Genomic DNA, 72,089 nt, shown 5'->3' on the forward strand with positions numbered 1-72,089 from the left:
GTCTCCATATCGGAGCCACCACTAAACAATTACATGATAATATAACTGAAAGCAAATAGTGCACATAAATACACCTATATATCATTAGACATAATTTATTTTTCAATAAAATATAAATGACTATCATTCTATATATATATGGTTTAGTTTGTCACTTGAATGATTACTAACATATACATCATCAGTACAAACCAACTGAATGAGCTATCAATATACTACATGATTAACCCTCAAATGTGTCCATAAAAAGTGGCTACAAATAAACAATGAATAAACCACTCATAGGCCTACATGTACTGTGTATTGGTTTTCATTTTCAAAATGTGTGAAGGCAAGTAAATAATTATTAATAATTAATAATAAATAATGTAAATAAATGCACGATAATGAAATCAAATTTCCATAATTATATTTGCGTATAATATGCAACATCTTTATAGCGCTAACTACAATTTTTCTATCAAAGCGCTGCAAACTATTACCCAAGAGCTACACAAGTTTTACTAATAGCTCTATGGTATTACCCCAGCTATATGGCTACCTTGATCAGGTGCTCAAGCGTTCAAGGAATTCCTTCCTACCAGGTAACCATGTACTACACCTGGGTTGAGAGTGACAAATGCAATTAATACCCCATGATCACTTGCCAAATATCTCTTGCACCATTCGAAATAGCCATATTCTCCAAGTACAGATTGAGATTAAGTCAAACATCAGCCTTTTGATAAGGCCTCAAGACATAAAGCTTGGAAAATAATTATTAGACCAAATATGGGAGTGTAGTCAGGGTTCCCATAGAAATTTGAAAACAGAATTCCATGACTTTTCCATGACTACTAAATTGCTGCTTTTCATGACTTCCTGTGACGTCCCAGGAGTTATGTAGAATTTGGGATGTCACAAAACTGGGAAAAATGGAAATTATGAACACCAATTACTTAGTACAATAGCAGAGTATGATCACAGAGTAAGAAATTTACGAGATACGACAAACTGGAAAGCTGCCATAGCCAAGAGGTGAATGCAATTCCACAACTTTTCACAAATTTTTCCAGGATTTTCCACGACTGAGGGAACCCTGGTAGTAGAAAAATGGTCTAATAATTATTTCCCAAATTGAAGGTTATTCTTATTTTCCATTCCATGGAGCTATGGACTGAGATGAGCCAACCAGCAATGTTATTTGATCCAGTGAATGCACGCACTCTCCTTTTACTATTCGCTAAAATCACAGTTTTAGTATGATGTAGATGAATATACATTGCACTGAACAATGCTTTACAAGATAACAACAGAATCTGTCGACTTATGGTAAAACATGATTATGCACAAGGAATACAACTAAAACAATAATGAAATTTCATACACATTTACATGTACAAAGTACAGCATGGTAATTCACCATGAGGAAAAAGAGAAAAAATTTCAAACAATGATAATAACAATAAATAATAAATGCAATTTATTAGGCGCCATATCCATCTCGTAAGAAATTCTCAAGGCGCACAAGTGAATGAGGGGGGGGGGGGACAAAATAAGAAAAAAAAAAAAAAAAATCATCATCGATAAAATGAGTTATAGAGGTAAGTTTTTAGCTATCCCGTATCTCTTGTGGGAGGGAATACCATAGCGAGGGACCTGCATTGATGAATGCCCTTTCCCCCCACTTGATAATGAAGCAGTCATTTTTTTTTTCAAATGTAAACTGAAGCAAGAAACAAATTTCTACACTCAATATCTATTCAAAACTCGTAAAATCATAGGTGATTATTGGAAGACATATGCTTCAATTTCATATACGAGTACATGTACTTCTGCATGCAAGGCTGATCAATGGCCATCTATTATCAATCTGGGGAGCCTTTCATGAAGAGTTTTGTAAATGATTTTTACAGACAGATGTTATAAGCTGCTGCAAATCCTGGCATCTGATTGGTCAAGAGAAAATCAGGTCAATGGAAATCACAATCAGACTCTTCATGAAATGCTCCCCGAATTAGAAATCAAACTGCCAAAAAAAAAAAAAAAATGGCAAGGGCTTTCAAATACACCTATTTTCTCTCTTGTTTGTAAGTATCTAAGAAGTCAAATAATATCCGCTTTATGTCAATTACAAATTTAAGGATAAACATATATGCAACTTATGATGGCAAAAGTAAATGGCTATATTAAGTATAAGGCAGCCAATAAAAGAAAATACATGTACATCATATGATATGTACTCATTAAACATATACGACAGAGAAGTCCTTCACAAAGTTAAACTTAAAGAATTGAAAATTAAATAATCATACATGTTTAAGAAAACGCATGAAAATGAGTTGTATGTTACAAGGATAACTTTATAACCTAAATAACAGATTTCAAGTGTGGTGTTGAAAGCAGTTGATGAAGGGTGTTGGGGGAAAGCTAGCACCAGCTACAACACTGCACCCGAAGGTGTAGAACAATCAATCATGAGACTGACTGATAATAATTATTATACAAATTACTTTTATAGTGCTTGACACTTGCATGCATCAGAATTGTGCTCTACACTAAATGCAGCATAATTACCCTCGGTCTAGCAGAGCAGGGGAGGGGTGTTTCACAAAGATTTAAGTATGACTTAGAGTCGCACTTAAATGCCTAGTTGCATGTGGTATAAAAGGCATGACCTCATTGGTCAGATCATGTCAAGAGGACGCGCACTACTGCGTACTAATCAATACGATCACGCGTTGCAAATCATGTACGCGTCGGCATTAAAGTACGACTCTAATTCATACTTAAATCTATGTGAAACACCCCCCAGCTGTTATTTCTATTGTGTCCAAAATTCAGTGTTGGAGCTAGTTTTAATAACACATTTACATTTTAAACACCAACACCTACACCATTAGTTATGTCAACACAAGTCAAACACCAACACCAAACTTGAAATCAACACAATGAATGAGGGAACCTTCTGGCCTCAATCTTACAAAGAGTTACGATTGGTCTGATCAACTTGAAGTATATGGAAGTCCATCAACGTCAACAATTTTTCTTCAGATAGTTTGCACAATGTCCTTTGTACACAAGGAGAAGCACAGTGAATTTTCAAGAAAATTATGAATGTATGAATATACAGCTTACCCAGAAAATATTTTGAACAAACATGTATTACAGATGTATTTGATTACATATATCTGTATTTGTACTTTATTATTTGTTGTGTTATCTATTTTTTGAGGGGCCCACATTGTACAAGCATTGCTTTTTAGTGGGTCCCTCCATTTCCATCTTAATTTGATTTCTATTGAAAAATAGTATACATATTTAAAACCTACAATGTGTTGCCCAAATTGTCTAAGTGTTTTTTTCACAACATATGTATTATTAATTTTTTTTTGCAACGGATACAAATATTTATGTTTATATATGGTATACAATTTTTTTTGTTTGATGGAAGTGAAATAAATAAATTTGAATTTGATGTTGGCATTGCTGGCTTTCCATAGCTGTGGTTGTTCGGATCAATCGCAACTCTTTGTAAGACAGGGCCCTGGTTCCTACATTTAGCATATAAGCTTAGTAATGAATGGAGTAATGGCAATAAAAAGAAATAGAAAACCATTCCTAAAGGAAAATTTAGGGAATGTAGTTGAAGGTAGCAATATGCTGAGGAAAAAGAATCAAAATTTGTCTGAAATAAGTATGATACATCATTACTGAAACCCCATGGGCCAAATATGAAAGATACATTGTCAATTCTAGTTATGAATTCCAATTGACAGCTCAGTTGGAGAAGCGGTGGTCTCCTAATCCACCCGACCTATGTTTGAAACCCATGTCAGGTGTCTTGTACTTTTGGTCCCTCAGAGAGTTAAGCCATCAGCCGGTTGATCACTATAAGCATTCAAGCTTACTTTAATAGGTGAAACGATCACCGCTAATTAACCACAGAGGAAAATTTATCAATGTGACTGTGACTAGGCTGTTTATAATGCACCTAAGAACTGGCATTTGCTCTCAAGCATAGGAATCATCAAGATGATATAACACAAATTGTCTGAATTCTTCCAAGTCACATAAACTTCACACAAATATGAATATATGGGACTCAGTCCAACCTGCCAGTCCAAGAGTTTCAGCTTTCACTTGCTATATTTTCAATGTGATGCAGTTTACCATATTTTCATTACATATCAATAAAGGAATTTGACAGCTCAAAGTAATCATTTCCATGTTTACCAAAACTTCCATTTACTGGCTGTCCACCAAGATTTGAGAATTCACGAATCAACAAGATACATTTAAGTACAAAAAAGATAGGCAATGAGCAGAGTATTTCAGATAGTGATAATGCTCACAATATGGTGCGCCATCTATCGGTTGCAGCGAACAGGCCAAATTTCTAACTTTGGGGTGGACATCTCACGCAGGCACAGGCAGCGCAAAGTGCTTCAAAAATGAAAACCACATGGCACGATTTCACGAAAAATTGTCTAAATTTGGCAAAGAAATATGCGGCAAATTTCTCTCCTACCTCCTGGGCCCTAGTAAACAGCGTATCCAGTCGAGACGCATCGGCCAGCGCTGAACAATCGCATGCAGGCGTTCACTACAGTACTAGCATGCGCAACAGATGTCGACTTTTTCCCATGATGCATTGCTAATTTCGGCCCGTCCGCTGCAACCGATGGATGGCGCACCGTATTGCGAATCCACCGAATTAGTAGAAAGGAAACAACAAATCATCGCCCCACATGTGAAATCCTATGGGGCAGTGGTCCCTTTACATTCCTGTATGCATGAGGTTGTTTTACACCATTCTATATACATATAATTCAATATTACTGAAATAAGTAGCTTAGAGGAAAATAAGAAAATCATTAAGAGCATGTTGCCTTCTGAAACGATGTTCTTTGTACAAAGAATGTGGAAAGTTCAGAATTCAGTCATAGAAAAAAAGAGTCAGTTCTGAAACACATGTCGAGTTTCTTCCACATATGCTATAAAATCACCTAATTTTTTTTTAAATAAAGTATTTTTTTTTTGAATTTCTAATGATGTGAAAATAGTTGTGTTGAGTTTTTCTTTTTAAACAAGTATAGTCTCAACACCAAACCTTTATCACAATTGGATGAAAAAATGTGTAGAAAGATATATCCCTGGATAATTTTTCTTTATATTACATTCCCATCAAATATTAAAAGCTCTTGATTTTTGTTTTGGGGGGGGTTCAGATTTTTGTATTATTGAAATCAAATGTGTAATCTGATGTTTTACAGTGCTTGCAAGCTTTATTCAACATAATGCTGGATTTACCTACATTCAAAAAGTGATATCTTACATTATGTGCATTTTTTCAGTATTTTGGAAATAAATCAAATCAAATAAGCGAGCAATCCTTGGTTGCATTTGCTACAAATTTCATGTGTACTTGAGACTCATTTCTAAGACAAACATCATCAAAGGTGATTTATCTTGGCATGGGTGAACATGCTTATCAGTGGGTAAGGCCAGGACTAGAGTCACAGTCATACCAATGAAATTGACTCCAGACCAATCGATGGTATGCTATTTAAAACACGCTAACTTAAGGCCACCGCACACCTTACGACTGTTCGCGATCCGATTTTGGAACAAATCGCACTTTGCTCATTTTCTGAAAATGTGAATGGAACATATCATATTATTCAAGGTTAAAATTAATTGAAAGAATACTAATATAATCACTTTGAAAGATTGCAAACCTTTATTTTGGAGTAAAGGCCAAATTAGTTTCAAATCGTAGCCAGTCGTACGACTGTTATGACATCATTACGACTAGATATTAAGTTAGTTTTTATTCTAAGAAGGATGATAGCATAGTCACAGAGGTATTCGTACGATGATTTTTAACATTACACAGTAAAATATTCCAAGTCTCAATATTGGCATCAAATTCTACAACATTTCATTCTGAAATCGATCGCAGACCAATCGTAAGGTGTGTGGTCGCCTTTAGATCGCACTGGCATCACTTTCGTTGGTGTGACCTGCCCCATAAGATATACTCAAGTGATGAGCTGATCTTGGTCAGTGTTCTGTGCCATCACGTAGTCGTACGATGGTAGCTCTGGCTGGGTGGGGGCGGGGGCTCCCAATGGCTGGCTGTAGCTGGGTGGGGCTTGGGGGTGGGCCATGGTAGGGGGTGCGATTGACACGCCTGCTGGTCCTGGTGGTAGTGGGGTCGGTCCCATGGGGTTGACAGGCATACATGTAGGTCCACCGGGAGGGGGCATGGTTTGCCCGTATCCATAAGGAGCTACTGGCCGCTCCACGTGGCCGCTTTCATGCATTTGAGGTGGTACGTCTGGGGAGAATGAAAATATGTTGTCACAGGGTTACGATACAATCAGTATGATATAGAGATAACATTGAAGCGATTCAAAATACCTGTCTTTGATCAGTAGACAGGACAGATGTAATATAACATCAGAGATAGCGACTGTCAAGGGTCAAAGATGTTGTGAGAAAGTGGTGCAAGAGTCTAGTAGCTCAAAGTTGGTAAACCAGTGGTCTAGCGACATTCTGAAACACATTTATCATTATTAGATCATCCTTTCAAGAGGAGCTAAAGAGATTAATCACTTTGTGGATTCCTCAAAAGAGCAATTCCAAATAAAATATATATGACAAACAATGTATATGTGGGACCAACCTGAAAATAATCTGTCTCCGATTTCTTGTTCTCAAGAAAAAAATCTAATGCTCTCAAATGATCATAACTTGAGCGGTTCATGAATTGAAGTATGGATGGAGAAAAATGGGGTCGAATGTACAAAAAATATTTTATTTCCTGATAATTTTGCCCACAGGCTTTGATATTTTTGGGCACAGCTATCACCTCAAACCAAAGAAATCTTTCGCTATCATACACATATGTATTTCAAATTAGGTAGCAATAATAAAAATATGGACATTTGTATAAATGCGCCGGTATCCCACATAAAAAGATGCTCATGGCGCAGTAAAGAAAAGAAGAAAAATAAAATAAAATGGAAACCTAATTAAAAAGGGGGAAGAATTATAATTACTCAAAAGCTTCTGTGAATAACCAGGTTTTCTGTGAATTTTTTAAAGTGGTGAGACAAGAAATATTGCAGATGTCTTTTGGAAGTTTATTCCATAGAAATGGCCCAACACATTGCAATGACTGTAATTGTTTTTCATCCTAGTTATGGTCAAATATTCAAGGAGTCAGGGAGACATGGCAGCTGTGTCTTTAACAGTCAAGTTAGGTTTACTCTCACTTAACAACAAAACTAAAGACATTACCCCAAACATTATTCTGACCACAAATTCCTTACATAATTCAGCCTTCACAGACACGCTATACTCACATGGATGAAACATCTCTGCAGGATGCTGTTGGAACCCGCTCCCAGGAGGAGGTGGCGGCCCCGGCCTTTGGACCACCGCCCCTCCCCTCCCGCCGGGTTGCCTGGTGACATCTGCCACACCCAGATACGGTTGTTCCCTATTCTGCCTGCTACCTTGCTCCATCATCTGCTGCACCAGGTATTGACGGAACATGTCCAGGAGTTCGTCCTGCGCGGAACGCTGCTCCCGTTTGAAGGTCAGGTAGGAGACCTCGCCACGGACGTCGGTGTCGCGGTCAACGGTGGTAAGGCAACGGGCAATCTGATCATGAAACAGGAAAAGCAGTTTATTACTCAAATATTTATGAAGCAGGCAACTGAAAAAAAATTATAAGCCATCTATAGTGTGCCAGACCTAGTCCAGTGTGCAGAAATCTGCACAAAATCAGACTTTGTAAGGGCATTTCTTCAATAACGGGTTTGTCATGTAGGCCGACCGTTGATTTTGGGGCGGCCATTCTTTTTGGCTGCTTAGTGCTACTCCCTCAGTTGTATACTTTATTCACTGTTTATATTGTGTTGCTTGTTTTTATGCTGAGAAAAATAAATTGAATATTGAAAATGAAATTTGCCCAAACAAGCCAATTAAATGTCAAGTCCACCCCAGAAAAATGTTGAGAAATATCAAACAAGCATAACACTGAAAATTTCATCCAAAAATCGGATATAAAATAAGAAAGTTATTACATTTTCAAGTTTCACTTATTATTAACAAAACAGTTTTATACGTACAACTCAGTGATATGCAAATGAGAGAGTCAATGATGTCCCTCACTCACTATTTCTTGGTTTTTTATTGTTAAATTATACAATATTTCAATTTGTACAGATTTGACAATAAGGACCCTCTTCTTTGAACCCCAAAATGTTAAAACAATGATAACTACACATGTTCAGGGAGGAATGACAATGAGAAGAAAATTAGAATATTTCATATTCCATGTAATAAAATACAAAAGAAATAATGAGTTGATGATGTCATCAGTCTCCTCATTTCCATACCAACCAGGATGTGAATGTAACTATTTTGTGAACTTGAGCTAAACTTTAAAATGTCATAACTCTCTTATTTTACATCCGATTTTGATGAAATTTTTGGTGTTACGCTTGTTTGATTTTCTCTTTTCATTCAAACCAACTTTTTGTTGGGGTGGACTTGTCCTTTAATGATTGGTGAAATGCCGTAACAGTGAGTATTTCTTTCCAGTTTTTTATCAGAAGATTTCATTACTCACCCTATATGCTGGGCACATGAAGATACAACAGGGCAGGCACATGAGGAACAAACAGACACCCTCGGGCGAACAAGAATACATGCTGTTGAATTCGGTCGAGTTGGTCACGACGAAGTCAGCGTAGGTACAGTCGTACGTCGTGTCAAAGATTCCGTCTTGCCCCTGGTGCACAGTACTGAACCAGGATTTGAGAATGCTGTTGAAGTTGAACTGTATTACGGAGAGGACCATGAAAGGGCAAAATATGTGCTTTTAATAATAATATACAGTTTAGAAAACAATTCATAGTAAAAATAATAATGATAATAGTAATATCAATAATAAGACTTACATTGCACCAAATCACCAGGATTTGAGAATGCTGTTGAAGTTGAACTGTATATTGAGAGGACCATGAAAGGGTAAAATATGCACTTTTAATCTCAACATACCTTTAAAGAACAATTAAAAAAATTATAATAATAATACCAATAATCAGAACAACCATAATAATTATAATCATGAAAATAATCATTATAATATTATTATTAATGAATAGACTTATATCGTACCAAATCCACTCTGTAGAGAGCTAAAAGTGCTTTTTAAGAAATTTAAAAGGAAATTATTAACAGAAAAGATTTTGATTACCAAACTAAACATGGAATAAAAGAAGTATGATTGTACTTTTGGGGGTACTCCAGGCTGATATGATAATTATAATATATTAGTAATAATATGTAAAGTTAAATTCAACAAGCAACACGATGAAAATGTCATCAAAGGTTAATGAAGATACTGAATTTTAACCCTCAATCTCCCGGGGTATTTTTATTCTTGTCATTCCCGGGGGGGGGGGGGGGCCATTATGGCCCCCCCTTAAAGGTAAATGCTAGTTTTGGTAACGATATCAAAATGAGTTCGTACAGAATCCAATGAAATGACCACCAAAGTGTCTGTTTGTATAAATAAAACGCATGTGCCAAAGGATTCTGGAAGAAATTGTGTAATTGCTGAGAAATCAGCAAATAAGCACAGGATTCGGGTAGAGCGTCGGGCCCGACGCTCAAAGCAATAATTATACACAGTCCCACGTGCGCTTATCTGTGTTGGGGAAGTTCAGTCTGAACAATTTTCAGCGTAGATTTCAAGATTTCACAAAGTTCAGTTTATGTAACTGTACCAGATCTAGATCCTCGATGATATACTGACTGGTTTTACAGACTTTCTCATGAAATCAGTGTTTACTGCAACTACTGGAATTTCTCTTTAAGATCTCAGCCGTGGATTGCGCGATCACAACGAAAATTTGCATGATAGTAGAGAATGACGTAATCTACGCAGTTGCATTGGTAAATTTCACTGAATTCATATATTTTTATTTTATATGAATTAATTATGCTAATTTATTCATGATATCATACTTTTTGCTCTGATTCACTAAATAAAGCTCCTAGAATGCTATTTTTTGGTGAAAATATTCTTTATAGCATTCCTAACAATCGTGAATGAAAAAAATTATGGTACCAAGACCAATTTCTTATGTATTTTATTGTTTTTTTTTATTTCTTATGTATTTCTTTGTTTTTTTACTTTTTTTTTTTTTTTTTTTTTCGATGGAAATCGTTCCAGACTTAATTCTTATCATAAACAAGACAAAATTAATTAAGTTTAATCATTAAAAGTAGAAATAATGAATTTTGGCCAAGTACACAATTTGCATTGGATTTGTACATGAAATCACGTTTATGAGCAATTTTGGGTCTGACATGCACTTACATAATGTTGCATAATGCGTAACCGCGTACCCGGGCGTCACAAATTTGGTCTCAAAATTTGCGCTAGACTTGAAAGTAAAAAGTCAGTGAGCGGCGAGGTCAAAAAATTTTGCTCAGCAGATATATCGCGAAAATTGTCGAGGGGGGGGCCATAATGGCCCCCCCCCCCCCCCCCCCGGGAGAATTAGGGTTAAATTCAAACTATGGTAATATGTTGTGAAAAGAAAACAGTCCATATGGATACCTTCATTAACAATAACAGGAAATGGATGGACTGATAGTGTTATGACCCAGAATTCCCTTTTCTCATTTTATGACATACTATAAAATAACATCTAATAAATATTCTCATACAAGAGTGTAAAAACATGCCATGATGCCTGCAACATGAAAGAGTGTCATTTATACCTCAAGAGCAAAGTTCCGTTCACTGACGATATCCTCCCTTCCTCCGTTGAAGATCTGTTGCATCTGATTCTTAATGACAGGATGGGATGTGTTGACTGTCACGATAATATCACCTATCAAACAAAGAGATACATTGTCATGATTATGTATGGTTTATCATAGCCTTAAAGTTAATTTGGCTTAATATTTACAATAACTATATAGCATAAATGAGGCTCCAATTATCTAGTTTTCTATTCAATGACAAACTGTATATTACCCCAACTTAAAGGAGAATGAAACTCTTGGAGCAAGTTAGCTTTTGTGAAAGCAGAAAAATCAAAGAATAAGATCAACAAAAGTTTGAGTAAAACAGGACTAGCAATAGAAGAGTTATGAGCATTTGGATGTCGAGATCACTAATGCTATGGAGATCCTCCCATTGGCAATGCGACCAAGATCTATTATGTCACAGATGAACAACTCTCCCCTTTTGGACACTGAAAATATACCCCAAAACATCTCTTTTTGCTCATTCTAATCATATGACAAACGATTCATCAATGATATAATGTTGTGAAACCTCTGTACTTGTCCTCTCATAAAGAGAACACCTCACCTTGGGATAGACTCTATAAAAGTGAGAATATAAGTGAAATAAGTACTAAAGTAATGAGTGAGTTGTACGTGTGTGACATCACAGATCTTGGTCGCATTGCCAATAGGAGGATCTACAAGGCATTAGTGATCTCAATATTCAAATGCTCATAACTTTCTTATTATTCATTCAATCTTCCTCAAACTTTCAACAATATGTTTCTTTGATTTTTCTCTTTGATATGGATTCAGCTGGTTTCAAGGGTTTCATTCTCCTTTAAGCTCCAGCTGCTTGGTGCATTAAAGGAATTAATCCGCCTTATTTACTGTACCTCACCTGGGTTGAGTGCAGCACAATGTGGATTGTTGGTGTAATCACGTCTATAATAAATTCAACGTAAATATCATGTTGACATATATACCAGGTCCATGGATTTATTCTGAACGCATGTCAGGTCAATCACAAACAAAAAATACTTTAACATTATCATAATCATATTACACAGATACTGTATAACATTACACATTCAAATACAGTCAAAATGGCAATTTTGGAATAAAGTCAATTAGTCAAGTACAGTTATGCGCATTGCTAACAGAAGGAAATTACGCCATGGCTGGGGTTCGAACCCACACAATCTGTTTCATAGTCTGGACCAGGACTAATCCACTCAATTTAAAGGGCAACAGTTTCATTATTTCACCAGTTCTTGCCATGTGAACATATGAATCATATGCATCATTTAATTTATTTTAAACCATCTAAACCAACTATGCTAGGCCTAAATTCTAAAAAAAAAGGAGAAAGTGTCGACCATCTACAGAGTGTAATCTCAGTGAAACTTCCAAGCAGTCTGAAAAAATAGTGTCCAAAAAACTCTTGTATCTTTTCTTTTATTCAGCTTCACGACTTCAAATTTTCACAGTATGAAGAAGAAGAATTGCTCTTTCAGATATGCTATTTTTTCATTTTTGGTTTTCGGAGACTGAATTACATGTACTATTTTGGATATTTACTGAGAAACTTACCTGGCCACTTATTGGTGGTTTTGGAGTGGTAGGTCACATATCATAATATCAGAAGCAAAGAAAATGAATGTGGATTTCCATCTCAATCAAATAGATAGATCTCATCACATATTTTTACACAATGTGTTTACATGTAATGCCATTCTTCTCATTCTTCCTCTCTCCATTCTCGAACTTCTTTCCTCTTTATTTCCCTTTCCTTCCTCACTTTCTTTATGTTTTCTTTATCTTTTCTTGGACATCAGTCTTTATATTATCATTGTCAAAATATCTATCTGAATGATTCCTATGTTTATTGTGTATATTTGTATATTTATATATATATATATATGTATATTGTGTATATACATGTATATGTGTGTATGTATGCATATATGGGTGTATGTATATGTGTATATATGTCACCTGCATGCTTATCACTCCCTTCTATTATTTACTATTTATAAGTAGACATAAGTTGTTTCTCTTTTTACGAAATACTAAATTGTTTTTGTTTATCTGCTTATATTCCTTGAATTGTATATTTGTTTTGAATTATTTTGTACCTCTTGTTTTGAACAAAATATTGGCGACTGCCAGTGACGTTCTAATAAATTCAATTCAATTCAATTCAAATTGGACTCACAATTCAATTCAATTCATATGTAGGATTCCTCAAGATAAAATCTAAAGTCGTGGTATCATTGTTAAACTGTCATCCTATCGCACAAGACAGGCTCTCCTCAAACATCGTAGCTCCTTGAAAGGATCAAAGATTGCAATCTACGAGGATCTCACTTCCAAGAACTTCGACTTACTTCACAAAGCGAAATCCAGTGACAAGGTTCAAACTGCGTGGACATTGGATGGTAGGGTGTATGTAATGATATCCAAACCAAATGGACGTACAGTGAAGCAGATGATTCGAACAAGGCTGAGTTATTAAAACTGTAAACTATTGTCAATAGCCTTGATCTTACTGTAAAAGAAACAAGGACTTTTGTGTGTTTCATGAGAACGCTCTCTAAACATATTCCCCAAGCATACATGTAGCCTTTTTTTTTATCACAGACACAGGGTTGTAGAATGTTTTCTTCCTTTTATTATAGATAAAGACCTTTATGTGAGCATGCATATGTAATAATCTGTATAAAGGACTTAATATACATGTATTCATGGCCTTCCACATGTGTGCATTTCAAAGGACTTTCTACAAATTTTGGTGATGGCCTTCCTTGCGATTTTAAGCTCAATTCGTTTATTTCGATACTTTTGCTGGAGCTTCTTGAGATATATTGCATACATGTGTAAAATTCATACTCTTCTAAATGTGCTTCATATAAATATATAGTTTGGGAGAATTGGACGGCTTTAATTCAGATCTAAATGCAGTGTGGTCTAGTGATTATTTTCCCAAGCTGTATTACGCAGAACATTGTAATGTTGGAATTAACTGCATCAGGGCCGATGTCAAAATCGTAAAATCCTCAAGCATAAACAAAGATGTACAGTTAGGCCCGTATTCTGAAGTCAGGTTTAACTTATTAGACCATGGTCTGCCATTATGGGGAGCCAAAAATACAAAAATTATTTTCATATTGTATATCTCTTATGTTTACTATTTTGTTTCCATTTGCTTTCATAATGAAGAAATATATTTCAAAATACTTCAGTTCTCATTCCCAGACAGTCTGTGTGTCATATGAGTTAATAAATCAGATGTGTATTATTATGGATTTGTGCCCCATTGGCTATCCATATTTCAACCACAACTTTCAACCAGGGTTTGATTTAAACCCGAGTTCAGAATACGGGCCGTAATGTCAAGAATGTGATCATGAATCCCAGACCATCACACTAGACAGAAAGCTCTTTACATTTCAAGATGTAGCGGATCCTTCCCGACTTGTGCCTTCTCTCCAACTTGACGTCAAACACCAGAGGGCGGCTCAACAATCTCTCCACAAGCTGATCATACTGGGCAACTGTTGAAACTTTCAAAACTCTGTATTAAGAGGAATATAAACATGAAGAGCAACATTTAATGTTGTTTCTTGAAAGGACTGGCAAAATATCGTGGACCTAGCAAATTTAGAATTTTGCCAAAATTCATAGAAGGTTGCAAGAAAGTTATTCAAAAGATTTTAAAGTCAAAAGATTTTTGAGTCCATTTATTTTTTTAACATATCCATTTGTTTTTGGGGCACAAAAATGTCACCGTCAATTGGACTTGCGCATAAACCATTTTTTCTTCCGTTGCAAGGTTCATGTACATGCAGCCTAGGATAATCCTACGGAACAGTAAATAAGGCTTTTAACATCACACATATCTTTCTGCACATACGACTGTCAAGGCACTCCCTCGTAACAAGGGTACCTTATACCACTATGAGTGGACCTGTTCACATCAGAAACTTACCTTCCCATGGAATCTGGAAACCAGGCTTCGTGTGATTTGTCATGGGCACAGAGATTGACCTGTTCACGTATGGGCCTTATCACGGGATGCCGAACACAATGCTGAACCTACATGTAAATTTTGAAATGCGAGAGGAGACAATTTAGAAAATATTCGGTCAGGGAACGATTCTGGACCCCACCTTACAAAGAGTTACGAGTGATCCAATCAATCTCAATTATATGGAAATCCATCCATACCATAATTTTTCTATTGCAAATTTGCACAATCTCCTTAGTAGACAGAGAGAATCACACTCAATTCTCCAAGAGAATGATGAATGTAAGAATATACATCATATCTAGTAAATACTTTAAACAAATATGCTTTTTAGATGTTGATGTTGCTGGCTATTCATACTTGTGGTTGATCGGATCAATCGCAACTCTCTGTAAGACAGGGTCCTGAGTTGTATGTACAGATAATTCCACACTTTTTTAAAGGGTAATTTTGAAGAGATGTTGCTATAAAAGAGAATGTAACTTTAAAATATTCAGAAGTAGAAAAGATGATGTTTGGCTATTTAACCCATCGAACACGATTTGGGTTCCAAACAATTTACATTTTCCATAGATCCCAGCCCGAGTTATCAAGGGGATTTTTGTTTTGACTGCAGGGTACACTTTGTACTATCACAAATACTGATATACATGTAGTTCTGTATGTAATGCTGACAATATAATATGATAATGTCATGTTACACTCATATTTTCTGTAATGTTTTGTAAATATATGGAAATAAAGATTCATCCATTCAAACAAACAAAATATTAAAGAGATATTCACCTACAAGGATTTATGCATACCTGGAAATACGGTGGAGGATTCTTGACGAAGTCTTCCACCAGGGTCACCCCTATCATGGGGAGGACTTGTTGGGTGTTGATCATGACCAAAAACTTTCTAAATGCAACAAAAAGGGAAAAGACAAAAGGAGAAATTGGGTAAGACTTTAATAGAGGATGATCTTTCTTTAAATTTGCTTGTTAATGCTATCCAGATTGACTCCCTATTTGACCAAAAAAGCAATTTTTTTTAATTTGCTCTATCCACTTATCACAGACTTAAATTGCTTTAGTGTTTTGGTGATATCTGATTTTTAGTTTAACGCTCATGCACTGGATGAAATCTCTAACATGCGGCATCCACAACATTGGGTCAGATGCATAACAAGTAGCAAATTTCTTTTAAGAGGCTTTTGCTTGGCATTTGCTCAATACTGTATGCATAAAAATGAGCAATTGCATGAGTTTAATGCTTTGCTAGTAAGCTCAAGCGATTGCCAAATGCTTGCAAGCATTTGCTTGACAATTAAGCAATTGCGAAAAGGAGTATGCAAAAAGTGAAATTTCTGCTTGTGCATTTAAGCATTTGCTTGGCCTTGGGTTTTTGATTTATCAAGATGTTTGTTTTTATAATCATATGCACATGAGAGAGAAACTCAAGGTGTATGCTTACACTAGACTACACGTTTATTATACTTATATGAATTTATTCATTAAAGGTAAATTCCAGTTCTGGTAACGATCTCAAAATGACTTTTTACAGAATCTAATATAATGACCACCCAAGTGTCTGTTTGTATGAAAAAAAAATATGTGCCAAAGGATTCTGGAAGAAATTGAGTAATTGCTGAGAAATAAGCAAAATAAGCGCGGATTCGGTCACTTCCGTCGGGTCTTTATTCCAGCAATAATAATACACTGTCCCACGTGTGCCTATCTGTATTGGCGATCTTCAGTGTGATCGTATTTCAGCTTAGATTTTATGATTTCACAAAGTTCAGTTTATGTAACTGTACCAGATCTACATGTAGATCCACGATGATACAGTCATACTTAACCTTGGTTTTACAGACTTTCTCACAAAATTAGTGTTTTACTGCAACTACTTTCATTTAGCTTTAAGGTGCAAAAGATCAACAAAAAGTTGTTTTTCATCAATGACCTGATGAAAACAGAATCAAGATTACAAATAACATTGACATTGTACATGTACATGCATGCTTTCATCCTAGTAAAGTGCAAACAAATGCCCACTATAAAATATAACTTAGAGGAATAGTTGACACCAGGCCTTAAGAAAAAATGTTGCATGGTACATGTATATTTTCCACTGCTATGTCAGGAAATATGTTTGCATACAAGTCCCGCCTTTTTTTCTGCAAGTTGTGTTCGCACCAGCGTGACATCGCTATTGTTCAAACTGCTACTAACTGCTTTCTGAAGGCAAGAAAAGGGGTTAAGCACAAGTGAAGGGTTATTATGCAAATTGAAATAAAGCAATTGCTAAGGTTTGATATTTTGCTTAATTGGCTAGCAATTGCTCAACTCAAAAGTGTTTTATTCTCCTTTTCATGATTCTTTCAGAGCGTAATGTTCTTTTGGTTAATTCAGATAAATAAATCATTCAACATAAATGAGTAATAGATATGCAAATATTTACATTAGACGGGAAAAGGAATGAAATTATCTGAAAGCACAATTGAGGCAAATAAAATGATTATCAAAGTTTCAGTTTGATTTTGAGAAAGTCTTTCTGTCCAAACTCAAGTCCCTCCTTTATCCAGATGTCCCCTGCGTCTTTCAATGCACAATGTCGCTCTCCTCATCATGCCGTCGACCACACGCCGAATGAGGGCCCTGTCCTGCCTGAGGGTGTATACCTCTGTCATAATTCTCTGCTGAAGCTCGTGCAGATTCACTGGTGGAGTGGCGAAGACCTTCGACTTGAGATATCCCCAGAAGAAAAAGTTGAGTGGGGTCAGGTCGGGTGATCTCGGTGGCCATTCTGCTGGGCGGTTCAGGGAGATTACACGGTCCCCAAACAGTTCAGTCAAGCACTCTGTGACGACTCTCCTTCTGTGTGCTGGGGCACCATCCTGTGTCTGGTGGGCACAGGATGGTACCCCAGCACACAGAAAAAGAGTCATCACAGAACGTCGACGGCATGATGAGGAGAGCGACGTTGTGTATTGAAAGATTGAGTTTTGACAGAAAGACTTTCTCAAAATTGAACTGAAACTTTGATAACCATTTTATTTGCCTCAAATGCACTTTCAGATAATTTCATTCCTTTTACCATTTAATGCAGATATTTGCGTATCATTTATTTATGTAAGGTAGGACCATAAAATTTAGAAAGCTCCTAATTTGTCATGGCAAGTACATAAAAATAATCCTACAGTCCTAAAACATATCAAAAATTACTTTAAGGTTACAGAGACTCCATATAACTTCTGAAAAAGTAGCAAAATAGATCATTTTTAACTGTACGTTGCACGGATGCGTGCACGCACCTAAAGTGCCATTATACCATTATACATATTTTGTGTGTAAACATCACGCCGCGCATCAGCGAAAATCCATGGACTTCATCATGCAAGCCTATGTCTATGACTTCAGTATGCATAGGGCAATTCCCTGCGCATAGTTTCGAAAATGATCCATATTTTTAGACCCATTCGAACCTAAAATTCATAAAACGCAAGAAAAATGTGGTGAAACTTAAAATGAGCTATCGAATTCTCCAAATCATTGATAGATTTGAGCTTATTTTGAGCAGAATTACATTGGATTTCGAAGCTAAATTTGGTAATCAAGCCGGTTACAATGCTGCCATATGGGTACAATCACAGAGGGGGGAATCGAGTATTCTTCAGCCCTATCATAAACTTTAACCTTAGCGATTCACTGCGATATTGGCATCAATGCATTGACAAGTGACCCGATGCGCCTATATGAACTTTCTGCACGTCCGCTAGAGCACCCTAGCTAGTATCACTCACACAACATGCGAGGTTAGTATACTAACCTCGCACAACACATGTGATTTCATAGTGCATTTTGACGTTTTCATTCATCACACGAATGTGAGGGACTAAACTACGCCAAACCTTTCAATATTTGTCCACTATGTTAATCTTGATCGTATGGTTTTAGTTTTTTTGAAAAAGAAATTATAAATTATTTATTAAAGTGTTTTTATCGCTTACCTCCAAATCTCAACCAGGATACTTCGCTCGGTCCGTCCTTAGTCATCCTTCGTACTGCGGTGGAAATTACGCAAACAACAATCGAAATGCGAAATTTTCCTATCGAATATTCTCGATTCAAGTCGTCGGCGCATAATAGGAAATTGTACCAAAAATCAACATAGTTCTCTATTTATTCAAACAATTTTTTCTGGGGTGCACTTGACCTTTAAGAGATTTTCCAATGAAAATATTACATGGAACTTGGAAATACAAATCATAATTTGGTTGAACAAAATGTTTTCTGTTAAAGTATAAAACAGAAGAGGAACATATCCTTCACGTATTTTTATATCCAAAATATGTTGCCTTAGTATGGAATAATCACAATGACATAAAATGAAAATGGGTAAAGTACCTTCCTAATGATCATTGAGATTTCGCCTATGGAATCATTGTTTAATAATTTTCAAAGCTTTAAATAGATGAAAATGTTCATTGAGAAAATATACATATATATATATGAACAAAATGATAATGTCCCGATTGTTTCGCATTACGTGTGTTAGATTGCGGGCGTTTGTGTGTGTGTGTAGGAAGCAAGATATTCGTGTTAATGTTTGCACAAAAAAGGAGAGGGAAAGGGAAAGGAAAAGGGGAGGGGGAAAGGTAGAGGAGAGAGAGGGAAAAGGAGACCATAAAATAGAAAGAAAACAAAGGAAAGGAAGAGGGGAAGGGAGAGAGAAAGAAAAATGGAAAGAGCGAGAAAAGAGTAGGGGAGGGAGAAAGGAAAGAAAAGAAGGGAAAGGAAAAAGGGAGAAAGGGAATAGAGGGGGCGGGAAAGGAAAGGAGAGACAATAAAAGACAGATCAGGGGAGGGGGAAAAGTAGAGGAGAGAGAGGGAAAAGGAGACCATAAAATAGAAAGAAAACAAAAGAAAGGAAGAGGGGAAGGGAGAGGGAAAGAAAAATGGAAAGAGCGAGAAAAGAGTAGGGGAGGGAGAAAGGAAAGAAAAGAAAGGAAAGGAAAAGCGAAAAAGGGAAGGGAAAGGGAGAGAAGAAAAGAAGGGAGAACGAAAATGGGGAAAGGGAGAAGGAGAGGGGATGATGAAGGGGATAGGAAAATGTCAAGTTTGAAGATCTGAATATTAACACTAAAACAAAATTAGACTCCCATGTTTTATTTATAAAAATACCATCTTTTTCATGATTATAAACTGGTTCAAATGCCCTCGCATTATTTTTCATTTAGATACAGTCCTGTCATCAATATCAAAAACTCTAAGCGCGAGCTCGGCGCGCTGGCATCATTTTTGTAAGTGACATTTATGATGTTGTTCATATTTTAAAAATGTCCATTTGTTGAGGTTTAAATGTCCAAAAGTTCAGCGCTCGCATAATTTGTAAGGTAAATAGGCCTACCCTTTTAATTGTTATACAAAGGCGCTTATACAACGTCCAGAATGCAGTTCGGAATATTGAAAATAACTATTGGTCCCCCTATTTCTGCCCGTGCGACAAGCATTTATCTTTTTGAATCATGAGATTCACCTTTAAAATATGATGAAAAAGTATCGTTAAGACTGAATTAAGAAAAAAAGAAGCTCACGTTTCACGCTCGCATTTTGATCCGTTAGCTTGTGATAATAATGGTGACTTCGTTAATATATCTTAGCGGACATGTCCACCTTTTGGTGCTTCAAGAAAAATAAACACAACACACAAATAATAATAGAAAACGAACAAGAATAGAATAGATAGTTACCTATCCCCCCTATCCCACTCATGAATTCTTATTTAACAGTCCCCAAAACGTCTTTTTTTCGTGTTAGCTTATTTCATATACATATATATATATATATATATATAGGTCTCCTCATCATGGTTATAAAAAGTGCTCAGAATGTTTTATTTTCAAGTCCTTGTATCAGAATTTTCAGCTCGGGCAGCTCTATCGCAATTTGATTACTATCCTGTTGATTTATTTACTTGAACAAAATATTTAAAATGTCCAGCTTTTAGAACAGATATCAAAAAAAGGTATTCACCTTTGATCATAGATGAGGAAGAAGAAAAAAGTGCAAAAAAATAGGAAACAAACTAACGAATTAATGTGACATAATTTTTCTTCATTTCAAGGCGACTCTTTACATTTCATCATCGCTGATGGCGCTACAATAGAAAATACCGCTTGACAGCAAAAAAAAAAACAGAAAGAGGAAAATAATGCTGAGCGTCTAAAATGCAGCTAGCAGTATAAGCTGCAGAACCGTAAACAAACATCTTGTGAATAATATCGCGCGCCCTCTTTAAGCAAAAGTTTACAACCACGATTACCCTGCGGTATCTACGTGAAGATCACGAGAAAATGCTTTTTTTTTCTTAAAAACACACCAAAGAGAAGACAAGAAACGATCCATACGGTTCGGTAAGTGTCATAGCTCAATTAGAAACATTATTTTAAAAGGAATGGCATAGTTATTTTAGTAAAAAGGGTGTGAAAAATTCGCGTGCACCATGTGCATATGAATCCTTTGCACGCGAGATGCATTGATGCCATGAGTGCCTAGCTATCAATGGCTATGGCTGTGCCTAAAATATTTATGTTGAATAATTCATTCATCTGAAGTTTGGACCAAAGGAAATATTACGCTACATGAAAGAATTATGAAAAGGAGAATAAAACACTTCATGCGATAGCATAATAAAAGTGTCTTTTCGGTTTTTTTTTAACCTCCAGTAGTCCAGTGTCAGAGTGCCACTAGTCAATTTTTAGAAATTTTAATTTTTACACATTCCACAAAAAAGTTGCTAATCCTGACTGAGTCAGTGCTCAGTCATGCTTAAATACTCATAGTTCATACCACTGCACTGGTCATCAAATAGACCCTAAACATTAAGAAAACGTGAAACAATCACTTTCATAATACTACATATAAATTCAGGGGAATTTTTTTGTGCCTGCTTTTTTTAATACAAACACACGGACACGGTATAGCATTCATCTACACCACACAAAAGTGAATATGTGGGACAAATTGTTTAGCACTAGCAATCACCTCAAAGTTAAAACTGATATATATCATGCTCATTTATTTGATTTAAAACACATTGGATATCATATGCCAAAACGATCCTTACAAAGGGCGAATGGATCTTACCTAATGCAACTTGATGAAATCTTTTATCACTAATTTATCTTGGTACCGGTAGGTGCGTTCACTCAAGTTCAGACTCGCTGCGCTGGCCTGCCGTGCAAATTATGATGCGATGATCCGTATTTTGATATGACGTCATAAATCAAGGTTAGATGAAAAAGAAGGGGACCGGGGAAGGAAATTCAACAAGACATAACAAACGTGCTAGATGAGACTGAAGAATCTCTGTTTCATTCAGTGGCGTACCTAGGATTTGCCAGGATTTTCGTCAGGGGGGGGGGGGGGGGCAAAAAGGTCTTTCAGGCTCGTCAGGGGGGCAGGGATACGTGCATGGGTGGTGGCTCGTCAGGGGGGGGGGGGCAGACTGCCCCTCTGCCCCCCCCCCCCCGTAGGTACGCTAGTGGTTTCATTTCTAGTGGCTCAAACAAAAATGTTTAATTTGCCTCAAAACTATATGGTCCCATCGGGTGAAGGGTTGAGGAAATTCCATAAAGATTGAGAAAGTTATTAGAATTTATTTTTTGGGATTTGTGACGTCGTAAACGAGCAGATTTTGCATAAATTTCCATTTTTATAATGGTTCGCGATGACTTATTTTTGTTTTCTTCTTAGAAACGGGTGTAACATGATTTACCTATTGATATACTGAAGCCTGAAGGTACGTACAGTTATAACCATTTTCAACTGTCTGAGAAAATTTCGTTGATTTTTACCATACGATGTGTCGGAAAGCTACTCGCATTTGACGTCACAAATCAATTAATTAAAATTCGAATAACTTTTTTTTTATTATTTATTGGATTTTTTCTCCAACCTTCGGCAATATTTTTTATTATTTTTCTCTGCTCGAACAACCCAAAACATTCCATTTATTTATAGTCAGCATATATAGCAACGTTCATGCCACAGGGGGGGGGGGGGATTTGTCATGCAGGCATAAGTTTTTTGTTGCAGATAGGCGACAAAAGATTCCTACTTAAATACAGAACTTACAGGCCAGATATATGGCCTAATAGGAAATGTGCTATTTTGTCATGATAATTACTTTTCGCTGCCTTTGTTTGGACATTATGAGCAGACACGTTGCTAACAATACGGGGGAAAGAAATAAAAGTGCAATATTTATTGAAATATGATTTGAAATTATACTTGATTGGCCGCAATTAATTAACTGTCACACTTAACCAGGGCCCTGGGAACAATTTAATTTTGATAAGCATATAAAGGGGTTTCACTACATAAATGAGGTCATTTTTAGTCCTAATTTGACAAGCAAAAAACTTGAAAATTAAGGTTTTACGACAAAATAATGAAGGTCATTTGGGGGAAATTTCTCTATTTTGCCACACCTACCATAATTCCAGGGGGTGCGGCTGCCTATGGTTCCGGAGATCTAACGCATGCGCAGCACTCCCCAGGAAAACCGCCCTCAGCACCCCCGCTTCCCAGGTTCATGCACATAACATCACAGATAATTATATTCCATCAAAATCATTAAATTTATTGTAATGTTAAGGTGTGTGAAAATTAGTGAAATGTGTAAAAAAAATTGTAAAAACTTTTCAAATTCTGAGGGGTTTTCACATACAATAGGGGGGGGGGGTTCATATTTTTATTTGGCAACCAGTCAATTTGACTATTTTCGCCATCATAAATATTATATTATTATTGTTTTTTTTTTTTGAAAAAAAAATAATGGAATAAAGTAAAATTCAAATATTTATTTCTTTGTACTTTCTTTTTTCTTTTTCTTTTCTGTCTTTTTTTTCTTCATCTTTCTCTCTTTTTTTTTATTTGTTTCATTATTATGATATCTACTAGGATTTAAAGTCGAGTAGGTGTGACTCACAATTTAAACCAGGGCTTTTACTGAAAATATGTTATATAGGCCTACTAGTATGCAAGTAGGATGGAGATGACAGAGAAAGAAATGAGAAATTTCGCCCAATAATTAGTCTTAGTGAGGACATTATATAATAAGGCTTTGAGTGATGTTTAATATCTACATTTTTTTTATGAAACAAAATCAGAGATATTCACAATTATCTATTTTCAACCACAATCACTTTTCAATTTTCCCATGAATTCAAACTGGCGACATCACAGTTCGCCACCGAAGTGAATCTGTTTATTCTTTTGTACTTAGAAATTGGAATTAAGCCTTTACACAAATTAATTTGTATTTCGTTGTCACTCCTTGCTCTGCACGTTGACCACCAATACACTTCCTATATGTTTCCCTATATACGAGGGCTGTGGAACAAGGGGGGGGGGGTGGGCTTTTCAGTCCCCATGCATATTACTTAAAAAGTAGGGGGTCCCCTACTTTTTGAATAAACATGCACAAAACATTGAAAAAATACCAGCTGATTTAATGATCAACCTGCAGTCCCCTCTCTCTCCTTATCTCTTCCTCCATCTCTCTCTCTCGCTCTTCCTCTCATTTCCCTTCTCTCTGTCCATTCATGCCCTTCCATTCCCCTGGAAAAATTCTCACTCACCATTATAGTAATACTCATTGTTACCTAAATTACAGAACCAAGTCTACTTTTGGCCGCGGAGGGGGAGGGGGGGGGGTGGCAAGTCATACAAGGTTTTGTTTTGTTTTGTTTTATTAATCATATATTTTTTCTTCTCCATTTTGGATGGCCCTCAACCACATGCTATTCTTCTGAGGGGTCATACATTTTTACAAACATAGTGTACAACAGTAAATACTAATACATATAAAAGGAAAAAACAATCAAGAAAAAAGTATTGATGGACACCATGCTCGTCCATTTGGACTTCCAAAATGTCCCTAAACATTAAATAATCATCATTTGAAATCAGAATACCCTAAAGTATCTTGTCACGTTTCCCTTCCTTAAATAATGTCTCAAATATTACATTTTTCAGGATAGGGTGAAACAGTTAAACCTTCCACCTTTCCATGCACCATATTATTCGCACTAGGCTCTTGAAAAGCATGCACCACCGACCCCCTGATTTTGACGTTTCATTCCATTTTCCTATATCAAGCGCGTACATCACCCGATCTTTTTTTTTCACCCGATTTTTACAGGCAATTTAATTCGTTCATCTATATTTCTACTTTATTTTTTTATATTCACAATATTATCACATTTTTTCTTTTACATACATTCACATTAGCTGCCAACATATCATATTTAACCATCACATGGTCTGTCAAAAATATGACACAGTTTGGGTTACACGATATGACATAAAAAAACATTTTCGAACAAACTAAACAAGGGCGGAATCCGAATATTTTGATGGGGGCAAATAAATGTGACGTCATATTCTAAAGGTGATTTCATGTTTATTTTCTCGATTTATTGAAATATAGGGTATTATCAATTATACAAGGCACATACTCCCAAATTTTATATAAAATCTGCCTTTTCTCCTATGTTTTTCTTATACTTGAAAATCAAAGTCACTACAAAACTAAGTGGAAAGCCTCTGGCCATCTCGCATGCATTATGCGATACAATACAGCTGCAGTGCTGACTTTGAAAACGACTATTGAACAGACCTTGAATGACCGTTGACCTTGGTCATGTTACCTAAAACTCAGGCAGGATATTCAATGATACTTTATTTACTCTTATGTCTCAGTTTCATGAACTACAGTAGATCCATAAACTTTCAAGGTGATAGCAATGCAACAAATACTCGATCCCAACATGACCAAAGTTCAATAACCCTATATTACATTTAACCTTTGTCATGTGACCTGAAACTCGCATATGACATTCTGTAATACTTGATTGCTCTTATTTCCAAGTTCCATGAACTAGATCCAATGAAACGTTATGAAGACAATTCAACAAATACCAATAACTCGACCGATGACCTTTGAGCTTGGTCGAGTGACTTGCTCAGGCAGGATGTTCAGTAATACTTGATTACCCTTATGTACAAGTTTCATGAACTATATAGGTTCATATACAAAGTCTTGGAAATTTACGACATACGATTCGATGTCCTTCAAACAATTCTTTGGGCTTTTGCGACATTCGGATTCTTCACTTGGTTATTTGGTGCAACTCTCTTCCCTTTCTTGAATCAGAGGTTTCTATGCAATCAGTTGCCGCTCAAGTTTTAGACCTTATATCACACCGAGATGTCTTTTTCAATACTGCCATTCTCGATTTAACCCATAGAATACCGGATCCTGTCATTCACACAAGGATTTTGTATAGAGATCATCCAGTTTCAGTATATAGGCGATGGGTTAACAGAAAAAATAATGTTCAGTATAACGATGGGATGAAGGGGGCTTTGGCTTCGAATTGCATCACCAGTCCAGTACTAGACAGTTTCTTCTGGTACAGCTCATCGAACCTCCTGTTCTGATCGGCAGTGAAGTAATTCTTCCAGTCTCCGATTATCCCTTGAAAACAAAAGAATTATAAATTGATATTTGATGGAAATATGCCGAAATGTGTATGCTACCATTATCACCGGCATTAACACAACATTCCTTACCACTATCATTATCAGCGTCACCACCACCACCACGTACCACCACCTGCACCACCATCACCCTCACCAGGCCACCACCTCCATATAATCATAAGCATCACCACCACCATATTCGTCACCACCATTACTACCATAATCATCATCATCGTAATCATCATCGTCATCATTATCATCATCTCACCCTTACCACCACCACCACCACCATCATCATCATCACCACCACCACCACCACCATCACCACAACCACCACCATCATCATTATCATCATCATCATCACAATCATCATCATATCATCATCGTCATCATCATCATCATCACCGGGCATCATCATCATCAGCAGCACCATCATTACCATTATCACCATCATCAGCATTATCGTCGTCATCATCATTACCTTTCCTCATAAATGATTGGTTATTTTCCCTATGAATAGTTGGTGATATAATACTGTCGGGGTTTGCGGATGGGTTGCTCTTCATGGCCTCGAACGTCGATGCTCTCGAGATTTGTTTGATGACGTCATCCGAAAGTGACTTCCCCATAAAATGGGCTATCTGCCTCACTGCAGTTGGCAAATCCTGAAAAAATAGTGGTATTACAATCATTTACCTACTATTTATACGGCTTATAGGATTTTCCATATATCTTTACAATTTACGGGGCGTCGTAGTCTAGTTGTTCGGACTATTCCCTCGTTTTCCTTCATAGGGTTGTGGGATCGAAACCAAGCCATGGCGTTATTTACTTCAACAATGAATTTGCCCGTAATATTGTCACGGTGCTTCACGCTGCCCAGGTGTAGAAAATAGCTAATACGGGACAAAAACATTCATTCCTTAAACATGTTAAAATGCTTGTGAACAAGCCGGTGTAGCGGCAGATCTGGTTCTCCCGGCGGATACGGTATCCGCCGGCAGGTATCGTTCTTAACGGCACATAATGGTTAGTCGCGTGCATTTGAGTGTCTGAAAGTCCCCACACACAGCTTCAACACAGGGAACAGTGGTTTTCATGAACGTAATATTGCAGATATCCGGGTATATCTTTATAACTATTAATAATCTCACACTAGATTGATAATAGTGTGAACATTTTGTCCAATTCCATTAATTTGATGTAAATATTATGACAATTAATTCACTCTTTACGTCTCGCTGTTCATTTGAAAGTGCCCATGTTCACAACTCTTGCTATGGCAAACGGTCTAAAACCACCCATATTTTTGAGACGCTGGCACCTTTGTTTTCCCATTGGAATATCCCTAAGGGTCAAAAAGGTCGAGATTGATTGTCATCTCAATGCTAAATAGATTACCTACAGTTTGATGTATAGTACTTTATGACTGGTATAATGGTTACATCTCATTTTCTCCCAAACTTTGAGATCGAGCAGGCAGAACATGGCATATTTCTGTGTAAAACGTCACGTGACTAACGTATGACAGTTTCCGTTCCTAGACCCTTTTCATTTGAAACAATTAATACAGTCCAAACAAACTTAATTAACGGATTTAATTTTGAAAGTAACAATGTTCTTGTACTATAAAACTTTGCCTACTGATATTTATATTATAGCTACAGTTTTAGGAAGCAAATATCGAGTCCGGAATTGATTTTGATTTGCAATAGGGTCTGCGTAAGTATACTACATACTAGCAGGCTAGCATCGTCTGCTACGTAAACCAAATGAGCAAATATGACCGAAACTAACCATTATGACATCGTTCTTTACTCGGAACCATATCTGCCGGATTGACGCGGTTTTACTTTCTTATCATTCATTTTCCCATTAAATAGATAAATAAAAATGGTAGGTCCTGTATAATTTTGAAGGAAATGTGTACCATGTGCGTGCAGATCGAGAAACGATAGCAAGCACGATATCTGCCGAAGAGAAATTGGTTTTGAATCCGCCGAAGTTGGAACACGGTCTGCCGGCAGATAGTATTCCTAAAACCGTCTCTGCCTAGTACCGGATCCGCCGCTACACCCGCTACAGCCTCTCGGTACGTGACAATTATCGCATTGAATCCATCGGGCACTGTGCGGCGCTTTGTATTGTTGTATTGTCATCATCATAGTCCAATCATAATTATAAACAATAAACAAGCAAATACGTGTATGTTTATATACTAACCTTGATCATATCTTCGTACTTTAGAAACAAAACATTAGGATGATTTCTTCTCCTCCACCATGGTAACACGTTTTCAAACCAAGATCCTTGGGGAGCTGAAATAAAGTTTTAAAAATGTATATTGTAGTTAATCCATACTACATTTCGAACTTGAAGATAATGGATAATAACTATTATATGAACGACTAATTTTACAGGGTCAGCTAGCCGATGTTCTTATATTGAGTAGAAAGAAGTCACGGCGATACAATTGCTCAGGGGCAATGGTTATTATTTTCATCTTCAGGCAAGAAAAAGGATGTTAAAATGTTTTGATATGGAATTTGACGGCATGGAGATGATAAAGTTCGGAGAACTATTTGGTAGAAAATGAAACAAAACTTGACGACTCATCCATCATGGTCAGGCGTGCGTCTACGGGAGTCCATGCACAGGCATAAAATATGCGTCCTCTTTTCTGCTTATCCGATTAAGGGAAGGGGGTGTCAATCAATTAGTCCATTAAGAGAGACAGAGAGAAGTGTTAATTTTATTATTGTTTTTCATTTTGCCCATTTTCGGAGGCAATTGCGTTTTGACAGCGAGAATCCATTTTACAAAAAAATAAAAAATAAAAATCTAAAGGACTTGTCTCACCCCCCCTCTCTCCATCTCTCTGTCAACGCCCCTCATTTAAAAAACCTAAATCTGCCCCGATAATAACTTACTTCTGCCTGTGATAAATTCTTCAAAGAAAACATCCCAGGATTCGTAGGAGGGCATCGGACCAACATAGTGACAGAAATGGTAAAATGAAACAGCCGTATCCTTGGGGTTCCGAGCTACGTAGAGCACCTATAATCAAATCCGTAAAAAAGAAATAAATCCCCAAGGTAATTATCAATCTATGATTTATATTATATCACAAAATTTACAACAAGATACATTTTTTTTATATGTCATGAATTTTATTTTGATTCCAGTCTCAATTTCATCTGTAAGCCAGTAATTATTCTAATCAATGGGCAATATGTTTCTGAATTTGAATAGCAACTAGACAAATCAATTGTTTAAAAAGTTCATTAAAACGCTCATAGTGTTTCATTCCACATTTATGTATAAACACAATACCACTGCCATTTAAGAATTTGTGAGATTTTTTTTTTGATCGATTTGCTCAGATATCTATTTCATATGAGAGAAAAATAATGAAAATAAATTACCCCTTTCATGGTAGTTGTATCTTTTCCAACCAATACGGGAGCATTCCTGTATTGCAGCTCCGAAGACAATGAAACAAAGTCAAACCAAGCCAATAAAAAAAAAAACACTTCTGTGAGGGCGAGAACACTACCATATTCCGGCTTATTTCTTTTTATGACATTATCCAGAATTAATAGCGAAGGTTCTGTTTAACATCCTGTGTCGATGCAACGAAATTGTTTCTAGCATGCGCGTATAGGATATTTGTATAATATTATCGAGCATTAATCCGGCGTTATACATGGCCGTACGTAACGGAGGAAGGGAGCAGTTGCCGCCTCCCCCCCTCCCCCAAAGAAAAGGGGGAGAAATACATTTACTTGAAAATAAAAAAAAATCACCAAAGGAGTGCATAAAATCCTTCATTTCATTTTACAAAATTGCAAAAAATATCGGTCGCTTCGCTCCATCACCTTCGATTTTTTCGCATCCTACCCCCCCCCCCCGAAATAAACCTACATACGGCCATGCCGGCACATGCTCAATTGGTTAATTTAGTTAATTTCTGCCGTTGTCTGATCCGTTGACGTGAGGGGATGTTCAAGTCCCGTTTCGTAAAGCACCTTGTAAAATGGGGTACCTACCTTGGCTTTGGGGTCATCGGTGCTTATATCGAGTGGCAAGAAGGGCGGATGGCAATGAGACTTGAGTATCCTAGGTGATTTTAATCGTTCAGCACGGTCGATCTGTAAGGCCGATGTCTGTAGAGGATGATGGCATCAGTATGATTACAAGGTGGTTTTGAGATTGAGATTTGAGATTCATTAATAATTTTTCTGTGCACCAAAAACAAAGTGTCATAGTCAAAATATTACACAGGTTTCAACAATAATGCATACAACAGATTAAAGGATAGATGGGGACTGAGGTGAACAAAAGTGACTTAGGAGAAGTTTTGAATGAAGAGTTTCTTTGGAATAAAATAAATTTCTAAAAGGAAGCTAAAGTATAAGTTTTCTTTCGGCAAGAAGTAAAGATATCAACATAACTTCTTGAGAAAGGGAAGGATACTTCCCCCAAGTGTGCCCCGTCCTAAAATATACAAACACGCCAGTGTACTTACGGATGGGTTTGCGATGTCTTTTACGTGTTCAAGAAAGGGGATCAATTTCATGATATGTTTTCCTTCTAGTTTGTTCAAATTTCCATTATATCTTATCAGCATCATCACCTGCTCGGCCCAGGTTGTTCCTATCAATAAATGAAATAAATAAACATTTTTGCAAGTCCCAAATGCGCGCTGTTGATTGGTTGAAAAACAAGTTGCGCATGACTTTTAGAGTTGCGATTGATTGCAACTCTTTCTGCAACGGATGATGGTCTTGGGGGGCATGGGCCCTCAGAAATTACACGACAAAGAAAAAAAATGAAAGAAAAAGGGTGTAATATCTAGATAATATACCATTTTCTGAATGTGATGATGATGATGCACAGCATTTGTATAGCGCCATAATCTGTCAAAGACATTCAAAGGCGCTTTTTTTTGGAGGAGCCAGCCTATCTGGATCGCCAAGAAGGGCGCGCACACAGAACTGTGACCCGCAGGTCTCTCCTCCCGATATAACTGATATTATGTAAAAGTTTATCACGAGATTTTGTATTAAGCGATCATTTTGTTAACAAGCTTGCTCTGCTCGTTCGCAGATTTTTAGAGATCCCCCATAGGCCATGTCTGGTCCCCTTAAAAATTGACGCTTCATTTTATACGCCTCAAGAGAAATCAAAAGCTGTTTCACAGCGTTTGCCAGAAATAGATTAACAGCAGAGTAAAGAATGGAAGTTGCTTTCGAGTTGATAGTGAAATTAAATATTGTTCAAACAGAAGAGTTGTGAAATAATATTTCTTGAACACTTACAAAAAACAGAGTGAAATCTAGTAAGATGTGAAAAACGAATATTTTAGAAGTGAAGGAATTTGTTGTGTGCTGTTTAAATCACGCATTTTTGCATAACACCTTTTGAGATATGGCATGGTAATGTAGATCTCACTTAACGCTAAACATATTAAACGATCAAGTGGGCAGTTTCGTAAGATAAACCATGGGCTGCGCGACATGAGAGCAGGGGGTACCCCCCCCCCTCCCATCATCAATTGGTAGGGGGAAGGGAAGAAAAAAGAGGACGAAGACATTAAAGGGAAAAGAGAGAGAGAAAAAAAGAAAAGACAATTTTTTAAAGGGTGGTCTGTGTCTGGTATAACTTTATAATCACTGTAAATTAAATTAGAAAGAGATGACGTCATACTGTATGAAGGTCGTCTCGCCCCCCCCCCCCGCCAATCAAAAGTGTCCTTCTCCTATCATAGAGAATGCATTGATTTGCCCCAACCAGATGACAAAATAAATTGCTCGGTGAAATGTTTTATGACTCCATAATCGACAGGGTAACCTACGTGTATCGGGATAGTCAGTTATTGAAAAAAAAAATTGAAAGATGAATTTGAAAGTACCTGATTTAGGATACGTCACGATAAACAGGTCATCGGGTCGTACGGCGAAGTTCCTCAGTCGTTTGAGGGCCTTCAGAGGCATAATGTTAGGTACGATGACGCCTTCATGCTCGTAACATGTCTCTACAACGCAGGCAGGAACCTTGACAGAAAATCCAGCACTCATTGCCCCTATCTTCTCACTAATCTACAAAATAAATAAAATAAAAATGCAACAGTGAAACTTTCTTATCGTTTAAGAACCTTTTAGTAGAGGCACGACGTTTTGTACGATGACTCCCCATGCTCGTGACATCTCTTCACGACGAAAAACGGGACTTTTGACAGGAAATTAATCACTCATTGCTCTTCTTATTATTATGCATTAAAGTAGAATAAAGTGCAAAGACGTCAAACAAAATAAAGATTATTATCAATCCTTATAAACGCAAAAAAATGCTACAAATGCTACCAAAAAATCCCATAAACAGATCGCAATTGGTGACAGCAGATGCATTTGAAAAAAATAATTTCATCATACAACACATCTACCCTTTCGTCATTTTATCTTTAACAGGCTCGGTTATAGTTCAAGAAGTATAGGCCAACGAAAGATCAAAGTCAGTGTAAGCTCAAAGGGCATAAGACCGATTTACACGAACATTATCTCGCGGTTTTTAATAATAATAATAATAATAATAATCATAATAATCATAACTTAGTGTTATATAGCGCTTTTCATGATATCCATATCAAAGCGCTTTACAATGTATAAAAAAAAAATATATACAAACAAAATTTATAAATTATATCACAAAATTTTGAAAATATCAAGGTCACTGTAAATGGAACTGTTGGATATGCTTTTTTTCATGAGGTTAATCATTGCTTGATGTTTTATAATGTACCATTTGCACTACCCCCCTCCACACACGCACACACCCTCACACATCCCCACACACACACCTTTACACCATTCCCCAAAACACCGGATTAGTCAAATTCTTTAGATAACATGAGCGATTTTTTTTTTTGGGGGGGGGTTGGTTTAACCATTTTTCGATAGGGTAATATTTTACAAAAGAAGTAATTCCTGTGGCTGAAGAGGGCAATGCAGCCCACTAGAGGAGAATGAATAAATAAATAAATAAATCAATCAATCAATAAATAAAAATAGATAAATTGAAAAAAACAAATAAATGAATGAATATATAAATAGATAATTTGCTGACATACGTGGAAGTTACAGGCCGGGGGGGGGGGGGGTTCTCAAACAATAATATTGTAAATGTGCCTCACAGGATAGACCTATTAATGATTAATCATCAAAGTACTCTGAACCCGTGAAGCAGTTTGTAAAGTGGACAAATCTATCTATAAACAAACAGTATTAGGACCTACATGTATGATTAGGACTAAAACTCTAAAATATGTGCACTCTAAATTCCAAGGATTAAAAATAACCCAGATCGACTGTGAATAGTGACCAGCCAAATATTATATTTATATTTGAACCTCTATAGGCGGTGCTGCACCATCCCGAGTTTGCTCAATCTCGAGATTTTAGCCCGATCAGCCCTCTTCGCGATTAATCTCGAGATTCAAGAAACCCCGTCTGCACCATCCCACGAGGAGCTATATCTGCTCGAGCGAGGCAACAAGCCCGATATTCCGGGCATGCGCACTTTCGGATCTTGGAGTTTCAACGGCCCGCGCTTTTGAATAACTTCCCGCGATATGCAAGCAATGAACTCCTTTCACTAGTACTTTCGCCGAATTCAACCGGTGTTATGCAACAATCCTTTCAGCTCAGCGAGTGAAGAAGTGATGTATTCTTCGTGAAATATGATGGCGGAGTAGGAGGCAACGACAGAGAGAGAGAGAGAGAGAGGGAGAAGGAGGAAAGAAATGCTATTTGCTCACATTTTTCGAAGGAATAAGACAACACTGCTGTCAGTGTTGTTATTGAATATGACCATCGTCGATGCGATGAGCGCCTCCCCCTTCGGTCTGGTCTCTCCCGGGGTCTCTCCCAAAATCCATTCACTGGTGGGGACACCATCGTTGCTTATGAACGCTATTCGCATGTGTAAAGTTGACTTTCGCACGTGTTTATGTTTTGACCAAGGCGGAAGTGGAACGCGAATTGCATTATGGACTGACGTCATGAATAAATTACCCCGAGTCCAATCTCGAGTGCGTCTGCACCGACGAATTAGCGGGATAATTCGTAAAATAGCGCGCTATTTTGCAAATAAACCCGAGTTGACTTGGGATTGCAATCTCGAGATTAATCCTACGAACTAGCGCGATAATTGCGTCTGCACCGCCAACTATCTCGAGATTTTTCAGATCGGGATAATTTGCCGGATCAGAAATAGCGCGCTAATTTGAAACTTCGGGATGGTGCAGACGGCCCTTATGATTTAATATAAATCTAAAATATTTGAATTTAAGTCTTTTCAGATTTAAAAGTTAAGATTTGAAATAAATTCAAGATTCGGCTGGTCACTATTCACAGCCGATCTGGATTTATTTCAAATCCTTGGAATTTAGAGTTCAGCGATCCATAATCAAAGATACTGCGAATTACAACAACAAAAAACCTCCTCTTAATCCATAACTAATTCATTAATTTGGGGAATTTCAACATGTTTTGTGTTCTTTTCTGTTTAAGGGTTCATGAAATCTATTTATGCCTACAGGAAAAGTAAAAGATGATTGGATGTTGATTTGCTATAATTTCGGATCAACTTTCATCATTTTTCCTGTAGAGATCAAATGGTTTTTTTTCTTACTAAGGATGTGCTACAATATGGACGATGTTTGATACAATAATAATGATAATAATAATCCGCTTTTATATGGCGCTTAATACATCTGAACGACATCTGATAAAAAAAGGTTATCACCCCAAATTTAAGGTCATTTTGCCGAAGATAAATTTGAAAAGTAAAAAAAAAGGGTAATCATCCCAAAATACATATTTTATTTCGAATTTGAATAATGTATTTCTTACCATCATAAAGACCAAAAATAGTAGGGGGGACATTTGATATTGTGTCCCCCTACTATTTTCAGTAGGGGGGACACGTCCCCCTGTCCCCCCTGGGATTTACGCCCATGATTCCCGCACACAATTTGTATGCACATTCTCCACTCCCTGGTGAGTATTCCAGTATCATGTTCACTGACGCCTACACAGCAAAAACTGTGATGTTAACCGGTGTACATAGGGGACCACACCAGTTATTTTACACCGGTGTTAAATTGACAGTGTTATTTTTACACCTATAGGTGTTATTGCAACACCATTGGTTGTTACATTTACACTATTTGGTGTTACGGTAAATCTCGGGGGTGTAATTTTAACACCTCAGGGTGTGGTCCTCTATTAACACCAGCTGGTGTCAGTTTTAACACCACAGTTTTTACAGTGTATTATTCATTGTACATGCTGTACCTGGGGAGTGGAGAGTGTTTCATGAAACATACAGTATGTGCTTTTAACTATTGTTCGGTAATGATAGTAGCCTAGATAGGTCTATTTGGCTCTTGCTATTCCCTCACATCGCATTCATTGCCCTATGTATATTGTTATTTTTGTTAATTTGTCATTTTACAATATTCATTACTCCATACTATGGAATCACTTTGATTGATCTCGATGTATTGTATCTTCTATGTTTTTTAGAGATGTGAAATAAATGAATTTGAATAAGCCACTGAAATCCTTGCACTCTATTGGTTCAGAACAAATTAGTCAGCGAAAGGTACCTCATGAAAGAAACACGTCCATATAGATTCTAGTCAGCTAGAGCATGGACCTACTACTTTTCGCGGCCAAAGTAAAATAATGATAAAATCAATGTCAACATGGTCAATGGATTGAATAAATAACAATGTATGACATGACGTTAGAATGTATGTTTATCACTCATACGTATGCAAGGTAAGAATAATTCTACGGGTAAGTTATATGTTTTCGAGAACACATTTTAACGAGAGCTAGAAATTACTTACCACATGATAACGATGATTAAGGTCGATACTTTCACTTCTCAATATAAGTACAGTGAAGCGATCCCTCAGAAGTGTCTAATCGCAACTGTTTTGGTCGCGCTCGGTCGAGACAGCATGGAAAGCCAAACACGGATCAACGCATCGAAACCAAGGAGAGGTGATATCTCCTTGCCCTTACCATGCTTACTGCTCTATGTAGAGGCATTCATCTGGTCTATCTATCGGTCGAGGGGTGGGTACATGGCTCTGGGAAGTGGGGTTGCTGGGGATGCTGGAGCAACCCCATCCCCCCGCCCGTTATTCTAGAGGTGCTGCGTACGTTATTCACCCCCATAAGCAGCCCCCTGCATATCAGGTCGTTTAATATGCTAAAATATAGTTTGCCCCCAAATCACATTCATTTTGGAGCGATCCATCCCCTTTTTTTTGGGGGGGGGGCGGGTGGCTTGTCAAAAAGTTATTATTTTTTTCTTTCGTTTTGAAAAATATTTTTTTCTTGTGTATCTATAAATAACTACTGTATAAAAATAAAAACACGCGTACCACTTTTTAATACATATTTCTTTGATTTATTTTATACAAAAATTAATAACAGAAAATCAAATCAAGTACAAAGTATAATTAACATGGCAACATGCACAAACAATGACACGGTTTCATTAAAAATGAACATGAATGGTTGTTTCAAAATAATCATAGTATGAATAGAATTCCAAACTGTAAATTATCTATGTTAAAACAAACTACCACAGTAAAGGTGTAGAAAAATGAAATACAAATGATCACTGTGTATTGAATACAGTCATTTTAATCATTTTCATTTGTCTGTAATAAAGTATTATAGTGCGCCCGCTTTCCGATCGTCACTCCGAATCATTCCTTAAAATGTAAGTCATACTTATATTGGGCTATTATTTTTTTTTTTCTTACAGTCTCTAACTGCCTAACATTGTATTGTATATTTCTTTCTTTGTTGAGCAGGCTTTCCTTTTGACATAAATACATGCAGGTATACTTTACTGAGGCACGGAAAGCATAACAAAACATATGTTTTTGGTTGAAGAAAGATTGTGGTCCATTTTGAAAGCCAATGTACGAGCATGGCGTTCAGGTAATTGCAGTTTACATAATGCCTATACACGTATAATTCAATTCAGCTCAATTCAATTCAATTCTTTATTCCATTTCCATTCAAAACATAATACAAAGTAATATAAATCGGATACAATGGAAATGGGGTGGGGTCCACTAAAAGCAAAGCTTGTAAAGTGTGGATCCCCTTGGAAATGAAAACAAAAATAGAAATAAGTTTAGCCTAAAAAAATAATGCTTTAAGCAAGTGTTTAGATCCAAAGTGAATGACGTTGTTAAATGTCATTCGATTTCATTATGGTCCATGGTTTATTGATTTAAAATGAATTTCAGTCCAACCTTGTCATTGTAACAATATTGAGACCTTCAACTCTGAACTAAGACCTTTCTTTTCCAGCAAGTGTGTGAATAATGTGTCACACGTTTAAGGAGCCGGCGCGCCATAAAACGCGCCGCGATGGCACTAATCACAAAATGCTCTTCATTATCATCATCATCATCACCATCATCATCGTCACTACAAGTACTTGTTTTTTTTTCCCTCATAGATAGGCCAACTCAAATATGCTAAGTTCATGAGGCGCCTGAATCTTAACGTCTTTGGTTTTTTTTAATATTGTACTCATATGAAAATTTACGATCTTCCTGCACGACTCAATTACACATTGTCTTAATACTTTTTTTCATCAGATATTATGCTCTTCATGAATTATTTTTAATCCATATTTCGTCCAATTGCCAACTCATCTACTATCATTCGGTCTCCCATCAGTTCGTCCACTATCCACACACATGGTCTAATTGCCAATTCGTCCACTCACCATTTCGTCTAATAACTAATTGGTTCAATAGCCATTTAGTCCAGTATACCATTGGTCTAATTGGACTAAGTGTTAATTGTGCAAAATGAATGAAAATAAAATGGATATTCGACCAACTGGTTATGAGACGAAATGGTCATAGACAAAATGGTGATTGGACGAAGTGATAATTGGACCAAATGGTTATTAGACAAAAGGGTTGTTAGACGAAATGTTGAAAGACGGAATGGCATTGGACTAAATGAAAGTAGACCATATGGTCGGTAGATGAGTTGGCATGAATTAAGTACTGATAGGAAACGTACACAATGCTTATAAAAACGAAACTATTTTATAGATAGAAATTAATATTCAATAAGTTCTATCACTCGTGTCAAAGACAGAGCCAATTAAAACTTTCTGCCTAAACAGCAATCCTAAAACTCGAATTCAAGTCCAGATCCCGCCATTTGCTTCTCATATAGCTCGTCAAATCGTTTATTTTGGTCATCAGTGAAATGGTTTTTCCAATCCCCAACAACACCTGGTGAAGAAATAAAATAAGAAAAAGAATAAAGATCAGAAGATTGAACGGAAAATGTGATTATTTTGTCTTCTTGCTTATTTTTTTTTTTTATTGTCGTTTCTTGTTGTAAAAACGGGAATTATGTGATTATTCCGTGGAGTGGTCTCGGAACCATTTTGAAAAATTAGGGAGAGGGGGCTGAGCCAAAAGGCGGGGTGGGGCCGCGGCTAAAAATGCTTAAATTGTAAAACGACTGTCCTTTTCACATTTCTGAAGTCTCATGTCAGAGCAGTGGCGTAACTACCCCCCCCCCCCCCTCCATCGACTGACCAAAAACAAAAACGGGGAAAAGGGGGAAAAGAGGGAGAAAGTAAAAAGAAACGTAATGGAAAAGAAGAAATTATTGTTCATTATAATGTTATATCATATTATAATTATGTTATATTACATAAGAAACATTTTTTCATAAATTTACGAAACATAATTTGCTCAGGGCCAATGTATTCATTCTTCCTCGTGCTCGCGTTGTCTGTTTAACGAGAAATATAATCCTGTTGTACTAAAACCTCCCGTTTTTTATGTAACAAGTCAATATACACCGAATGTATTTCCTCGCACTTCGATATATTATTGTTTTAAGGACAATAGTATGCTTCTTTTTCAGGACTACTTAAAGTGATTGCCCCATTTTAAGGTCTTAATATAAAACATTTCCTGCCCGTGCTTACGTTCGCATTAGTGGGTTGGTGAGATATGTCTGCTCTCCATGAATTCCTAGAATCAGTCCTTAAAATGTCCCTTTTTCTGATCTGAATATCAAAAGTTTTCAGCTCTCGCTTCGCGCTCGGATCATTTGGTTAGTGAAATACGTATGGTCTTAGTGAATTCCTACAAACAAGCCTTAGAATGCCCCTCTTCAGGTCTGAATTTCCTAAATTTTCAGCTCGCGCTTCGCGCTCGCAATATTTGATTAGTGACATGCGTATGTTAATAATCATGATTAAAATGACTACAAGTGCTTATATAATGTGTTTAAATGTAATTCTAACAAAATCAGTAAGAGCTTGGCACTCGCATTAGATAATATGGTGAGATATGTATACTCTTAATGGATTCCTAAATATAGTCATTAAAATCTCCCTGTTTGAGGTCAATATAATTATACAAAAATTTTAGCTCGCGCTTCGCGCTCGCATTGTTTAGCGAGACAGGTACGTATCATGATTACAAAAATTTGATTATAATGTCCCTTTTTAGGTCTGAATATTAAAAAAATTTCAGCTCGCACTTTGCGCTCGCATTATTCGATCAGTGAGATACATATCCGTTTAATGGCACTGCCCTTGAAATTGCCTCTATTAGGTCAGTATACCTGGCAACTGAGCGCGCGAAAGTGACTCAAAATTTTTGCTGGTGCCCCCCCTCCCCAATGCCGTGACTCACGGTACGCCACTGTGTCAAAGTATAGTCATGGTGGTAACCGGGAGCGGCGCCCCATGGCCAGGGGTGACTGCCCCCCTATTTCTTTTATTTCAAACAGGGACGTCTCCCTCTCACGTCCCTGTTTCAAGTAGTAAAGAAGGAGAGAAGGGGAAGAAAGGAGCGGTAAAAAAGATAAAAGCAATAGACATGCATGGCCCTTGTTACCTCAGGACTTCTATTATTCTCCTCTGCAATTATCTTCTTTTTGTTTCTTTCTATTGTTTTTTTCGTATCATGTCTACCGGCGTACCCCGCCACAAGCTTTGCTTTCAACAGGTGCAGGGATTTACGAATCCTCTTATGAAAATAAGATCTCTCTGTTGACTTCGTTCATATTTATATTTGTTGTTCTCCAAAGGAACTTTTGCTGTGCTAGCGCCACGAGCGTCTCCGGACGGTGTGTATGTTTAATAAGTTATCACTATTATTAATTATTATTAAACAAATCTCGTAGATATTTACATTCTTTATGATAAAATGAATGAATTACTAAAATGAAGAAATTTGTGAAACGGAAGAACATAACTGTATGAAATGAAATCAAAAATATATAAACTGAATGAAAGCTGTCACCTTTACTTCGTCACCCCCCCCCCTCCAACGAAAATACCCTCTTCGCCGCCCTGGTAGCTCTTACCCTTTCTCATAAATGATTCGTCTTTTGGTTTCTCCATTCCAGCCTGCTCTATACCCGCCATTATCAGAGTATCGGGATTTGATGCAGGGTTGTTCTTCATTGCCTTGAACGTCGAAGCTTCTGCGATTTTAGCGATGACGTCATCAGAGGGGGACTTCCCCATGAATTCGGCTATCTGTCGTACGGCTCCTGTAAGATCCTGAAATTTGTTTGAAATGATATTCTTAATCTGAAGTCAGTTAATATAAACGAAACTGACTCCAAACCAACCCATATATATAAATATTTTTTTGCTGTGTGTATGTCTGCATGAGGGGGGGGGGGGGGGGGGTGAGTGTGTTCGTTTGGGTGTATGTGGGTGCGTGAAGTGGATACACCGGATCCTTTCTTTTTTACATTATAACTTTTATTCAGTTACATTAATCATTAAGCAATGGGAGATGACTTTTTCGTGGGTTTACATAACTACTGAAATATACCTTTGTCAATAAGTTTTATAAGTTATGATTAGCTGGTTTTTATTTTTTTTATTTTTTTTTTCAATGAATAATCTAACCGCCTGTAATATGAATATGTCAAGAGTATGATTTCCGTACAAGATATTTTTTTAAACAGTACAGTATTATGAATAATTATTTGCCTTTATAAACCGTGTTTTGTTTGATGTACATAGTAACATTTGCAATGTACCATTACTTGTATGATTTGAAGTGAATGGATTTAATAATTACTATTTCTACAAAAAAGAGTAAAGCTTTTTTTCGGTCTAGGCCCCGTAACAAAAAGGTTAGCACTCGATCGTATTCATGATTTTTAAGATTGATTGTACACGATAGTTAATGTAATCAATCGTAGACAAATATTCTACGATGATTGCTAAGCTTTTTTTACGGGCCCTTGGAGTCAGTTTTGCTTGTGTGAATGATGCATTTATGGATGGCACTTTACATGTTAATTGATGGGTAAACCAAGATCATCGAATAATAATAATAATAATCCGCTTTAAAAGCGCTTAATACATCGGAACGACGTGTCTAAGCGCTCATCGGATTCAATCAGCCATTCCCGCACACAATGTATGCACATCCTCTACTCCCAGGGTATTATTCCAGTCAGTCGCCGGTGAGGCGCACACAGTACTGGACAAGCTACAATGACTTTCACATCCTACCGGGTACCCATTTAGCACCTGGGCCGAGAGTGGCAAAGTGTGGATTAACGCCTTGCCAAAGGACGCCAGACCGCGGTAGGATTCGAACACACGACCCTCTGTTTACAAGGCGAGAGTCAGAACCACTACACCACGGCTCCTCCACCAAGATGCAAATAATACTCATATCTGACTATTATCTTGTCCTAACGAGAACACAGTAATTTTATAGTTTATTATGCATATGACATAATCTCAAAGCGCCCTCCTTCAGAGGATATTGGAATACGCGCAATAAGAGCAGCATATCACCAACAGATGCAAGTCAATGGCTTCAGCCTCTAAGATGGCGGTGCAATGACGTCAGCGCATAAGGTCTGTTAAAGAAAAACACATTACCAGTGGCGTACCTGAAAACATCGTCAGAATGGGGCAACAAGAATGAAAAGAGACATATTTTCTGATCCAACTAAAACTATTCTCAAATGTCGTTTTTTTTTACCGATAAAGCCTACCTTCTTCATATCTTCGTACTTGAGAAAGAGAACATTAGGATGGTTTCTCTTTCTCCACCATGGTAACACGTTTTCAAACCAGGATCCTTGAGGAGCTGTGGGGGTGAGAACCAGTTTGAATAAACTAATCAAATTTTCACATATTCATACTTTAGAAAAAAAAAACAATATTAGGATTCAATTCAATTCAATTCTTTATTCCATTTCCATTCAAAACACAATACAAGGTAATATAAAGTAATATAAATCAAGTAAAAGTTTACAAACGAGCATTCTTACTTCGTAAAAAAAAAACAGTATAATATTGAGCATTAATGGAAATGACGGGGGTCCACTAAAAGCAAAGCTTGTAAAGTGTTGATCCCCCTTGGAAATGAAGAAAATATTGTCGACTTATTCATAAATGCGTATATATACATGAAAGAAAAAAGAGAGGGAACGAAAAGGTCGAAATCATATTGATGTAAACATAATTACTGAACAAATGCAAAGCTATTCGCACAAAGCTTCGCTATGAAGAATATGTTGCGCACTAGACAGAAGAAAAAGCAGAAAGAGAGAGGGAATGACAAGATAAAACAAGAGACAGGACAGTACCAGACAAGATAATAACATAATAAGTAAATAAAAATAAAAGGAGGAAAAGTCAGGATGGGGAAGGGCTGACCACAAACCAGCTCGATCTGGTGAAATAACAAAAGATGATATAACTGGACAATATAAGATAAAAAAAAAAGATAAAACAATAACAATGAAAAATGTAAGGATGATAATCAAGATAATAAAGTGTGAATCCGTTGCGAAGAATATAGGAATGAAGCAGGATAAGTTTGAGTTTACGTTTGAATTAATTTAAAGAGACACTGTCTTTAACATTATTAGATATGGAGTTCCAGAATTTAGGACCGTTGAATATTAATGTATTTTTGGCCAGTAAAGTTCTGTAAAGTGGTTTATGAAGTTCGTCAGACTGTCTCGTGGGGGTAGTTATGATAAAATTGATTTTTAGGGAATATGGCATAAAAAATATGGGGAAGTGCATTATTATTATAACTATTAATGAAGTGCCCTAACCGTAGTAAATACAGGTCTTTGACTTTCAATAATTTACTTTCTAGAAAAAATGGGTCCGTATGAGGACGGAAAGCTGTACTACAAATAATACGAAGTGCTTTCTTTTGCAAAAGTAACAATTTATCTAATAAATATTGATGGTTATCACCCAAATAAGAATCCCGTAGTTTAAATAAGGCAAAATTAAGGATGAGTAAAGCATGATTAATGATGTGGAGGGAATGCAAAATGTTAGCTTATTAATAATACCTATATTTCGTGAAATTATTTTCGATATATTTTCAATATGATTTTTCCAAGAAAGTTTACTGTCAACTGTTATTCCAAGAAATTTGGTGTACGGTACCATTTCTAGTGGGGTATTATCAAACATAATGTTCATCTGTAACTTGTCTATGGTATTACTAAATAACATGTATTTTGTTTTATTAAGGTTCAAAGATAATCGATTTTCTCTTATTCATTCAGTAACATTAATAAGTTCAGAATTGATAACATCAACTAAAGTTTATGGATTCTAATGAGAAAAAAAAATAAGGTCGACTCATCTGCAAACAAGATAAGGGACAATATTTTGGATGATCTACATAAATCGTTTATATAAATTGTGAAAAGAAGTGGGCCCAATAAGCTACCCTGAGGAACTCCACAGTTAATATATTTCAAATTGGAGTTGTGATCTTTAACAAAAACGTATTGTTGTCTGTTGAATAAGTAGCTCCTGAACCACTCCTAGGATAATTTATTATCCTCCACCATGATAATACGTTTTCAAACCAGGATCATTGAGGAGCTGAAATATTTTTTTTTAAAGTATGTGAATTCCAAAAATCTACTCCGCCCCGTAAAGTTTACAATAAAGCGCATCAGCATTCGACATTTTTTTTAATATATCGCTGTAAATAAGCGTAATTTATACAGGAAATGTGCTTATACCATGGGTTCAACCGATCGTTTTAAAAACTACCTTTGTAAATTCGGGCCAATAACGGCTTGACATACGTACGTCGGCGTCAGCCGGCTAAAACGTCCAGGTGATAGGACCATTGATTTAAAAAAAAATGCATAGACACATGACACGATTAAACAGTAGATTGGCCATATAAACACAAGACACCACATGCACACGCAGGAGATAAAGTGTGGAACTTTTGAGCTCTTGATCTTTGTGGGTATTCGCTGAACTCAAAAGAGCGCCTTGTTGCTGTATCCATTTTTTTTTAAGTATCGATGGGTGTCACGGTGAATTATCGGATGGTCTAATACAACATGGTCTACTTATCAGTTCGTCCAACTTCACATAGTCTAAACTCATTTCGTCTACAACCAGTTCGTCTAATATCCAATTCGTCTAATTCCCACTTGGTCTAATATCCAATTCGTCTAATTTCCATTTGGGCTAATAACCAGTTGGGCTAATTTCCACTTGGTCTAATATCCAATTCGTCTAATTCCCACTTGGTCTAATATCCAATTCGTCTAATGAGCAGTTGGGCTAAAACCATTAAGTCTAATTTCCAGTTGGTCTAACACCACTTGGTCTAATTATCATTTTGGCTAATTACCACATGGTCTAATTTCCATTTAGTCTAATGTCCACTTGGTCTAATATCCAATTGGTCTAATGACCACTTGGTCTAATCGCCAATTGGTCTAATGACCAGTTGGGCTAATCGTCACTTGGTCTAATTTTCATTTGGTCTAATTCACACTTGGTCTAATGACCATTTATTATAGTATAGCATCATTCATTATTATTTATTTTATCTAGAATGAGCAAATATGGTATGTAATGGATAAATACCATGCATCAGTTAATACATATCGCCAGGATCCGGAGGGGTAGAGCCGGGGTAGGGCTGGCGGGCGCAAAACCTCACCGTGAAAGACTATCGATGATGAGATAGTCGCTCATCAAATGAATTATTCTAATCAAATAATTCTTATAATTAGGCCTGTATATTGAGTATAAGATGATGATGATGAAAATTAAATCATACTCATAATCATTACATCACCGCATGCACATTTACAGAACAATAAGTTGGGGACCTTGTAGCTTATAATGGTCGAATGGCGGGGTTTCATGAGAATAAAATTATTATGAAGAAAGGAACGAAAATATAATGTAATTGATTGTGTGGATACGTATTTGGTAAACATGTTTATGCCTCTTTTAAATCATTGTGATGCACCATTACGGACGAGACTTGAACTTGATGGCCTACGGTAGTTATGCAGTTTGGGGGATTCCAAAACTACAAGCCATTAGATCATGTAATTTTGTTATGAATATTTTGTTTAGTTATTTCAATAGTTAGTTTGGAGGCAAATAACAGACCAATTAGATATAATTTGATAACAATATACAGGTCTGTCGGGTTAGCTCCAACAACATCACTGCGACCATCTTGGTAGCAGCCACATCATTCTGACGTGTAATAACACAGTATAGTCTACGCTTGGAGACCTATATCAGTTATCACCACAGTAGTCATTCATCTTATATATCTTCTCATTCCTTTTTTTTTGTTCTACTTCTTCGCCTCCTCCTTAAAATGGATTGGCAAGGTTCCCACCCCATCAGGGAAATCAAGGAAATCAGGGTTTTTTTACGGTTTCTCCAGTCAGGGATTGCCTCAAATTCGGGGAAAATGCCTCAATTTATTGAGGGCAAAATCAGGGAATTTTGATCGGCCCAAAAGTCGAAAGCACGATAGTCATTTAGACTCTGTTATATTTTGTTGTATATCTGATTAAAACAGCATTCAATGAATGACATGTTCTGGTGTTTTTTTTAGTGTAGCCTCTTTTATTATAGGCCTACTGGTACATTATACATGCATATAACTAAAAAAATAATAATACATGTAATTTACTGCAAACTTAGAAAACATGAGAAACTGGGAACGGGTTTAAATAATTCGGGAATTTTTTTACTTCATCAGAGAAAAATCAGGGATTTTTGTTTTCTTGATAGTTGGGAACCATGATTGGGTAATTAAGCCAGCGTTAACTATCTACAGTAGATCGTATACATAGAGGTGGATAAATAAATAATATCGTATTTTTCCACCTCTATATTATAGCGTAATTTTACAGAAAAACAGCAAATTTGATTGTTTTTCCCCAAAACCTTCAAAAATCCCCTGAAACAGACAAAAAAAATCCCCAAAGTTTGTTTAATCCCCATAATTTTTTCGTCCCCACAGGCTTTCGAAAATCCCCATATTTTCAAAATTCAGTTGGGGACGAAATATACGTCACTCTAACTGTACTCCAATATCGAGGGGCGCGCGAGTGAAGATTCGAAGCCGGCGCGCGGAAAGTAACTTAAAAATTTCACAAAAAATTTGAAAACAAGTCACCATGCAGACTTTACAAATTAGACCAAATGGCATGTAGACGAAATGAATATTAGACTATCTGCATATTAGACCAACTGAATAATGGACCAAGTGAGGATTAGACCAGCTGCACATTGGACCAACTGCAATATAGACCAAGTGAGGATTAGACCAACTGGTATTAGACCAACTAGTATTAGACCATCCGACTATTAGACGAACTGGAATTAGACCAAATGCAATTAGACCAAGTGACAATAAAATACATTAGACGAAATGGCAATTAGACCAAATGAAAATTAGACCAAGTGACGATTAGCCCAACTGGGCATTAGACCAAGTGGCTATTAGACCAAGTGGTCATTAGACCAATTGGCTATTAGACCAAGTGGTCATTAGACCAAGTGGCTATTAGACCAAGTGGTCATTAGACTAATTGGCTATTAGACCAAGTGGTCACTAGACCAAAAGAGAATTGGACTAGGTGGGTTTAGCCCGAATGTTGTTAGCCCATCTGATGATTAGACCAAGTGATAATAGACCATCCGTCAGTAAACCGGTGTCACATCCCCTTTTAGAAAGACTTACCCCTATTGGCGAGAAACTCCTCAAAGAAAACATCCCACGATTCATACGTAGGAAGTCCCGGAACATAACGACAGAAATGGTAGTAGGAGACAGCCGTATCCTTCGGGTTTCTGGCTATGTAAATCACCTGAAATTAAAGCATCTCAATCACGTTAGTAGGAGCCGCGGAAGCCGGGAGGGGGGCATTAGCCCCCTTCCCCCACTTTTTTCCAAAACCGTATAAAAACGTACAAATTACCATATGACTGTGATTTTTTGCATGGTCAGCCCCCCCCCCCCTACTTTGAAAAACGTTCTGCCCCTGAGTAGAGAGACTTAAAGTGACATCGTGACTGTTTGATTGTTTTTTGTTTTTTTTTCGTTTTGTTTTTGTTTTTTGTATTTTGCATATGAAGAAATAACGCAACATTTCAAAAACCTAAATCCTTGTTAATTTTCAACCGTTTTATTTATTTCCTCATGTTTTCATTTTTAACGTCTGGTGATTATGGGGAAAAGGCCTGGAGAATGTATTGATTCGTGTTTGTTTGTGTGTTTGTTTTTGGCTTTGGGGCCGGGAGATTCACATAATCAGATAATGGGGAATTGTTAAACTTGGCCTGTTAAACCAAACTGTTTCGTATACATGTATATTAATTCATCAATCATTGGCGGGTTTGCGTTTCCATCTCTTGTGACCGTGAGGCAGATCGCAAAATCAAGGAAGAGAAGGTGATCTACAGTCTCGGGACACTATCCTATCCTATCGTATCCTATCTCGTTCTTTAGGAAAGAAAGAACGAGATAGGATACGGTCATACTTAACTATCACAATAGTCTGTAATTACAGACGCTTGTGATGAAGACGAAAGCTAAAGCAAATAATGGTGTCCTGCGTCATCTGTTGAGTTGGCCTCGCCTCATCTCATTATGTTTAATATTCACAACTCAACAACGATTGGTAGAAGTAAACTTATCATCACACTATGTATATATATATATATATATATATATATATTTATTTATATATATATATATGAGCTTTGTATCCCAGACGTGAGGTTTGCGTCGAAAATTTGGAAAATACTTGGAAATAAACTTTGTTGGAACTGCAATGCATGACCTCTTTGTCTCTTATATATTATATATATAGAGAGAGAGACAGACAGACAGAGGGGCCACTTCAAAGAAATAGAAAGCTGCATGAAGTAATTGTTGTTCGTTGTGAATCCATTCTACCAAAGAAAAACATCACCACTCGGCCAGCTAGCACCTGAAGGCCTCTGTGACAACCTCTAATTATTCTCGGTTATGTATATGTTGTGTTCCGGTTCCAAAATGTTAGTTTCTTGGATACCTCGAGCGTCAACTAAAAGAAAACATACCCCTTGGTGAACAACGTTACAAACTTTTCGAGTTTAAAACGGGTGGTACCTACGGAGGGCAGAGGGAGTGACGGCCCGCCCTATATTTTTTTTAAATCTTTTAATTCATCTTTACCTTTGCTTTCGGATCATCAGTTCGGATACCTGGGGGTAGGAATGGCGAGTGACAGTGAGATTTGAGCATCCTTGGAGATGGCATCTTTTCGGCTAAATCAACAAAAGCTGGTGATGTCTGAAATGACGTAATAAAATTAATATTCATTATAATGGCGTCATACTCAATATCGATCTTTAATTCCAAAACGATCACGGAAATATTTTTTTCTACTTACACGTGGGCCCAGGCATAACGGTTGTATTCAATATTAGCCAAGAAATAATAGTTGGATTTATACAGTGCTTTTTGCCAAGGAATACTAAGCGCAACTATTATTTCCCCGACTTTAGCTCGAGCTACCCCTTCATCGGCAGCGCTCAGTCCATACCGGGTACCCTGAGTGAATTCACCTCACCTGAGTCGAGGGTAGCTATTTCTTGCTGAAGGGAAACATGTCGTGTTGGCATTTAAATTCACTACAATTCCAACAATTTACAAAATACAAAAAGCGAAAATGGGATTTTTTCTTTGAATGAGTTGTGTGAAAGATTGACCTTGATAGTTACTCTAGACTTAGTTTCCTCTCTAGGTGATGTTGTATTGATTCTTGAAAAAGGTCACCTTCAACACATTTCTTTATAATAGTCCAGGCAAAATAACTGATTTTGGGGGTCAACCGCAAACAAACTGCAATATAATTTTTTTTACCACAGTGCATTTCCCTGAAGTCCCCAAAATGACATACTAAAAGTCCAGAAAAATCCCATTAGTGGAAAGACGTCTAATTTGCATAAATCCAAAATGGCCGCCAAATTTTCGGAAAATCTTAATTTTCATTCATAGATTTTGACATGAACACTTAATTGCCAAAAAATTGGTGTCATATGAAAGGGAAATAAATTTCCTACAATTTGATACCAATTATAGGGGATAAATAGGTAATTTGGCAGAGATTTTAAGTAGAAAACTGAATTTTTTGCCATTTTTCCCCAAAATTTAAAATTTTGGAAATACATGATTTTACATAAATCTAAGAAAGATAGAGCAATTACCTTGAAATGTTTCAGAAAACTTTATTGGTATGCTATTATTATGTGGATGCATTTTTAACTTGGTTTCATTCTTTTTAACAAATTCATGAAGTATCAAAGTTGATGACTCAGATTTCACAAATGTCGTGTTTTGTATGCTTTTTTTGTAGACTGATATGCATAATGTATAGTGTATAGTTTATCTACGCTTTTTAGTCCAGGAAAAATAACCGATATTGGAAGGTCAACCGCAAATAAATTGCAATATATTTATTTTGCCGCATTGCATTTCCCTGAAGTCCCAAAAATGACATACTAAAAGTCAAGAAAAATCCCAGTAGTGGAAAGACGTCTAATTTGCATAAATCCAAAATGGCTGCCATCATGAGAACTTAACATGTATATTGGTAGTAGTACTGTCATTGGCCTGATAATAACATATTTGCAAATCATGATTAGAGCATGAAACTTTCACCATAGTTACTTCTTGTATCACACTTTGTTTTAAGATTGGAAAGCAAGTCATATATGATCTTTGATGACCTCTAGATGTCACTGACATCGACGTCAAATGCCTCAAAATATCAGTAAAATGATGTTTTTCATCATTTAGTTCCTGATAAGCTTCCTGATTGCGTCGTAAAATAGTTATTTGGTTTCAACTTATAAGGCCTTATGATATTTCAGAGAGTATTGGTAAGTATTGCAGGGTTTGAACTTTGACCTCTAAGGGCCATCAAAAGGTCAATGACCTTATATACAGTATATGATTATTGATAATTGACGCCACTGGTTTACAATTAACATGAAGATCGTGTACAATAAATCCTGTAATCATGCAGTTCAGTTACAATGACATTGTGTTTTTATTTTTTGCAGATCTAGGGGTCAACCTCCAAATAATTGCAGTGGATTTTACTTACCACAGTGCAGTACTAAAAAACTCAAAACGACATAATAAAAGTCCAGAAAATCCAAGATGTTGAAATACACCTAATTTGAATAATATTAAAAAAACCACCAACTGAAATTGTTTTCCATATCTTCCTAATGTTTGCATGCCAAGAAACCAGTTTGTAAGGTAATATCGTGACCTATGATTTTCCATGTGAGGTCCAAATAAAAAATGATATCAAAATTGGTCTTACATAATCCAAAATGGCCACCAAAATCACTTAAAGTTTGGTGCAATTTAGTAACTGTCAAGTTTAATTTTGAAAACTAAGAAATTTTAAATGTCTGTTAAAATCACATTTCAATATGTGAATATTTAAGTTCTGTATGACACCAAATGGTCTTAATTGGAATAGAATAAAAATGGCTGCCAATAACGTACTTTGAAATATGTCTATTCCTACTATCTGCTCATTACTTTATTTTGTATTTCTACTACTGCTTCTATAATTACTACAACTTACACTGCTTAAACTATACTTTATTATATTTTTTGGGTTTCTTAGCATTATTAACAATATTCATTGGTCATTGCATATGCAGATATTAACTGATGCTGATACCTCAAGCCATATACAGACTTGCTTATCCTAGCAAGTTGAGATTAACCCATTTGTAGAAGAAGCACAGTTAAGCCACCTGTACAAGAAGTGTAGACCGCCCAGCTTTAGAAGTAGGCACCTGTAGAAGTAGTACAGATCAACACACCTGTAGCTGTAGAATTAGTGCAGATAAGCAAAACTGTACAATGGAATATGGTATATAAAGCCTCAGATGAATAACTGCAGGTTAGCCCTCCTTTTACCTAGAAAGAAATACTATACATCTGTAGACATCTGTTTACAGATCGATGTTCCAGTAGCTGTAGAAGTAGTGCAGATCAGCATAAATGTACAACGGACAGTGACAATTAAGTAGTGCAGAGCAGCCCAATATGTCAAAGTGTTGATCACTTAAGAAGTGTTGACAACCCACAGAAGAGCTTACCTATTGAAGTAGTGCAAATTGACCCAACTAGAAGATCAGATAATCCTCTGTAAAAGTGTGTAGGTTACTCATGTTGCAGAAGAAGTGTAACAAAACTGCAGAATATCAAAACTACAGAACTGAACGCAAGTTGATAAATCAACTGAGGTAGAAGAGTTTACTTAGAGTAGACAAGTTTTAGTGTTTTTTGTCACCCTCAATTAATTTTCCAGATTTCTGCCATTGTATTTCTGGTATTTTTTTTTTTTTTTTTTGGTGGGGGGGGGGGGGGTTGGTTAATATTATATAAGTGGTCCACATTTATGCAACTGTATTCATTGTACGGGGTTCATTTTTAGAAATATTTGGTTTAGAAAAAAAAAGGTTTTATGTTCCATAGTCTATGCACAGATTAATTCTACCATATAACTTAGGATGCCATGGAGAGCTGTTGCGTTTGCAATGAACCAACTGATGATGGAAGACCAGTCATTGAGCTGAGAGCCAAAGGCAGTATAGGGGTGAATCGTGCAAGCGAAGAGCGTGGAAGTAATATTAGAACGCACCCCGGACAATGTGTCCATCAGCAGTGCCGTCGGGACTTCTGTGAGCCAAATATAATAAAAAGACACAAATCATCAGGTGATATGGTCGGTGATGCTCATGAGCGTTCAGTCCTTCGTTCAAGCAATGAACCTTTTAATTTTAGTAAACACTGCTTATTCTGTGGTAATCCAGCAAAGTATGATGGTAAAAGGAAGGGCTTTGATGTTATCTCTGTCAGAACCAAAGACTTTCAGGAGTCTGTTCAAAAGATTTGTCTGCAAAGAAATTATAAATGGTCTCAACTTGTATCTGGGAGACTTGCATTTGTCAATGATCTTCACGCAGCTGATGCTGTTTATCACAATCAATGCAGTGTGAACTTTAGGACTGCAAAAGAGATTCCTCAGACATTTTCTGTTGAAAGCACAGACACTCCGAAGAAGCCTAGACTCGGAAGGCCAGCACAAGAGATAAGAATGGAGGCATTCTTAAAGGTAGCAAACTTCCTAGAAGAAAATGATGAGGAACAAACCACAGTGCCTGATCTCGTTACAAAATGCAAGAGTGGCTTCAGAACACCGAACATGAGGCATACAGTAAGGTGTACATGAAAAAGAAATTACAGAATCACTTTGGGAAGAGAATTATCATAACTGAGATTAATGGAAAACAGGATGTAGTGACTTTTAGAGACACTGCAAGCTCTATTCTCGTTGGATTCCATAAGCAATCAAAGAATGACTCCCCTGAGCTTGAAAAGAAAAGGATAATAGAGACTGCTGCCAAACTCATTCAGAGTGATGTAAAGTTTCAGGAGACCAAACGTGGGGTATATCCAAGTCCTGCAGATATATCGTCTACAAGCGTAGCACTCGACTTCATCCCAGATACTCTGAAATTGCTTTTGATGAACATGTTTGTTGGCATAAATGTTGACGTAAAAGTGGCATCCATCGGACAGGCCATTATGCAAGCAGTACGGCCCAGGGTCCTCCTTGCCCCTCTCCAACTTGGTCTTGGAGTACAATTGCATCGCCACTTTGCCTCTCGGTTTTTGATAGACACACTGCACTCTCAGGGCTTTTGTTGTTACTTTTTTTGAGGTAAAACGTTATGAAAGAAGGGCTGCCATTTCCCAGGAAGCAGAATTCCCTGATTGCACAGGGGGAGAGAACATTCAGTATGTTGCGGACAATGTTGACCATAATACAGCCACACTTGATGGATCAGATACTTTTCATGGCATGGGTATAGTTGCAGCAAAAACACCTGCTACAGGAAACTGTAAGCCCGTACCTAGAGCGTGTGTGACAGCTGAGGATATTGCTGCTTTTGGGCGTGTCAACATTGAATATTTCAAGGCCTCATGTGATTTAGAACCACTGGTCTACCAGCCCATTGTAGATTTGAAAACACAAGACCCAACATTGAACCTTGATGTCTTGTGGGAGACATCGTTACTGCTTCGGTGCCCTAGACCTTCTTGGTCAGGGATGATGCAGATGGTGAATAAAGGAAATCATCCTGGAAAAGCATCTGTAATGTTTCTTCCCATGATTGACATGAACCCAAGTGACCCATCCTGTGTCTACTCAACACTACGGTTTGTTTGTGCCCATGCTAAACGGTATGATGTTACCCCAGTCCTGACTTTCGACCAGCCACTGTGGTGGAAGGCACTCACAATCATTAGAAGTCAGCCAGCTGATAGTGATTTGAAGAAGGTTGTTTTGAGACTTGGAGGTCTGCACACAGAAATGAGCTTCCTTGGAAGTATCGGGCATGTAATGACAGGCTCGGGACTTCAGGAGCTTTTGGAAGTAGTTTATGCCAGCAACACTGTGGGCAATATGATGAGTGGTAAAGCTATTTCAAGAGCTGTACGTGGTCATTTCCTCGTTGCCGCTGCTTTGAATACCATGACAGTGTCAGATTTATACAACGTGCAGCTCCCAACAAATGAAGAAGAGAAGCTATCTGAAGAACGGCTCTCAACAAATGAAGAAGAAAAGCTGTCTGAAGTACAGCTTTCAATAAATGAAGAAGAGTTGCTATCTGAAGTGCATCTATCTCATATGGAAACCGGTACGGAATACCAGCAAGTTGCATCAGAAACAGATTTGGCAGAAGCACAAAAGCTATATGACAGTTTGCTATCTGGCACAGTATCAGTAAATGAGGTATGTGCGTCAGATGTCATGAAACAGATTCTTGCTAGAATGAAAGCCAAGAAAGAATATATGCAAAACCGTACTGCTATTCTTTGGGTTCAGTATATGGAAATGATAGATATTCTGCGCATGTTCATCAAGGCTGAGCGAACTGGAAATTGGGACCTTCATCTACAAGCCATCCACGACATGCTGCCATTCTTTGCTGCTTCTGGCCATATTCTGTACACCAAGTCTGCCTATATCTATCTACAAATGATGTGTGAATTGCCTCAGACACACCCAGATGTTTACAGAAGATTTCAAGAAGGTCATCATGTAGTGAGAGGAAGTGATCGCTACTGGGCAGGGTTGTCCACAGATCTCATTATAGAGCAGGTTCTGATGAGGAGTCTCAAAACCAGTGGAGGGTTAACTCGAGGAACTGGGTTTTCAGAAACTCAGCGTAATGTGTGGCTGCTCTCCATGCCATCATGTGCTGAGATGAATGATGCTATGCAGAATTTCACTGGTGTAAAGTATGAGACAAGTGATCAACACAAAGACCTTTCAAAGTTAAGACAAAAGAGAGATGTGAATGACACACTACTGTTGCTAGACTACCTTGAGGAAAGGAGTCCATTCAGCCAAGACTCAACTCTACACAATATTGCCAATGTCATAACAGCAGAGACAACTGTTAATGTGGACCAATCTAAAATTGTAGGGAAGAAGATACTGGACTCCTTGGTAACAAAGAATGTTGACGACCACTCTTTCAAAAGAGCTGACCAAGCTGTAACACTTGGTTCAAGAAGTTCCATAAAGATCAGAAATGAATCTGTACAGGTAGACCCACAGTTGCTCTTTCAGAGATTGGTAGCTGTCAGCCGAGAACGTACAGATGAACTGCCTTTGGTTTTCAGCCATGAGTTATGCAGTTATCCCCCTGCACTATTTGAATCATCATATATTCCCTTGAAGGCCAACAAAGCCGCCATAGCAGATGCCTTGTGGAAACTCCTAGGTAATGAACAGCAGCACCTCAGCAGTGATGTGCACTTCATCTTAGATGGTGGGGCACTTCTTCACCGTCTTCCGTGGCCCCGTGGAATTCCTTACGACCACATATGCCAGCTTTATGTTGATTATGTTATCCGCAAATATGGCAAGGCAACCGTGGTCTTTGACGGATATGAAGATGGGCCCACGACAAAAGATGTCACACATCTTAGACGAACGGGCGCATGTCCAGGCCTCACAGTGAACTTTGCAGGTGACATGGTTATAAAATCCAAGAAAGAGGAGTTCCTCGCAAACGAAGTGAACAAGCAACGCTTTATCAACCTACTAAGCAAAAGACTGGAAAGAGCTGGATGTGTTACAATTCACGCAAGGAACGATGCAGATGTTCTGATAGTAACTACGGCAGTGGAATCTGCAAGAGTAATTGATTCCATTCTTGTTGGAGATGACACTGACCTGCTTGTCCTGCTCATCTTCTATGCTGAATGACTGCAAATGACATCTACCTTGTCCCAGAGTCTAAGCCAAATTCTAAGAAGAAGAGGATATTGAACATCAAACAGCTGAAAGAAGCCCTAGGAAGCGTGTGTGACCATATTCTCTTCGCTCACGCTTTTCTTGGCTGTGACACGACATCACGTGTATTTTGACTTGGCAAGGGCATGGCACTAAAACAAGTCATGGAGAATGGTGTCTTCTCTGAACAAGCAAAGGTCTTTGGTAAAACAGGACCCGTTCTGAAAGAAGATGTCATTAGAGCTGGAGAGAAGGCACTGGTCTGTCTGTATAACGGTGAGCAAACAGAGGGATTAGATTATCTGAGATATAGGAAATTTTGTGTAAAGGTATCCACTAGCACATCACATTTAGAAGCCCAAGCATTACCTCCAACCTCATCAGCAGCCAAGTACCATAGCTTACGTGTCTACTATCAAATACTAGAGTGGACACAAACGGAATGTCAATCGCGGATCTCAGACCCTGTACTTGAACGGTTTGCATACATGTGCACAGATTTGTTGAAATAATGTTGTATGATTAGAATTAGAAAAAGAAGAACTATCAAATTGTGGCCATTTTTAATTCATCCAAGTTGAAGTTTACAAAAAGTCACACGGTCAGACAACTATTTTCATTTGAATATCGTTCAAAGTATAAGACCAAGTTCAGCATGGAAGTTATACAGGTCCAATATACCAAATATTTAATATCAGGTGCCACATGGAATTATGATATAGAGGTAGCCAGATTTGAATTATACCAAGCCATGGGTTGATGGAATATGTGTGACCCTAATGCAGTTAATTGAGTTGCACATTTGAGGCATTAAACATCATAAAATACACATACTGTAGGATGATAATGCCAATATATGTAAATTATTGAAAATGGCTGCCATTTTGTTTCTGTGCTAAAATTAAGGGTGGTCATTTTGCAGTTATGCAAATGATAATACCAGTCATAATCATTTAATGCATGGAATTTTTGGCACTCTAGTCACTTTAAAAAATGCATTTTAGGCATCAAAATATCTTCAAGTCCACCCAGGATGAGAAAAACTACCGAAAGCTATAACTGTATGATGGTCGTAATATCAGTCATTTAGGGTATACTAATTAAGAGTGGCGATTTGTAATTAATGCAAACGAATATGTACTTGACCAGTTAAGCTAATAAGGAGTGGCCATTTGAAATTTATGCAAATGAATATGACCAGTTAAGCTAATTAAGAGTGGTCATTTGTAATTCATGCAAATGAATATGACCAGTTAAGCTAATTAAGAGTGGCCATTTGTAATTTATGCAAACGAATATGACCAGTTAAGCTAATTAAGAGTGGCCATTTGTAATTTATGCAAATGAATGTACTTGACAGTTAAGGTAATTAAAAGTGGCAATTTGTGATTCATGCAAAGGAATATACTTGGCCAAAAAATATGTGACTCTAAAACAGTTTTTAGATATGCATTTAAGTTCGTAATACATCATAATATTCAGTGATCCACGCAGGTTAAGAATTAAAATCAATAATTAACATAAAGAATTTTTAAATTCGCAGCCATTGTGGATATTTATTATAATTAAGAGTGGTCATTTTTCCTTCATGCAAATAATCATAACATATTTTTATGTCATGAAGAAACACTGTTCAGAAATATGCAATTCACTGATTAAAACATCTTTATATCCACCCAGGATAAGAAACTCTACCCATGCTTCATGTATTAGTGCAAGTAAAATGTTTAAAATAGCAGCCATTTTGGATTTATGCTAATCAGGCATCTTTCCACCACTTGGATTTTTCTGGACTTTTAGTATGTCATTGGGGGACTTGGTAAAAAATGCATCAATATTCTTATAATTTAAGGTCATTGACCTGACAGCCCTTAGGGGTCAAAGGTCAAAACTTATAATACACATCAATTATCTCTAGAAAATAAAGATGCCATTAAAATCAATATTAAATAACTATTTTGCAACAAACCATGTTTACCAGCAATTAATGATGCAAAAATATCAATATTTTGAAGTCGTTGACCTTAAGTTCATTGACCTCTTGAGGTCAGCAGAGGTCAAATTTGACATGCATCCTGATTTCAAAATAAAGCCTATGGTAATGTATAACACCTTTGAAAGTTTAATGCTTTTATCATGATTTTTTTAAAGTGCTATTATCAGAATAATGTTTGTACTACTATTAATAATCATGACAATTTCTCACGGTAGCCGCCATTTTGGATTTATGCAAATTAGACATCTTTCCACTAAATAGATTTTTCTGGACTTTTAGTATGTCATTTTGGGGACTTCATAGAAATGCATTGCGTTGAAAAAAAATATATTGCAATTTGTTTGCGGTCAAACCTTATTTTTCCTGGACTAAGGAATTATACAAGAACGCAATAATAAAAAGATCGCATGATATTGAAAAAGAATTATTTCTCATGCTTGAAAGGCATGTATAATATTAAAAAAAATCAAAATATAATTAACAGAAACCTGATATTTCAAAAATCTAATTCAGACATTCTCATTATAATTTTTTCCTCATAAACATTATATTATCACGCCGAAACTCCCACATGTCGTATATGCGGATCACCACATTAGTTGAATTGAATTTATCCATGAATATCCTATTATGTTTCCAATCTTTTCACAACATGTACAGGACACGCTCCTTTATTTCATCATGTAATGTATTCAAATTCTGACTTTAGTCATCTTCCTCTATCCTCTGAGGGAGGGCGCTATGAGATCATATGACGTCATATCCATACGATCTATACTTACGGGAATGTTGAACGGGTCTTGCGAGAACTCAAGAAATGGGACCTTCATCATAAGATGGGCGCCTTCTTGCTGGCTGGCATCTCCGTCATGTGTAATCAACATACACAGATGCTCTACCCACGTTGTACCTTAATGATTGGCAAAGAAATAAAAATATACTGTACATAGAAAAAAAATGAAGTGTTGATTATTTCTGTAGAGGTCCGCACAATTGAACCTCCTCCGGTTAGTTCAATACCTATGGATGTTATTACAACACATTTGGTTGTAACTTTTGCAATCATTGGTGCTCTGTTTTCGTAGCTTATGACACTAGAGACTTTTTGCACAACAATGGGAATGGACGTCTACGACGCTAGTTGAATTCGGAAGACTTTTGACCCCGTCGTAAAAACTGTCCTGCGGGGACGCAAAAAATCCTACTTTTCGCAACCACAATGGGAATAGATCTGCGGTTCATATGCAACATTCTAGATGCTATTCCCACAATATTTCACGTGGAATATGGCCTTGGTTATCACCCCCCCCCCATAATATACGGTCGAATATCATAGCATTTATTATGAATCATGTGACAAGTATGACTATGATGATAAGGATAAGGAACCCCTCTCCGCAACCATATCAACTTTGGTAACAATTACAATTCAATTTTAAATTCAATGACAATGACGTGTAAAATGACAGGCTATTTTACACGCTTGTAACAGGAAACAGTCGACACTGCAACACAGGCCTGCAGCATCTGAATCTGGGAGAGCATTGCTACTCAGGGATATAAATCATCCAGCTAGGGCTGGACACAATACTTCCAAGAGTTGTCAACTCCCAGTTACTACAGGTCAGAAAGCGGGATACAGAGTAATTCACAGTATCTTGATGATCAAGCCCTCTGCGGATCTAAGATTGTGTTTTCTTCAAAAGAACTTCAGACAACTATCTCCTCTTTAAGGACTGGCAAGGCCTGTGGTCCTGAACATCTTCTGTACACCGGATATAATGCAAGGACTCTTATCCTCATCCTTATGAACTGGATGGTTAGCTGGAAACACATCCCACCAAGCCTCAAGGATGGCCTTGTGATCCCTCTACATAAAGGTGGTGGTAAAGATCAAGCAGTTCCAGGAAATTACAGAGGCATCACCCTAACTCCTGTCTTGGGCAAGCTGCTAGAACTGTTGATTAAGCCCAAACTCATAAATCACTTGCTGGAGCATGACATCCCGGACCAGCTGCAATTTGGCTTTCATCAGGAAAGGTCTTGCTTATTAGCTGGTAAAGCTCTTGACCTAGTCACTGAACTGAGCAAGTCCTCTAAGCAGCCACTGCTCATTGCAATGCTTGACGCCCGAAAAGCATTCGACAAGGTATGGCAAGAAGGTCTGCTCTCAAAAATCTCCTCCACACATCCGTCTGAATTTCTGCTGGATACCATTGCATAATTCTACAATAACTATTCGAGTAAGGTACTATGGGACCACTCAGTGGGCCCATCATTCAAGGTTCTCCAAGGAGTAAGGCAGGGTGGTGTGTTGTCTCCAATGCTCTACACTCTCTACATCGACAATCATTAAAATCCTCAGAGACCACCGTCTGGGCTGTAAAATCAAGAATATTTATGTTGGTGTCATAGCATTTGCTGACGACATAGCGCTTCTCAGCAACAGCCCAACAGAGCTCCAGGAGATGCTTAATGTTACTCTACAATGCACCAAGGATTGGAGATACAATTTAAACCCCTCTAAGAGTGCCGTTATAATGTTCAACCACCACAAAGATCATGGTCTATCTTGGCACATAGGTGGAGAATCTATCATCGAGGTCTCATCCCATAAACACCTTGGGATTACTAGGACTTGGGATGTACAGTTCGACTTTGCAGCAGAGGCTATCTCAAAAGGATACAAAGCGTTCTTTGCTCTTGTCGGGACATCTCCTTTCAGTGCCAGAGTTGTACCTCACATCGCCGCCAAGCTTTGGTCAACCTTCTGTGTCCCACGCATGCTATATGGCTGCGCTTGCGTGTCCTTCTCCAAGGCCATGTTGAATCGCCTCGACAAAGCTCAGGTACATCTTTTCAAACGTATACTAGGGCTTCCAGTATCTGCTGCTGATGAAGCTGTGTACCTCCTGACAAACATACTGCCCATAAACCTTCTGGTTATGAAGGAGAAGCTTTTGCTTTTAGGACAGATCCTGAACGTTGCCCCTGATAGAACAGAACGCAGGCTATTTCTTCATAGCATCTGTGCCCAACACCCCTTCTGTTCAACAATGGCGATCTGTTCTCATGATGCTAGATCTTCCTTCGCTGAGCGAGCTGTTGGCTAGACCTCCAACCTATAGCCTCTGGAAACGCATGGTGGTGCTAGCAGTGACTGGAGCATCATAGTCCAGGCAAAGTGAGGCTCTATCCAAGAAAGTTTCACTCTCGTTATGGACCAGAAGACCAAAGCCCAAGGCTACCGACTTGTATATTGGACATATAGCTTATCCATCCCCGAGACCAGGTATCACCATCAGACCCCAGATCTCTTGCAAAGTTTACTTAACTCAGGCCAGACTTGTCAGAATTGGAAAGGCTGCTGATGACATCTGTCGGCTGTGTTCTGCTAATCGAGAAGATGTAGAACACTTTGTTTCATCATGTCCAGCCACTGCATCTGTGCGCCGTGACCTCATCAACCGCATAAAGGAAAATGACAATACCAGACAATTTGTAGGCTTCTTTGAGACAGACCCTCTGCATTTTCTAGAGTGTATTCTCTTTCTTCCCCCTGTGCACCTCAGCAATACCAGTAAAACCCAGCTCCACACACTTATTTTATACTTCATCCGCAACCTTCACACAACCCGCCAAAACCTCCTCAGCAGCTTTCCTAGCTCTAACAAACCTTACGAAGTGTCTACATTCTTCTACTGATACTAGCGATCTCCGACCCTAACGGAGGAAGGATACAAGGGAGATGTTACAAGTTTTTATCGTTCCAGTCGTAACGTTTTTCGATCTTTAAACACTGTAAAAAAAATGAAGTGCTGATTTAGCACTTACAGTGCTTGTATAGTGACTGCACTACGAGTGCTAATTTTTTTGTTTAAATTTGAACTAGAAAATCAGCACTCGTAGTGCAGTCACTATACAAGCACTGTAAGTGCTAAATTAGCACTTCAATTTTTACAGTGAAGGATCTTAGACAGATCGTATGAAGTGGTCTGACGTCTGTTAAGGTCTTAAACTGTAAACTCATGCTATAGTGTAACTCGCTCCCTAGCTTATTGAAAATATGTCCAGTGTGTGCGCGCACTGCCTCTGTGTTGTTTGGTACCATTTGTTTGTACACCAACGCACCGGATGCACGCATATGATCCACTGCATGTACATGTACACGATCGATCACCTATGATTTTCTCTAAATGAAAAATATGCTGCACTTTTTTTAATCTCTTATTTTGTGATGAATAAGATGGGTTTTTTTTTATGGACTACAACCCCCCCCCCCAAAAAAAAAAACTTAACCAGTTGAAAAAGCATAACCCATACAGAGTGTTTGTGCGTGAATATTTTACAAATTAGATTAACATACATTTAAAGAGTAAAAGCAGGGGCGGCTCTGAACATATTTTCGTTTGGAGGGGGAGGGGGGGGCAAAGACAAAAAGAGTACTTAGTATGTCAAGATTTGCATTTTGGTGCAAACGTACATGTTACCATGACACTACCCTCTGCATGAAGTAGTTGGATGTTTTGTAGTAATTTATAGGTCTTTTGAACTCAGTGATTTCTGAGATATACAGGCTCTTTTCCGCGAGAGAGTATAGCATGCAAGCGCTTTGGAAAAATGTCAAATCTGAAGTTGCAAAATCCGCTTCATGGTGCTAATCAGTTATAAAATAAAAGGGCATTATTTCGAGTTATTTAAGTGCGAATCGCGACCTCAAAATTTTTTGTCACCAGAAACATGAATACCTTTGATGCTAGCGCGAAACGCGAGAAAAATTGTAAATAATAGAAACTTAGACACTGGACATTCTAAACATTTTGAAAACCGTAAACAGGATAAGTACTACCTTACTGAATAATGATAATTGATGGAGCGCGAAGCACGAGCCAAAAATTTAGTGATTTTTTAACCTTAAATGTATTATTTTACTTCTTAAAAAGTATATTGTTAGAAAAGGATATATATTTCATTTAAAAAAGGCCTCCATTTTGGAAAAAAAAAATTAGTTTCCTATGGTTATTTTTGGGGGGGGGACAAGGCGGAGGGGGGGGGGGGCAATTGGGGGCATGTGCCTCCTTTTCCCTGTGGGACTAAATTATCAACATAAAACACTGAATTATCAATAAAAATATGAATTGTCCAATATATATATTATTTCATGAAAATAACAAGTGATAAGGATAAGGAAGTATTTAAGAGGAGAAAATTATCCAATTATTTTCTTTGTGTAACTTAACGATGAAATGACAATATCTTTTTGCAAATAAGATATTTTCGTTAATTAGGATTAAATTCTGGATTTCATTAGATGATAGTTTTAAAGGTTCCCCAAAGCTTGCATAGCTTTAAAAAAAAAATTGAAAAGCACATTGTTTTCCAAATACATAAACCTCAACAGTGACTGACTTGAAGAATTATTTTCTCTCTCTCTCTCCCTCTTTCTTTTACTCTTACATCAGTTTTTTCATTTTATTTATTTTTGCACTAATATGCACAATAATATAATTCAATTTGTGCGTGTCATTTGTATTTACATCCTATATGTAACATTGTAAGTGTTCAATGTATGCAGTCATGAAAACAGTGTTTGGCTAATTATGTATTTTACTTTACGAAAAACAAATTATAGGCCTACTATTCGTCATGTTCATATTTTCGGGATCTAGTGACCTTCTCCCCGACTTACTGCAGTTACTTATTCAATACTTTGCTAATTTTCTATACAATGATCACTTTTTAAAATTGACATTTTAATCCAATTGTTCTTTGTTTATCATGTATGTATGTATGTATTATTGTGAATGATAATTATTCTCCAGTTATTACTATGAATTTGTAAATGAAACAATGCAAATCAAATCAAAGTATGGTACCAGTAAAGATATTGTACATCTTTCCTCCTGCGTTGTGCTCGCTTGTTTTATTTTTAGATACATGCAGGTAAGTTTTGTAAAAAAAATGATTTGGCACATTTGGCGAGTACGATGACAAAATTGTAATTCTGATACCTCATGGCCCATTCTACATTCGATTACAAGAATAAAAAGATACCCCCAAAAAGAAAACAATCCTGGACTCGCACTTTAGTCTATAACTTGTTTCAAAATTGAAAGTTCCCTTTTTGCAAAATGATATATGCAGCCATTTTCTGTTCTCTTGTTTTTCGCAAAACTTACAAGATACTTACATATTTTAAAATATCAAATGCATATTTCAGTAAGCAACAAATATCACTCCTGCATATATATATATATATAACTGCATTCATGAGTGCCTATACAAAAGATACAAGACATTTCATTTTACAAATGGCCTCGAAATGGAAAAGTCGCCTTTAATAGTTTTCTGAAATTCCGAACAGATGACCTCGCACCAAGTTATGTTGCTACCTTGGGCATGTTAACATTACATCAACAAAACCTACATCCAGTCACAGCAAAGTGACAAATCAAGTGGTGGGCGGACTTGAACCTGGGGCGGATTAGCCCCACTCTTCCCTATCCGATTTGTTAGATGTATCCTATTCATCAGTCACTAAATGCTTGCGCTTCGCGCTTGTGTAAATTATTTAGTTAATTTGATACACATAACAAAAACTGGTAGTAAGTTTTAATTTTCTTGTCTTATTACATAAAATATCCAAAAGTTTGAGATGGTGATTCGCGCCTGTAACATCTCGCAAGGATGCTCTTTTGACAGTAATCACCACAATTGACCAAAAATCGAATTTCACATATTCAGGTTTTAAATTTTTCCTGACCATTTGCTCGCGGAAAAAATAAAGCCTACGTAAAATTATGTAATCATACACTAGTCCTGAAGGCTTTGCTCAACTTTAGTACCACAAAACTCACAACTACTTCACGCAGATGATAATCTCATGGTGAAAATATCCGTTTGCACCAAATGCCCATTTTGACATATAAGTTCCCTTTTTTACTCCCCCTCCAACTTTCATGGGGTGCAGGCCTTTCCCCTGTGTACTGCACTTGTACCAAGTGGTAGCTAGCGCATATATAAAAAAGGAAATGACTCATTAAACCCTTTCCCTTCTCAATATCTTTCTCTTTCTTATTTTATTTCTATCTCCAATTTTGGAAATTTACGACAGTGGTTTTAATTGTTAAAGGACAAGTCTAACCCAACAAAAAGTTGATTTGAATAAAAAGATAAAAATCTAGCAAGCATAACACTGAAAATTTCATCGAAATCGGATGAAAAATAAGTTATGACATTTAAAACTTTCGCTTCATTTCACAAAACAGTTATAAACACATCCTAGTCAGTATGCAAATAAAGAGACTTATGACGTCATCCACTCTTTCTTTTGTATTTTATTATCTGAAATATGAAACATTCTCATTTTCTCCTTATTGTCAAGTGATACAAGGATTAATTCCTCCCTGAACATGTGGAATTAGAATTATTTAATGCTATATTTATTTCAGTTTTCACGCAGGGTAGCCCTTTCAGTTATAGAACTGATTTACAAAGAGGCCCTGCAAAATATGATTTAGTCAAGTTGGTCATTAATGAAATATTTTATAATTCAAACAATTGAAAACAAAAGAAATAGTGAGTGATGGACATCATCGACTGCCTTATTAAAGGTCAAGTCCACCCCAACAAAATGTTGATTTGAATCAATAGAGAAAAATCAAACAAACACAATGCTGAAAATTTCATCAAAATCGGATGCAAAATAAGAAAGTTATGACATTTCAAAGTTTCGCTTATTTTTAAAAAAATAGTTATATGAACGAGCCAGTTACATCCAAATTAGAGAGTCGATGATGTCACTCACTCACTATTTCTTTTGTTTTTTGTTTGAATTATACAATATTTCAATTTTTACGAATTTGACGATTAGGACCTCCTTGCCTGAACCACAAAATGTTAAAATAATGGAATTCCACGTATTCAGGGAGGAATGGAACTTCATTTCACATGACAATGACGAGAAAATCAAAATATTTCATAATTCTCATAATAAAATACAAAAGAAATAGTGAGTGAGTGATGTCATCAGTTCCCTCATTTGCATACCGACCGGGATGTGCATATAACTCTTTTGTGAAATGAAGCGAAACTTTAAAATGTCATAACTTTCTTATTTTACCTCCGATTTTGATGAAATTTTCAGTGTTATGCTTGTTGGATTTTTCTCTTTTTATTCAAATCAACTGTTTGTTGGGGTGGACTTGTCCTTTAACATGTCACTGAGTTGTGCATATCACTGTTTTGTGAAAAATAAGCGAAACTTAAAAATGTCATAACTTTCTTATTTTACATCCGATTTTGATGAAATTTTCAGTTATGCTAGTTTGATTTTTCTCTACTTATTCAAATCAACGTTTTTCTCGGGTGGACTTGACCATTAATAAGCTAACCATTTTTTCATAAATAGTAAACAAAGAAGGATTACACATATGTTATAAACTTCGGCATTTATTGCCATGTCAGAAATGAAAGTTAGCATTTCAAATAGTCGCAAAACAAATCCTCATTAAAAGGATGATCCGGGCTGAAAATATTTATATCTAAATAAAATTCACTGAGCAAAATGCTGAAAATTCCATCAAAATCGGATAACAAATAACGAAGTTTTATCAATATTTTTTGAAAACAGTTATATGCACATCGTCATGAATATTCATTAGGTGGGCTGATGTCACATCCCCTCTTCCCTTTTCTTATGTTATTACATGAAATCATAAATGTTTCATTTTTTTCATACATGTGTAAATGATGTGTCTCCATTATGATGAAATAAGTTGCGGCAGTAAATAACTAATGCACTTAATCAGTTGTCAATCCAATTGTTTTAGTTCTTGGTAGAATTTTTTTGAATAAACCTAATTTCATATAATGAAATACAAAAGAACAAGTGGGAAAGGATATCATCAGCCCACCTAATGAATATTCATTAAAAAATGCCTAGAACTATTTCACCGGCAAAATGCAAATCTTTAATATTCAATAACTTTGCTTTAATAACAAATAATTTGTTATCCGATTTTTATAAAACTTTCAGCATTTTGCTTTGTGAATTTTACTCTATGTATTGATATGTAAATATCTCCAGCTGGGACCATCCCTTCATAAGGTAAACTCTTTGGTAAAAATTGTTTATTTGTAAAAGAAGAAAAGCAAGATCTGCAAAGATATCATTTTCTTAATTTCTTTTGATTTTTGGCCTCAATGCATAGCATTTCTCTATAAATTAGCTAAATCGAAGTCCTGGTTCAAAGATAATTTTAGATGTTTCTCAGTCTTCTCATGCTCATCTTTTCTCATATCCGTCACATCTTTTCATATTTCCACAATACTTTTACTTGCCTCATACCAATGCTGGTGCTCACACACATTATTCATATATTCTGTACTCTTATGGGGTGTTGCAAGAAACTTGCGATTGATCGCAAGTCAATTTCAGGTCCCAAAATCAATTGAAATTCATGCATTTCATTGCAAATTTGCAACTGACTGATGGCCTGCTTTTTGCATCAATAAGTATAAATTGATTTGCCTTAGTTTAAATTGATCTATTACTTGTAAATTTGCATCATAAATTTGCAATTGATCGCAAATATTTTCTTGCAACACCCCAACATTAATTTTAAGGCATCTATGAATTTGACATACATCAAGTAACTGAAGCATCACCAGGCTTAAACATTATAAAATGAATGAATGTAAGTCATTATAATAAGCTTAAGATACAGTACATAAAGTACTCAAGAAACACATGTGCATATAAAGTGCTGATGTAACTTTATTGAAGAAAAAATTAACAAAATACACTGAGATGTGAAGCAAATCTAGTCGTCAATATACTTCATAAAACTCTTAGATTAAGAAAGACAAAAGTCATGTTATCTGTATGGGTAACAAATACTCTACTCCACAAAACTATTCAAATAATAGTTTAAATTAAACTCCATATATCTCATACCATAAGGAAGACCAAACAATTTAGATTAGAAGGCCACACCCCGATGTGTACAAGACAACCTTTTACTTGAGGTGGAGTGGGCCTGTTTCTATAAAATATATGTACATAAAAGAAAGAGCAATCAAAAGAAACAAACGTACTAGCAAAATGATGCTATATATATCTTGCTAAGGAGAACAAAGCAGCAAAATAAAGCGAAGTATAAAGCAAATGAATACTCTGTGAAACTCCTAAAAACAAAACTAGACAAAAGCATTATATATACGACATAAAATTCTTAGAATACAAAAAAAATCATATACCTGAGTTATTAAAATACAATAATATGGCAAGTCAACTATATATTGTTGTTTGTGGGTGGGGGTGGGACGCAAAGCCAAATCCTCGACCACTAAGCCAGAACCCAATCCTGATACATTCAGAAACCTGAAATTGATGATTGCACAAACATGAATATCCAAAACATTATGGATCTATATAGCCAAAATAATAACAGTTCCATGTCTTCTGACTCCATAATTACCAGAGGAATACTATATATTGGATATATACAAATTTGATCAATAAAACTGTAAAAGAGATATTCTAATAAAAAACTTTTGATTTGAGATCCAACGCGCAATGTTCACTTTCCAACAATGAGCAGCTCGCCACCAACAGGAGATAGGTACCAGTGACGCCCTGGAATAGACCGGTTTACTAATATAGTCAAATTTATGGATGTTTCTTCCATCGGGGCCTAGTAACGAGTTATTCTATTAACCTGTACCTATTAATGGTATTTCAATACTTGTAATCCACTTTGCATACATTAGTTGTTGCTATTTTCGGCAAATATCAGGCAAGCTTTCCGGTTGTTAGAAGCAACCTTTGTTAAACTGGTATGCATAAAATTTGAATATGTTAGTAAACCGGTCTATTGATCCTTGTTTAATTCATATAAAATTAGAATGCATATAATTAGAAATGTTTATTTTGCAGGTTTTATTCTTGCTTGCATTCATGTCATGAAATGATCAGCGTGATGTTTTTGTAAAAAAAAATCCCCCAAAAAATAAGAGTGAAAAAATCCTCAAAGTCACAAATGGTTTTTAGGTATAAAATTAAGCATAACTCCCAGACAGTTTTATGACCACTATTTTTTAGTAATCTGAAGACTTTTAATACAAGAACAAAGTCTGATATAGCAGTAGTGTAATCTGGGCCTACTTGCGTGCAGTATAAAAGACATCACCGCATTGGTCAGATCATGCTGAGAGGACTCGCACTACTGCGTACGGTATTGATAAAAAAGATTCACGTTGCATGTCATGTAAGAGTCATATTAAAATCTTTGTGAAACACCCCTGACCTTATTGTGTAACCTGACTAAAAGTGTAACATGGCCTGATAATGTAGTCTTGCCTTGTAATGTAACCCAACATTAAAGAGTAACTAGGTTAAAACTGAAACATGGTCAACGTAACCTGGGGGGTGTTTCACAAAGATTTAAGTATGACTTAAATCGCACTTAAATGCCGACGCGTATCTGAAATGCAACGCGCAATCTAATTCATCAATACGCAATAGTGCGCGTCCTCTTTGCATGATCTGACCAATGTGCAATGCGGTCATGGCTTTTATACCGCGCAAAACTAGGCATTTAAGTGCGACTCTAAGTCATAATTAAATCTTTGTGAAACACCCCCTGGCCTATATAATGTAACCTGGAATTAAAAAGTAATCTGGCTTTGATAGGCTTTAAAGTGTGATACCTGTGCTTATTGTGTAACCTGGCCTTATAGTTTAACCTGCAAAGAGTTAACTTCTTAAAACAGTAACCTTGCTTTAAACCTGGCTTTAAAATGTATCCTGATCTTTTAGTGTAATCTAGGCTGAGTTGCCTGATAGTGTGATACCTGTGCTTATTGTGTAACCTTGACTTATAATGTAACCTGCAATTGAAAAGTCAAGTGGCTGATCCATAGACCTTTTAAGTGTGATTCATGTGCTTATTGTGTAACCTCTCCTAATAATTTAACCTGCTTTTAAGAGTTACCTTCTTTAAAGCGTAACCAGGCTTTAGAAGGTATCCTGATCTATAAGTGTAATCTGGGCCTACTTGCATGCAGTATAAAAGACATCACTGCATTGGTCAGATCATGCTGAGAGGACTCGCACTACTGCATACGGTATCGATAAAAAAGATTCACGTTGCATGTCATGTAAGAGTCATATTAAAATCTTTGTGAAACACCACTGACCTTATAGTGTAACCTGACTAAAAGTGTAACATGGGTGGTGTTTCACAACAATTTAAGTATGACTTAGGTAGCACTTAAATGCCAACGCAAACAGGCAGTAGTGCGCTGCCTCTACTCATGACCTGACCAATGAGGTCATGCCTCTTATATCGCACGTAATGAGGCATTTAAGTGCGACTCTAAGTCATACTTAAATCTTTGTGAAACACCCCCTGGCCTTATATTGCATGCGTGAGTAGCAGACAGCATGGTAGTCGGACCGCAAGGTGTGCAGTGTCGAAGCTTAAATCGCATGGTAGTCATAAGCCTCGACACCGCACACCTTGCGATCCGACTTTCATGCTATGCTGTCTTTGACTCACGCATGCTGCGCTTTTTGCCATAGCAACTGAGAAAATAGCGCTTACTACGTACAGCGTATGCATGTTGTATATCATATACACGTCGTGCAACTCTGATTGGTTGGAAGTTGGATTGAGCCTGCCGTTCAGTCACGGTTTTCTTTACGACTTGTCTCTGACCGGTCTGCGACTCTCAAGCTGACAAGAGCTGTGACGCCGGATCGGGTCGTAAGGTGTGCGCTTGCCTTAAAAGACATCACCGCATTGGTCAGATCATGCTGAGAGGATCTACCTTTTCCTCATCTAAAGATGGGCGGATATCTTTCCATAGGTCCTCTTCCCTCTTCTTGGAAAGTTCCATTGTTGACTTAACTGGGGGCATCTGAAAAAGTATTGGGATGTCCGCAGAGTTCACCATAACAGATAATTTTTCTTCCTCTGCGTTGCTTGCCTTCATGTTCCAGTCATAATGCCTTGTTCCGATAACTTAAATCTGCATGATGGATGAAAGCAAATGAAAAGTGTTATAAAAATACTTACATTGCTTCATGATTTGGAGAGCATATCGAGATTAGAGTAACAAGTGGAATGCCTCTAGCGGTCTTACCTGCATCACGCGATTCAATATAGCAGCAGTGCTGACTTTGAAAACTACTATAACTCGCACAAGATGTTCAGTGATACTTGGTTACTCTTACGTCCACGTTTTATGAACTAGACCAATACACTTACAGAGATATGATGGTAATTCAACAAATACCCCAACATGGCCAAAGTTCATTGACCTTACATGACCTTTGACCTTGAACATGTGACCTAAAACTTGCACAGGATGTTCAGTGATACCTGATTACTCTTATGTCCAAGTTTCATGAGTCAGATCCATAAACTTTCAAAGTTATGATGAAACAAATTCGTATATTTAATGAGATGTGACCTTAGAACAGCGGTCTCCGAATTCAAACTTTGCCTGTATTTTGGTGTCATCTACCTACATACCAAAAAAATTTAATCCATTAAATATTTTTCGAGTTTTTGCGCGGAAACCAACTCACATACTTAACGAGCTGTGACCTTTGACCTGCGGACTCCGAATTCAAACTTAGCCTGTATTTTGGTGTCATCTGCCTATACACCAAACATTTTTAAAATCCATTAAATATTTTTTGAGTTTTTGCGCGGAAACCAACTCGCATATTTAATGAGATGTGACCTTTGACCTACATGCAGACTCCAACTTGCATATTTAATGAGCTGGAAACCAACTTAAATATTTAATGAGCTGCGACCTTTGACCTGCAGACTCCGAATTCGAACTTAGCCTGTATTTTAGTGTCATCTACCTACACACCAAACAGTATTGAAATCCATTAAATATTTTTTGAGTTATTGCTTGGAAACCAA

At 37.0% G+C, this 72,089-nt stretch overlaps 4 protein-coding genes across 8 annotated transcripts; all 4 read right to left on the reverse strand.

The window, feature by feature from the left end:
• Window positions 1–1,695: 1,695 nt before the first annotated feature.
• LOC129274923 (uncharacterized) lies at window positions 1,696–22,084 on the reverse strand. Of its 3 annotated transcripts, none has more exons than XR_010295412.1 (9): window positions 21,967–22,084; window positions 15,640–15,736; window positions 14,795–14,901; window positions 14,253–14,380; window positions 10,792–10,904; window positions 8,627–8,836; window positions 7,353–7,653; window positions 4,693–6,322; window positions 1,739–4,349 (listed from the first exon to the last, which is right to left on the reverse strand). XR_010295412.1 is itself a non-coding variant. In XM_064108243.1 (9 exons), exons 2-8 carry the CDS (start codon window positions 15,721–15,723, stop codon window positions 6,024–6,026), a joined length of 1,242 nt encoding a protein of 413 aa, XP_063964313.1. In that variant the 5' UTR covers window positions 15,724–15,736; window positions 21,967–22,084; the 3' UTR covers window positions 5,198–5,580; window positions 5,982–6,023. The 3 variants fall into 3 exon arrangements, 2 of the variants coding, with proteins under 2 accessions (XP_063964312.1, XP_063964313.1); XM_064108243.1 differs by lacking the exon at window positions 1,739–4,349 and having other exon boundaries at window positions 5,198–5,580; window positions 5,982–6,322; XM_064108242.1 differs by having other exon boundaries at window positions 1,696–6,322.
• On the reverse strand, window positions 17,382–17,765 carry LOC135156428 (uncharacterized). The gene has a single exon (XM_064108892.1). It carries the CDS (start codon window positions 17,763–17,765, stop codon window positions 17,382–17,384), a length of 384 nt encoding a protein of 127 aa, XP_063964962.1.
• A 2,947-nt stretch (window positions 22,085–25,031) lies between the features above and the next one.
• LOC129274393 (sulfotransferase 1C2A-like) lies at window positions 25,032–36,582 on the reverse strand. 3 transcript variants are annotated; one of them, XM_054911207.2, is made up of 8 exons: window positions 36,287–36,582; window positions 32,285–32,471; window positions 30,899–31,026; window positions 30,420–30,536; window positions 29,301–29,427; window positions 28,594–28,688; window positions 26,852–27,035; window positions 25,032–26,365 (listed from the first exon to the last, which is right to left on the reverse strand). In XM_054911207.2, exons 2-8 carry the CDS (start codon window positions 32,448–32,450, stop codon window positions 26,226–26,228), a joined length of 957 nt encoding a protein of 318 aa, XP_054767182.2. In that variant the 5' UTR covers window positions 32,451–32,471; window positions 36,287–36,582; the 3' UTR covers window positions 25,032–26,225. The 3 variants fall into 3 exon arrangements, with proteins under 3 accessions (XP_054767182.2, XP_063964816.1, XP_063964817.1); XM_064108746.1 differs by lacking the exon at window positions 36,287–36,582 and adding an exon at window positions 34,187–34,399; XM_064108747.1 differs by lacking the exon at window positions 30,420–30,536.
• An 862-nt stretch (window positions 36,583–37,444) lies between these two features.
• Window positions 37,445–59,049, reverse strand: LOC129274843 (sulfotransferase 1C2-like). The gene is made up of 6 exons (XM_064108792.1): window positions 58,926–59,049; window positions 48,977–49,093; window positions 47,498–47,624; window positions 42,489–42,583; window positions 40,824–41,022; window positions 37,445–38,722 (listed from the first exon to the last, which is right to left on the reverse strand). Exons 1-6 carry the CDS (start codon window positions 59,025–59,027, stop codon window positions 38,616–38,618), a joined length of 747 nt encoding a protein of 248 aa, XP_063964862.1. The 5' UTR covers window positions 59,028–59,049; the 3' UTR covers window positions 37,445–38,615.
• Window positions 59,050–72,089: the final 13,040 nt, after the last annotated feature.

The sequence above is a fragment of the Lytechinus pictus genome, chromosome 13, assembly GCF_037042905.1.
Source record: "Lytechinus pictus isolate F3 Inbred chromosome 13, Lp3.0, whole genome shotgun sequence".
In the NCBI taxonomy this organism is placed as follows: Eukaryota; Metazoa; Echinodermata; class Echinoidea; order Temnopleuroida; family Toxopneustidae; genus Lytechinus; species Lytechinus pictus.

What these genes read in the sequence shown, in the direction of transcription:
- LOC129274923 (XM_064108242.1), bottom strand. Translation starts at nt 15,723, where the DNA reads ATGATCAACACCCAACAAGTCCTCCCCATGATAGGGGTGACCCTGGTG. An exon ending in TTTCCAGATTCCATGGGAAG is followed by an intron (nt 14,381 to 14,794) that starts GTAAGTTTCTGA and finishes CTCTTAATACAG; the next exon opens with AGTTTTGAAAGTTTCAACAG. An exon ending in TCATGTGCCCAGCATATAGG is followed by an intron (nt 7,654 to 8,626) that starts GTGAGTAATGAA and finishes TTTCATGATCAG; the next exon opens with ATTGCCCGTTGCCTTACCAC.
- LOC135156428 (XM_064108892.1), bottom strand. Translation starts at nt 17,765, where the DNA reads ATGACTCTTTTTCTGTGTGCTGGGGTACCATCCTGTGCCCACCAGACA.
- LOC129274393 (XM_054911207.2), bottom strand. Translation starts at nt 32,450, where the DNA reads ATGAGTGCTGGATTTTCTGTCAAGGTTCCTGCCTGCGTTGTAGAGACA. An exon ending in AAGACATCGCAAACCCATCC is followed by an intron (nt 30,537 to 30,898) that starts GTAAGTACACTG and finishes CATCCTCTACAG; the next exon opens with ACATCGGCCTTACAGATCGA. An exon ending in AGAATTTATCACAGGCAGAA is followed by an intron (nt 28,689 to 29,300) that starts GTAAGTTATTAT and finishes ACTTTATTTCAG; the next exon opens with CTCCCCAAGGATCTTGGTTT.
- LOC129274843 (XM_064108792.1), bottom strand. Translation starts at nt 59,027, where the DNA reads ATGTTGATTACACATGACGGAGATGCCAGCCAGCAAGAAGGCGCCCAT. An exon ending in AAGACCCGTTCAACATTCCC is followed by an intron (nt 49,094 to 58,925) that starts GTAAGTATAGAT and finishes ACGTCATTTCAG; the next exon opens with ACATCACCAGCTTTTGTTGA. An exon ending in CGAATCATTTATGAGAAAGG is followed by an intron (nt 38,723 to 40,823) that starts GTAAGAGCTACC and finishes TTTCTTCACCAG; the next exon opens with GTGTTGTTGGGGATTGGAAA.